At 41.9% G+C, this 72,089-nt stretch overlaps 1 protein-coding gene across 1 annotated transcript; it reads right to left on the reverse strand.

The window, feature by feature from the left end:
• Positions 1-3,702: 3,702 nt before the first annotated feature.
• On the reverse strand, positions 3,703-36,506 carry TBX20 (T-box transcription factor 20). Its single transcript, XM_032182817.1, has 8 exons — positions 36,380-36,506; positions 34,823-35,057; positions 33,425-33,589; positions 28,177-28,285; positions 23,009-23,167; positions 19,606-19,682; positions 7,603-7,712; positions 3,703-4,043 (listed from the first exon to the last, which is right to left on the reverse strand). The coding sequence occupies exons 1-8, from the start codon at positions 36,504-36,506 to the stop codon at positions 3,703-3,705; spliced, it is 1,323 nt and encodes a 440-aa protein (XP_032038708.1).
• Positions 36,507-72,089: the final 35,583 nt, after the last annotated feature.

Raw genomic sequence — 72,089 nt, forward strand, 5'->3', positions numbered from 1 at the left:
TCTTAACACTTGGAGCATAATCTTATCATTCTCTTTGAAAAGCATATTCAGGCATGTTCTCTCCACCCTTCTTAAAAAAAAAAAAAAAAAAAAAAAAAAGCACCAGTTTGCTCAGCCAAGATAGCTCATAAAGGTGAAGAGCACTTCTCAGGGGATATAAAATGTGAATTATATTGGAAAATAAACTCTAGATTATATTTGGCATTCCTAGACCATCTACGAGCAACAGATTTCTATCCTGAAAGTGATATAATTGTGACAGCAGTACAGCAGCTCCTTAAATAAATGAGTTATCGTCAAAGTAGTAGAGTTGTGAAGTAGTAGAGTTGTGTTGTTTTTTTGTTTTGTTTTTTTTTTTGTTTGTTTTTGTTTTTGTTTTTTAAGGCAAAGAAATCTCACTCTCTAACCAATTAATTACTTTTTATTTCTTTTTTATTGTGAAATCAATGCTGAAGCAGATTCATAGTTGGTTTTTAGCTTTTTATACAGAGTACCTATATTGTTGCTGTCACAGTTACTGTCCAGGCAGTTTGACTTTATTTTTAGGTAAGAATGTTGAATGAAATCCTGTCTCCATTACAGAAAAGAAATTTACTACTGACCTCAGAGAAGCAGGAATTTTATCTCGGAATTACTCTCATGCTGTCCCTTGTCCACAGGAAGGTAATAGGGACAGGGAGAAGAAATTAGGTGGAGAGAGAGGTGTGAGCCTTGACCTGACTGGAAAAATCAGGGTGTGGATTTGACAGATTCTGGAGAAACCTTTCTTGATCATCTTCAAAGTGGACCTCATCACAGAGACTCTTGAGGAGGCATTGGCCTTATGTTTTTATATAGGGAGAGTCTACCGCCATATTTTTCAGATATGCATTGCATTTTACTTGTAGTGGAAAGCTCTTGTCTTTCACTTCATATTTTGGTAAATGGCTTTGTCAACATCCAGTTTCCTTCCTTCAGGAAGAGCCTGGAGAATTTTCTATGACACATTATCAGGGGAATTTGTGCATGCCTAATATTGGTATTCTTAGAACAGGGACTTAGAAAGGGCTAAAGATTGTACATTTTTTTCTCCACCTTTGCTTCATGAAGGAAGGGCAGGTCAATATATGAGCAGCCTTTATGTAACTTGAAAAGCTTGCCTAAATCTTGTTCCAAACTTGTTGGAACAATCAATGTTCCAAACTTGTTTCCAGAGCCATGCAAAAGCTGCCTGCTTACTTGACCACTTTCTGATATCAGCATTAAAGGTACTGGCTTGACTTGTTAACCTAACCATGTTCCATGAAACCCCAGATAAGTTGATGGAGCTGCAGAAGGAAACAGATACAAGAAATAGAACTTCCCCACAGGCTTTAGTGAACATCATCATAGGACCTGCATACAACTATGCGTATTTCTTACAGAAGTCAAGCAATTGAAGGAGATGTATTAAAATTTCCTTCCAAATCTCCCCTGAAATTCTCACAATTGTGTAATTTTATATGTACTCGAAGAGGTATTTTCTTGTGGGTCTTTTCTAGCATCATCTAGATTTTTCTAGTATCATCTAATTTTCTGACAAAGAGTACTTTTATATTAACCCAGGTCATGAGTAGGCACAATCTTGTAGTGTGCACCTTTCAGATGAACCTGATAGCCTGGAGCAAAACTTAATATTTGACATATCAAGACAAATTTAGTCCACGTCTGATTCTAAACCAGAGCTTTGCTCATTATATGCTTTTATGGAACTCCTTTTGGTAGCTCTGAACCCAGATACTGTAAATAGAAGTTTGTTTTCATTCACATGCAGAGAACGAAAGCTGTAAATTGCCCCAGGTAATTTTTTTTATCAGAATGTCCATCAGTGAGTAGAGGGAAATTAGGATGATACTGCAGATAACTGAGGTGATTGTAAAGGCCAATTTGTGGGATTTTAAATTCAGCTACTGGGAAATATATAAAGATGGCCCTTATCTGTGAGATGCATGCCCCAGCCTACAATAGAAACTGGGAATAGTCTGGGAGATTGTCATTGCTTGGTGTGACTGGGCATATAAGATAAGGCAATGGAACAACAACAAAAAAAGCATGACTTGCCTTGCACTTTGCTGAGAGGGGAGGTAGGTGGCTTGTTGTACTGCTCTCCACTTCCCACTATATGATGCCATCACCCACTAGTCAAGAGCAGAGGAAAACAGTCCTTTTGGCACTGTTTTCCAATGTGTTCCACTTCTGCACAGAACTTTGATATATGGGATTGGATTGCTAGTTCTTTTTTGTTTGTTTGTTTTTAACCAGTAGATGTCTTATCATCTATAACTTGGATGCAACTGTACACAGAAACTCTGTGTTGACTTCTTATTTACAGTGAAATCCCAGTTCCCGCCATGCAGAAAACCAGCATCACACTGGTTCATTTTTCAACAGTGCAAAAGACTCATGCTAGCTCTCTGCAGAGAGGTCAATTTTTCCTATGACTCTACAGTTGTATTGGACACAATGTGCTAGAAAAAGTCGACAGTACTTTGAATAAGAACTCTAATTGCTAACTAAAAAAGGCAAATATGTATAAAAAATATATAGGCAAAGTTTGACATTGAAATTTTCCCAAGAACACACCATTCTACTGGGACATGAGAAAACAGATAATACAATCCTCATTTACCTGACCAAACAACATGTCTAACAACAGGCATGACCAAATGCAAGAAAATTAGAATAAGTAGAAGGATACTCCAATGCCATTCGTCTTATATGATGATTACTGATTGTAGGTTGATCTAGAATCTATATAGAGACTGATCCATCCTGAAATTCTGTTAATGGTACACATTTGCAGCTGGACACAGATCTTTAGTGGCAAGCACAACAGCAAACAGAAGCTTTGATTTAAAGATTTTATGTGTTGGGTCTCTAAGTTTAAGTAATAGATTTTCCAAAAATCAATGTTTTCCTTCATGATACCTTAATAGACAGCTAAATTGCTCCTCCTAGGACATGGGACAAGCTTATTTTTAGACCAAAGGACAGAATACATCATTACTGCTACAGTCCTGTAACACAGTTCTTTTTGGAATTGATAATTGTTTTATGAAAGAAACTGAGAAAGAAAAAAGAAGGAAAAAAAAAACTTGTTAATAATTTTCTCTTTGAGGCTATATAGCAACTATGAAATACTGCTCTTGGTGAATATAAGACAGACTTTCAAAAAGGACAGTGGCCTAGGACACTTTGTCCTATTCCCAGCAAAAGTATGTTGAGATAGCCCAAAACATGCTCAAAATTACAGTGACACATTTTTCTGTTTAGACGCTCATTAGTCACAAGGAGAGATGGAGATGAGTGAGAGTATTGCCTTTTTCAGAATCCTTCTAGCATATGGAAAAAGACCTATACACAATTAATTTGTACGCTGCTGCATAAATGTATACTTCCACGAGGCACAATGCACCTTTGGAACAACCTGCATGTGACCAGAAATCCTGGGAACTTTGGGATCCATTTCAACTGTGTTACACATAGGTCTGTGAGCAGCTCCAAGCTGCACGATCTCTTCTTGTGATCCCTCAAGGGAGGAATCAATCTCCATTATGCATTTGCTTAGCTGGTTTGTTACGAGTTCAGAACTCTCCTGCCACAGGCCTTTCAGGAAGGTCCCTTGTATTTTTTCATACCAAGCTTGCACATTTAAAATCTCGCGTTTCTCTTGTCTTACATCAGTCATACAAATGGCGTCATCACTGTGGAGGAGTGACGCAGTCCCTGGATAGCTGCATAAGGACCCTGCTGAAAATAATGGTGGTACCTAGGCATGTGGAAGGAAGGGAAAGTGGGGCCACTACCTTGCATGGAACTCGCTATTGCAGAGGGTGTGAGAGGCATTCCCAAGCGGCTGTATGGAGGCAGAGATCCTTGGATTGGATGAGGAATGGGTGTAGCTATGGATGCAGTGCTGGTACCCAGGGCACTCAATGACTGTGGATGCTGAAATCCAGGAAAACTGGTTGAGGAGGATACCCAGGAACTGAGGGACAGGTTATCAGATGTTGTAAAAGCTGATCCTGCAAACAAAGAGAAAGAATGCCTGATGTTTGCACTACAACACACAAAGCTGGTAAAATAGCAAAAGGGGAGGAAAAGAATCTTTTACAGCAAGGCTGATTTTAATGACAAGTTGTCACTGGAAATTCTTCCCAAATGCTTCTCTCTCTATTGTATCTATCTTTATATTATTATTTGCCAATTGGTCTCCCTCAACCCTACATCTTAGAAAAAATTAAATTGTAAGAAGCTGGTTGTAGTTAGTTTGAACAGTAAAATCAATTTGTTTGTTTTCATCGGACATTTTTCATATTAGACACTTAAAACCTTGCAATGCTGGCACTAAACACTGAAGCATCTACTGTTATGTGGAATGACACTGCATTACGTCCCTGTGGTGAAGGCATGGCTGTAGCTCTCCATATCAGATTCTCAGTAGAACAGATTAAATTTTTCTAAAATTTCACTCTGGCAAAAGTATAGAAAAAAGTCATTTACACTACAAGGTTCTGGATTTTGTTCTGCTGGTGGTGGTTTTGGCTTGGTTTATTTTTTTATTTTTTTTATTTTTTTTTCTCTTTAATCCCAGGAAAGTGTGTTAACACTGCATCTTTTCACTCAAATTGACTTTTTTTTTTTTTTTTTTTGCAAAAAGCTCTTATATGTCAAAACATTCTTATTATTTTTCCAACTGTGTATAATGCCACAAGAAACAAGGGCAATACTAAATCAGATTAAGAGATGCTGGGTTTTAAGTGAAATACACAAAAATATTCTAAACTTACTCTGAAGATAAATAACTACTTTTGATTCAATATAAGTAGTTTCATTGCCATTTTTTCCATCTGAAAAGTTCAAAAGAAAATCTCTTTTCATAAACTGTCCTTATTTAAAACATTTTTTCTCTGAAGACAGCAGAATTTGAAAAAAGGAAAAATTGTATTTTTAAAATATAACTAATTTATTATATACAAAATATATGTAATAACTTTTTTCTTTTTCTTTTTTTTTTTTTTGACAGTAAACTTTTGGGGAAACCAAAGGATAACTTGTTTTGATAACCATAGATGATCATTTTCAAATAACTGGGGAGGGGAGGGGAGGAAAGGGTAGGGATTAACAAATAGACTCTATTCAGGAATAGATTCTCAAATCAGAAAGAGAGCTACTCTTGATTAATTCCTCCTCTGGTTAATAAAACAAGTCAACCAGTGCAGTAGCAGGAAGCAGAAATTGTGATAATTCAGCAGTAGAAACTGACTTGAATGAAATCTTGACCCTACCACTGAACCAAATCCTAACTGCTGGGAAATTAGGATCCAGAGCCAAACTGCAAGGATAACACCATACTAACAGACCAGAGCAAAAGCCTTTACAAAGCAAGGAATATCTGAGCATTACTGCACTATCGTGAAAGCTGGCTACAAATCCAGATCTTACTAGAAGTTGTACATTTGGCTCTGTTCCAGGTGACTACCATGAATCTTGTATGTTGATGCCGGAACACAGGCTCCCAGACATTATGCACTGAATAGTTTGATTTATTTCTTATCTGTTAATTCCTTTGGAAACAGACTTGTTGTGATAAATATACTGTTGAAGGCTAGCTACTTCTATCTTTAGATGGCTGAAATTGGTTGAGATGAGAATGCTCTGTATAGCTGTTGAAGTAATTTGAAATAAATAGCAGTGAGAGTTTCTTCTTTCTACACAGAACAAAGTATGCCATTACTTCTCATGAGGAACATCCAGAAAGACCCTTTCCTCCTCCAACTGCAGTGGTCTCTAATTACAACCTAGTACTCCAAAAAGTCTCACATATCACAATTGCTGGATCCGAAGAAATGCATTCTAATAATTCCGGGACAGTCAAAGCCTCAGAGAGCTTCTTACACACACCACTGAGCAGTGTGTATTTATTTAGCTATCAATTCTCATATACCAGGAAGGACACCCCTCAGTTTTGCATGCCACATTGTTTTCAAATGCATCAGAAAAAAATAAAAATGTCTGAGCAGTTTCAATAATAAACTCTCTTTATATCTCAGAGAACTTTTCATTATTTAAGGACACCAGAGCCTAACAGAGCGAAGGCAGTACAAGTTACTCATCTCCAAGAACAGAACGTGCAACTTTGTGCATTCCTCTGGTTGCCCAGGACAGTCATACCCTATGCTAGCATATGGCTCCCAGATTAGAAAAAAAATTTGTTGCCACAACTCATTGTCTTCCTCACTTATTTGCCATGTTGCAAGTAAATGCAGAAGTGTACCCTGTATTTGATATACATAAAATTAATCTTAATTAAATATTCTTTCCTCCAGTGATGCCTTCCCTCAGAATTTTCTTCAGAAAGAGAAAGGATCTGACTGGCAGTTCTCACACTGATACTCACCTTTGTTTGCTTTGTCACTCCCAAAGAGGGACATCATACCAGGAAGAAATACAATTCCTGTAGGGAAGGTGCCTTGCTCTGAGCACTTCTGGCAAGGGAAAATTTAACGCCATTTTCAACAATAACTGGCCTAGGATCTAAGCTGATGTAAAGTAAGGTAATCTCCAAAAGTATTCACAAGAATGGCATCCTACCAGCTAAGGAGTTGCTCCAGAAACTCCATAATCTGAGGAACTGCTCTTAGAATAGATGTGTGTGAACATGCCCAACTAATCACATTTTGTTGAGGAGCAACTTGTAGTTAAAAATAAGTGTGTTTTCCCTGCACAAGTCCAAAGAGCTTATGACCAGAAATAATGCTCTTATCTTAGCAACACTATATGAAGTTAGAGGACAAGACAAGGGCACTGCCAGCCGGGCGGCGGATAGAACTGCTTTACCTCAAGTGGCTGTCTCATATCAGGCAGGTCACAAAGTCACCATGCAAAGTATAATGCAACACAAGTTTATGCTAGTCAGCAATCTCACAAGATGGATCTATTTCCAGTGGCAAATTATGTCAGATGCAATTTGTCCAGCAAGTCACCCCACAAAGAACAACTGCGTTGCTACTACTTCTGCGGCTGCTAAAGTAGACAAACCTAAAGCATTTGAGGTGAAGTGCCCAAGCAGAAAAAGCACATTTTAGAGATCACGAGACAAACGTCAATTTTCCAGGCAGCTATGGACTTCTCTTCCTGTAGAGGCAAAACAGGTTAACCACAGGCTGGCTGGAGGTGATCAGAGCCAAGTCCTCTTGGCAGAAGGCTGTAGGGGCAGCAAAGGGCATGTCTACATTACCATTGGTGCTGAGCCACAGCTTTAAAGTCCTACCAAGGGATGGGGACTCTTAGCTTGTACTCAGCACTTTGGCAATTAAGTTGTATGTTGTTCAGCCATCCTGAAGAGGAAACAGCAATAGTTTTCTTCTGCTGGCCAAGTCTGTGTACGTATTTCTAGAGCTGTCTCCTGAACAAGCCCCCAGCTCCGGTGCCACTGGCATATCAGGTGTCCAGAGGAGCCACGAGGGAACATGTATTCCTCTTTGTGGATTTTATGGCAGAGACAGACACCAGAGTGCAACAATATTGGCTGTAATCCTCCTTTTCTCAAGCACAGTTTACCTCACGAGAACTTTTTCCTACCTCTGCTTTGTGTTGCCTGACTCTCATCTCCCAGATCGTCTTCTCCTCCATAGGTTCGAATGGGGGATCGGGCATAGGAATGCTTTTGGATAAGGCTCTCCACGCTTTCTCTGTGAAAGGAAACAGCATGTTATACCAATAACACCTTAAACAGCCTCTTATCTGTTTCACATTACCCTGTGACTGGCAGTGGACATTTGGACCTCAGAATGAAAAAATAATTTATTAGGTTAAAAAATACAAAGATGCTGGTTTTTTTGTTGTTGTTTTGTTTTGTTTTGTTTTGTTTTGTTGTTTTTCCTGCCCAGATCACAGCTTTCTCACACAGACTCTCTAAAATAATTTTGCAAAAGGATTACCACACAGCTTGTTTCTGGAAAAGCCATACTTGGCCTGTTCTAATATCCCTGATCACCTCTTACCTGTGTAGTGCTGCTTCTCCAGCAGACGAATTAGAGTAAACTTCTCACTGCATTTCCTGAATGTGATCTCAGACAGCAAATACAAGACCAGCACTCCTTACAGATTTGAAAATGCAAGCAATAAAACCAGTGCTCAGGGGGTATTTGTGCTCAGTGACCAGTCCATGTTCAGAGACACATACAGAACCATAAAATATCTTGAGTTGGAAGGGACTTACAAGGATCATCAAGCCTAGCTCCTGGCTCCACAAAGGACCACCCAAAAATCAGACCATATGTCTGAGAACATTGTCCAAATGCTTCTTGAACTAGTCCAGATCTTTCCAAGCAAGCTTTCATGTCACACTTGACCATCTGGTCTGGCACTCTCCCATTTTCCTGAAACTATGGGCAAGAGAAAGATGTGTCCAGACACAGCCCACCTCTGAACATACTCTCTCTGTATCACGGCCCAGGCCAATTTGCAGCAGGAAGTCTACAGATACTACAGATCTCGTGCAGCATCTATTCTGGGAGGGTAGAAGTGCCTGCCAGGTCCATGCCTCACCAGTGGCACAAAGCACTGAAGTCACCCAAATAATTTTTAAACAGAAGGAAGGCATAGCTGCCCGATAAGCCATAGCAGTTTGTAAGGAAGATCCAGCCTTACACATTCCCGTCGCGTTTCCATGTAAGTTGGTGGCATAATACCAAAGATGAATCTGACCTCGGCACATTTCCAAAAGGGATCTGACCTTCTGTTCCCATTTAATAAATTTAGCTAGTGATAGCTGTTTAAAACTGCTGCTTGGTGAAAGTTTTGTTCGAATTCACCCTTTGGTTGTTCACATTCATTAATGCCCTTCACTATGAGAGTGTGGCTATTGCAGAAATTTCAAGGAAAAACATTTTCTAAGTAACAGGATAAATCACAATGGCATATGTTTTCCTTTCCTGCAAAAAGCCCATTATAGTCATTTTGTCCTTGGTCTATCACTGGCATCATTACTTATGCTAGTCTCCTCAGAAAAAAAATAAAATAAAATAAAAAAGGGATCTTATCAAAGTGATTTACTTGTGTCAGGATTGGAAGTGGACTGAAAGCAATGGCAGTTCCTACATAGAGGATGATATAATTGAATTACTGCCTTTTAAGTGATTGAAAACAGTAGGCATATCAGGGTTATCTCGAAGAAGATTTTACAAAGAAAAAGACAGATGGCATTGTTTACATTATGCACTGAATGCCTCTTGAAACTTTCTTTTTCAGCAGCAGAATGTCAGACTGAAATGCAAAGAATTTTACTTAACCAAAAAGATTTTCTCAGATGAGTACAGAATAACTGAATAATGAATGACACCAGTATTGCCTAAGTGATTTAGATAGTAGTCTATAAACATATGCAAAACCAAAGAAGACTAATCCTTAAAGGACTGAAAAATAACTGTAATTCAGGTGAGATTGTATGGTCTGTATTGAGTTTATTTCTAGTAAAGTTCGGCTTATAATGACAGACATTAGTGCATGTAATAATATCTTGATGCAACAGAAAAAGTGTAGGCTCTAGTTTTAGTGCAATGGGCCAAGTTCATCTCTTAACCTCATTGGATCCAAAGGCATTTGGGGATAAATTCACCCCAATAAATTTACATTTCAATTACCTACAGGGATTTAAACCTAAATCAAATGCCCACAATTATTGCAGACTAAATTCTTTCCAGATGGGTCTGTATGCTAGACAGAGAACTCTATTATTCTATATGGTTGTCTTCTTTTAAAGGACAAAAAGAGATGACTTCTTAGTGAACCCTGAATCTGCAAAGTCTGAAAACAGGGAACTATGTGGTAGGTTTATTTATTTATTTTTAATGTTGTAATGTTGCAGGTAGTATGCTAAAAGCTTTAGAAGATTAATCTCATTCGTTGGCACAAGAAGCCTTCTTTTTTTTTTTTTTTACGGCAGAAGGAATGGTTTGAACAAGAAAACTTGGATCAGGGAAAGCAACTCATTTCACAAAAGCAGTTCCTTTTGTACAGCTGGGATTTAAAGCTCAAAATTTTATATGCTTATCAAGCCTAACTACGCTGGTAATTTTAAGCTATAATCACAACACACCTACTAGCTTCTCATTTTGGAAGTTGAGGCTGTGATTCATATCATGGGTGCAAAGTGCTGAGGTTCACACAAGGATATAGGTAGCTGGACTCCACTGCCTTCAGATAGACACTCTCCTTTTTCATACAACACCTGCTGCAAAAATACCTCCAAACAGACCCATGAAATACAAAAGGCTGAACGGGAAGCCACCTAAGCATGCAAGAGGAAACAAAGGAAAGTAATACATTGTGCATTTTTTCCACACATGAAGGGTATCCAAGCTCTCCCACCAAGTGTTTTTTCTTCCACCTATCAAAACAAGAGCTGAAATCTGGACTCAGGTCTTCCCCGTCTCATACAAGTAATCTAGCTACCACATCAAGGGATAATCTTTGCTTCTCTTTGTGTTTCAAAGGAAAGGGATGGTGGCATCTGCACCCTGCTCAAATATTTCATGCTCAGAGAACACCACCCAGAGAAGAAAGTGGCTGCAACTCATCTAATCTATGGAAACATATAGAGTTTCCCACATAGTTTTGAAAAAGGAACTGAACCTCTTCCAGCCTTTGAAGACAGAGGTGCTTTTGGACTTGCTCCAAAGTAGACATGTAGGAGAAAGCAAAACTTCAACAAGACAATTTAAATGCCCATGAAATCTAGTTCAAAATGCACAAACAAACCTGGCAATCTGGACCAAGGGTTCCTGCTTACACATTTTTTTGTCTACCTGGAACAAAAAGACTTAAATGTCAAAATCTTCCTGGAAATCCTGTTTATGAAAGTTTGAACTGCTCAGAATGTCCAGAATATGGTGCTCTGTAGAATGGGCCAATATACAATTTTTTTATTTTTTAATTTTTTTTAGAAATCCTAAACTATTGTTATACTAATAGCAATAAGGAAAGACTCATTTATTTAAAGCTGTGGTTTTATAGTTCTTTATGCAACATCTTGAGGTATCACAGCATAGTTCAATGGATTTATGGATATAATTTTTAAGGTACTGAACAATAAATCAATGTTTGCCATTTTGACTGCTCAAAAAAAAAATGTGAAGAGTATGAACAAAAATGGGATTCAGTGGAAGGTTTTTGTTTGTTTGTTTTTGTAAGAGCTTCTCTTCAGGTTTTTCAGACCTGACCCACTCTAATCTGCCTGATGAAGAAAGTGATTTTCACTTGCTCAATGTTCTATTTCTTTACTTCTGTTATTCAGTTTGTGATCACTCATTAGCTAATACTTGCAACCTAACATTTTTAATCTTTTAATGTATCTTAGAATGCTATAGTTTCTTCTCTTCTCAATGAACTTCATTTTTAAGAGACTAAAAGAAAATAGCTCTATACTAGAAAGATGTCTTCTTTCTGTCTCATCCGTTTGTGTGGCCTACCAATGAATTTCAATTTTTCAGAATTCTCTTCATCTCACAGTTACCTTGTGAATACCCAGATGGGAGAAAAACCCCACCCCCATGTAATATATTAGTATGATTAAGCTGTGTTACATATACAACTGGATAACAGTAGCAGATGACAAGCTGGAGAAGAGCAAGTTAGGGGCTAGAGATGTTCAAGAAAAAGAAGAAACCACATGCCAAACAGAGAGGAAAAGAAAGCTCTTACTGGCTAGCACACCCTCTGAGAAGATGATGAGGCAAGACAAATGTGAGGAGAGGTAATATGGAAAAGGAGCTTAGGCTGATCCCAACAATCTGCATTTTGACAGAAGCACACCTTGAGCCCAGCCCTTTAATAAGCAGTAGCTTATTATGAACAAAGTGTCTCTTTCCTTTGTGCAAGAAATAAACCATGAAGGTTTGGACCAGAAACGTGAGTGAAGGACTGAGAGAATTTATCAGCTGGTAAGATTTTGAGGTGCATAAACAGTCCCTTGCCATTCTACAGGTTTTAATGTCTTGGCTGAATATTTTGCTCTTGTCTCTTCTGGCAAAGCTAATCTCCAGCTGGAGATGCTTTATGTCTTGCAGCTACACGCTGGGTCTTTGGCCATGTTCAGTTAACACTGTGCTGTATGTACAGAGGATCAAAAGTAGATAGGCAGATCCCAATATAGCTGACAAATCATTCACTAGCACTTCACAGACTAAACCCAAGGTCTTACTGTAGTATTGGATTTTCACTGGGAGACTGCTGGAAACAGACTTGGGAAACAGCTGAGAAGGCCCTGTGTGAGGACACTCACTTCCTCTTGCTGTCAACTTACAGAAGTTCTCTCAGGAGACAGTACCATCCCAGATTACACTGAGCAAGATCTTTAATCAAGGTGAAAGAACACTTCTTCTTAGTAGGTGTAAGCAGGCATCTCTCTGATGCTTCTTTATACGACTTTTCTTCTGCTTTTGCTATTACTCTGCTTCAGCCGTGCATCCGCAGCTGCCCCCTGATCACCATGACCCTGATGTTGAGGCATGTGATCTCAAGCCCTGTTGTTATCAAAGAGGGATCACCATCCCACAATGCCCCATCAACAAAGGTGCTGACACATGCCTATGTGCACCTGAAGCTATGGATTTTCCTGAATGTGGCACTGAGAGCACCCAGGAGACAGGAAGCCTACCTTCTCCTTCTGAGATGGGGAGGCTTAAGGCGATATACTTGGTTTTGGCAGAAAGCATTAGAAAAGCTAACCCAGAATGAGTTTGTTGGAGCCAGGCCTTGGTTAGCATCCATCTTAGATCTGTACCATGGATCCGGAGAGGATGGAGTTGATGCAATGCTCAGGCACCCCTTCCACTAGGAGATTGGTTTTAACGACCGTTGAAGACAACTTGCAGAAGTAACAAAGAGCAGGTAGAAGATCCAGGCACTCCAAACTCATTCTCTACAGAAGTCACTGTCTCAGGAATGGCTATGGTGGAGGGGGGTAAAGGATGACAACAAATTTCAGGGCACAGTCAAGCAACCCATTAGCATTTTGTCTATTTGCCCTAATTATACAAGTGATAGGTAAGCAAAAAATTATGGATATCCTCAGAATCTGCTCCCTATTCTTGGTGTCATGGTTTTTGTCTTTCTCTTTACAAGAAAAGCAATGTTAAAAAAATAATAGAAGGAAAATAACAAAATAAAAAGAAACTGACAACCATGTTTTGCTTGGCTATTCAGTTCAACACAAAGAAAAATACAGAACAGGATATAAAGTGTATGAATTATCAGTTTGCAGCCTGAATGACTTCTTTAGTTCCGCATTTCAAAGGTTTCCTTTTTTTCGTAGCTGCCAGTTAGTATGTTTGGAAGAAAGCCCAGATAACAGAAGACATCAGAAGTGAGGTGAGGTGAAGACAGATGGAATAAATGGGCTGAGAAAGCACAAAAATAAACTTGTCGGAAGTCGCACTGTAGTAGATTTTTTTTAAGGGAAAAGATGACTAATTTGTCCAAGACGCAAGTGCTAAAAACAAGTCCTAAAAAAATAAACAAAACAGAAAAAAAGAAAAGAGAAAAAAGGAAAACAACAAGATGAACAAATACATTTCTATAACACCAGAAGAAGAGCTAACAACAAAAACTGTCAGAACCACTTTCAGATATCGCTGAGCCTTCATGTTTCTGTAGCTTATAGCTATTATTTTACACATGCACAAACATAAAGACGCAGATTAATTTGGTGCATATAGTTATTCTACTGGTAAACTAATATTGTTGACTGACCCTAGGAACCTAATACCTAATTGAGCTCCGAAAGGGTACAGACCCAATCCTCCACCAGAACAAAGTAGCACCGTTCCACTGCTTTGGTTAGAGCTGAACCAATTCCAGCCACATAAGAATCAGGGCCCATCAAACTACGTTGGCTCACATGAGCTGAAGGTTAATTTGGCTCAAAATGTAATAGAGCCACCAAACGCTTTTGCAAAACTATTGAACAAGTATTGGATCAATGCAATGTCCCAAGAATACGTACAATCTTAAGAAAAAAGTGAAATGAGAATTAATTTATGAAACACCTAGCTTTAGGTGACTGAGGGAGAAAGGATGAGTACATCTCCAAAGTGGTGTTTGCTAGTACCCTCATAATAAACATCTGGCTACCAATGGCAATTTTGGAAGGGCTATAATATGGAGATGACGTAGCCTGACTGAAGCCACAACAAGGTAAAAGTGATGTCTGAAGGAGGAGTATGATATTAAATATATCCACCCCACTTCTTTCAACTGTAAATAGCAATAAGGAGAACAGGTATCTTTATACAGGGAATGAGGACAAAAAGGTAAGAGGGAGAAACTAACTTTAATGTATATTAAATGTATATGTAATTAAAGCTTTTTCTCCGCATCTTCCCCCCCCCCAAAAAAAAAAAAAAAAAATATATATATATATATATATATATGTATCGAGACAGAGAGAGAGAGAGAGAGAGAGAGAGAGAGAGAGAGAGAGGCACACTTAACTCCAAATACAGTCCTACAAAGATCCATTTCACCCAGTGAATGCCACCAGTTATTTGCAAATGTCAGGCAGAGGATGAGAGACGAGGACCAAGGAGCACTGTGCCACAGGAGTCTGGGTAAAGTCCCTGGAAAATTTCCCCTGTGGTGGAAACCATGGGTCTGGTCTGACATCATCCTGTCCGCTTAGCATGCACCGCACCCACATGTTAGGTGAGTGGAAAACACTAGAAAATAAACATTTTATACTGCTTTGCACAGGTGAAGAGAGAGATAATAAAACAGACCCAAGTGTAAAAATAAGCTGAGGTATGAGCGCTTAAAATCTTGGGAACTGAAGAGGTTTCAGCTGTCATAGAAGGTTTTCTGCTGGGGAAGAGGAATAACTGCCTGGTTAACAGGAAGCACGTTTAAAAGAACCATATCTGAAGGCAATGTTTCAGGTTTCATGTATTTCAGACACCTACATGTAGGCAGGTAGTTCTTTCTAGATGTCCTAAGCCATCCAAGCCTCCTGCAAGGGTCTGAAAGGGTTGATACTGAAGCTACAGACAATCCATCCACCTCTCTGGAATAACGACTGCTTATGTAACCTCAGCACATCTGGAACAGCATGAGACACCAGGAGTTTAGGGACTGGAGTACCTGATGTCTCTCCTTAAACTCAGGGCTTAACTTCTTGCTACCTAAATGTCTGATATGATCACACATGGCTGGTCACTGACATTCACAAACCAAGAACTAACCAAACACAAAAGATCAGCTGGCAAGTTGGACTTGTTGGAGAACTATGACAAAGCCCTCCTTGACAATGGACACGGGAGTAGGTCACAGAAAGTATGCATTTCTGGCTATTGGTAGGGGACTTTCAACACCCAGAAAAGTTGTTCTGGACCAGCAGTAAGCAGTGGGAGTTGGGAGGAAGGCAGCCTCTGTGGGGTGAACAGGTAAGGGATGGGAGCAAGGGCTGCTGCTCACAGCACATCATTAAGCACATGGCTTTGACTTCTCCTCCAGCAGAGCAGTACCCATATCCAGGCATTAGCTCTATCTCATTTGCAGCCTTAGTACAATGTATCTCCACATTTCAGACATGAAGCTTCTCAAGGGAAAATTCAGAATCTGATTACCACACAAATCTAACTGGGATGCAGTTCTCTTACTTCTCCCAACCCTCAGTCCTTCCTTTCTCTGCCTAAAAATCACTTAGGTGTGCAGCCGTAGTTTTCCAATAGCTAAGATATTGCCCCTCAAAGTACGTATCTATCTCCCAGAAGCATTACTGGACTTATGCAGCTGGGTATACTCCCTTAGTTGATTTAATAGTCATGAGTCCACACCCTGAACTTGCCTATCACATGCTGGAGCAAATAGACAAGTGATTTCAGGCCATTATAATGTTCCGTCAATTCTCGTTTGATCATTATGTTATGATTCAGTAGTTTCATTGACTCACACTCTCTTAAACGATCACCTTTTTCTGTGGATTGTTTGCATATTTAATTGCTATGGTTTTATTTATTTACCTTCTTGCTTTTAAAGGCTAACTCTTTACCGCAACCCAGAAGATAAATTTTGGCTCCAGATTAAAAAAGAAAAAAAAAAAAAATATTAGGTTCTGATTTTGTATCTGTTATAGCATTGGCAGTTTTTCTTAAGCAGAAGCATAAAGACATTCCCTTAAATCTTATCCCCAGAGTGAACTGCTTGTTATAAAACCGGCATTAGTCTTTTGTTTAAAAAATAAATAAATAAATAAAAAGTTATAATTAAAAAAAAAAAGATTCCTCACATCCACATTACTGTGTTTGGCATCCTGTAGTCAACACCACAGTACATCAGGTTCCACAATCTGATAATTGCTGCTAACCGTTCAGTTTTTCAATCGCAACCACTACAAGAGCTTTATATATACATATATATATATAACATAGAAGTAAATACCACATAAAAAGATCAAAATCAGCCACCTATCTAAATCACAGTAGCCATAGATAAAGCCTGTCCTGTACCATAAATAGATTACCACAAGTAATGTATGGGAGGAGTTGATTGTGGAAGGAATTTCACATCCTACTGAAAATTCAATATATATCAGACTCACATTAGATTTTTGCAACAGTTAAAAGCTTTGCATAGACAGCTGTGAGAACAAGCAAACTGGTGTAAGTTATTTAAATAGGAACAAAGGAAAATGTAGGGACTTTGATAGCTTTGCATTTGCTTAGCTCCTCTACTATTTCACAAACTTGACTAACTTTACACATATTATTTTAACTCCAACACATATAATGCAAACAAATTTAATCCTAAAGGCATTTGCAGCTTGAATTTCCTACATAGGGATCATAAATCTAGAATGGGAAGCCTGAAATCATTAAAGTCGCATATTTATAAAATCATATTCAATTAGGTTAAAAAAGCGCAATTTCTGTCATCATGTCATAAAAAGATGTGTTTTTCTCTCAGATCTACTATAAAGAAAAGCTCCCTATATTGTTACAGATAGGGGCTGTTTTCAATCAGTTACAAGGAGCAATCCAATTACCGGATGGTTTAGTGCAGTAACTGACTCCAGGCTAATTTAATTTCTTTAGGTCTCTAAAGATCAATTGATCTGATTTGTTTCCCTCCCCAAAGGCTGTTTAGGAAAAAGCAGGCTTAAATACCTGGAAATGAAATACAAAGCTCAGTACACTTTCACACTACTTAGGTCATTCTGAAAAGCTGGAACTTGCGATAAATGAGTGCTCTTTTGGCCCTAACATCACAGGATGCTTTACAGGAGACCATTAAGATCACCACAGAACATTGCAGATTATGCATGCACATACTGTAAGCCAGCTCAGGAAGCACTGCATGGTGTATATATTCACAGCTTCTAGATAAATACTCATGTTTCATGAGCTGGGCAAACACGCAACTCCACTGCATAGTCTTTTCTCCAGCAAATATGTTTTTTAACCAGTCATCTTATTGAATTTACTAAGCTTACAGCTCGACCAAGTGAAGTCACACTGTCCTAGTCAATGTAGCCCCTACATCTTGTAATGCACACCTCCACAGAAGTTAAGACTGGAAACTCCTCCTGTTGTCAAACCTCACTTTACTATTTCTTTTGCTTCGCATCAGATTTAAGCAATTTTGCTCATGCTAAGATGAAAGCTATGGAAACAGCATGCACTTGGAAAATGATTTATGTGCCTGAATATTTTAACGATGGAAATTAATAAAACTTTTGGTACGCTTGGACCATATCTGATAATTTAGGAGATTCTCAATCACTCGCTTTTGTTTGTCACATTTCTACTGCCTTACTACTTAATGTACTGTGCAGCAGTTTGTGTTTCTTAAACACCATTGTCCCATAATAAGAGCTAAATGTCACCATTTAAGTCAAAATAAGACCTCATCCAAACGTGGACTCTCAAATCCAGAGTTTTGATGGGACTTCAATACTTTCCCATATTCTGTTTCTTGTATTTATTGTAGGTGTCACATTTGGATACCTTATCTTTCATGGCAACATTCAAGCCTGGGTTGGCTGCCTGTCTCAGGCTCTATTCTTATCAATAAACAAAAGGGCACTGTGGTTTCTGCTCAGTATTTCTGACTTCGTGCCATGTGCTGTTATAATAAGATGTCCTCTGGAAAAATTCCCTTCGTATCCAGCACCACGATAGTCGGTTCATCAGCACAGAGCTAACTCAGTTTTTCTCTCAGCTTATCTATTCAGACTCTCTCAAAGCTGTGTCATTAGATGTTGCCTGTCTGTTAAACAAGGAAACTGAAATGTGAAAATTGAGGTCTGTGCTCTTTCTAAAGGTCCTTTCTTGACTATTTACTGCATACAAACCTGAGCTTTGGACATTGTCTACCATAGTGTTCTATCCAGATACCAAACTAGCTATTTTAATTAAATCTACTTTGGTTTTCGCGATTTTCAACTAAGACCTTCACCTAAGAAGCAGTTTTTAACAGTTTTGCAAGAATGCACTGTAGTCCACAAGATTTCTTTCTCTAAATTACCACTCTTTCACCCAGCTACTTAACAGATCACTAATGATCCAGTCACTAGTGGAGTATAATATATACCACCATTTCCCAGCCATAGATCTGCTGGTATTGACATACAGCAGTGCTGTAAGGAGTTTTTTCTAGATATACACTCACTGAAGTCATATTCAATTTGTCCCCTATATGCACCCATGAAAGATGAATCACAGCTACATCTGTATATCTCCGCATAGGAGCTTGGAGGGTTTTGGCCTCTCCAAATTTTCTTTCATGATCATATACTCATAGGAAAAATTGGATGTGCTATATGCATCTCCATCAAGTTCTCTTCCAGCGTAAAGAACACAGGCTGCTTAATTTGCTTCATTTGCCAAACCATTTGACACGATATCATAGAAATGTGATATGCTGGAGGGCGACCAAGAGATCGAAGTTTATTTCCGACTCAGCTGTGGGTTAATGCTTCTGTCCCTGTGGCAGCAGTTGCTTATAATGAGCTGTACACACAAAACTCTGTAGTTTCAAGATAAAGCGTTCCCCTGATGAAGCCTGCGGTACAATTTTAGAGAAACAAAAATGGCATCTTTGTCGTCAGAGTGGGAGTTATGGGATTTGTCCTGATGGCAATAATTGCTGACTTCAGCGTCTGGGACTGCTGAAGTGTATTTTGGGAAGCTCTCCTCTCTCTTTTCCACTGTGTGGAGCAGTGGGGAGCTATAAAGATGTTTTTCACAGGACCACTGCCCTTGTTTCCTGGTGACCCAATTCACAGCCCTCAATAGGATTACATGGCATGATAAGAAAAAAGCTTTTCATTCTGAAGTTGTAAAACTGACCCTCTCTCCCTTCAAGAAGCCCCATCAGGAAGATGAATATATTGGCCCCAACTGGAACAGATGTCAAAACTCAAAACAGCTCTTTCTTCATAAAGTTTATAAGTATTTTTAAAGGAGGTAGAGGAGGCTTACTACATGCAACAAGATAACTTTAAAACGTACAGCTTCTCAGGAGTTGAAAGCATGCTTTTCCTACAAACTATCTTATCTGAATGGAAAGTAAACAGAAAGTCCCCATTACCTCTCGATATCAGTGAGTCTGGAAGAGTCCCGGAATCCTTTGGCAAAAGGGTTGCTGTCAATTTTCAACTTGGTTATCTGGAAACCCAGAAAAGAGCAACACAACATGAATATAGTGTTTAGGTACAGCAGCGTACAAAGCGTTAACCTATCCATTCTCCTGATTTCTCTGCTAATTGTATCCATGCTCCTTGCGTGTGTGAGCTGTTCTTAAGATGCTGCAAAGCAGGGGAGGCAAAGCAGGGTGTGGTATACACATGGCAATGGACGGACTGAAGGGCAAGGTGGGCTCAGCCTTCTGTTACCCAGAACAGGAGGAACCCACTCATGTGAGACATTATTGCTTCCAAACAGTGTAACAGCATGAGTCAGGTAGTCTTTTAGAGGTGCAAAGCACAGCACCCTGCTAACATCTGAGCTGCACACCAGCTAACGGAAGCTCAAACCATGGGTTCTTGCTGCAAACTTGAGGATGCTGCTTCCATTACACCACACTTTCTTTTTTTTTTAACCCCTCCTTAAAACTGTGATGCAAATACTCTCAGCCAGACCTACTAGCCATCACACAGATGCTGGTTAACTGTGGGTTTTTTTTGATTGGAAAAATGCCAAAGAAGGGAAAGAGGGGGAAAAAAGTGGGGAGAACTCAGATTTAAACTGACAGAACCTGGGTTAAATGAGTAACCCCATTAAAACCATCACGATCCATGAAAACCAGATCTCTTGTAACCAAAACTCTCCTCCTATCTTCAAATGCTGCTCAGCAGCTGTGCCCAGCCTTCTCTTAGTGCCAGAGTAACTCACAGATCAGGGGAGCCTCTGCCCCACAGTATCAGGGCTCCCCTCAGCTTTGCAGTGAAACTTCTCCGGAAGGGATGGTGGTTTCCACTCTGCTTCTTGGGAGCAGGAAAACACATCCTTGCCCTTGTAAAATTTTCTAGCTGTCCAACCAAATGAGGTTTGGTCAATATCACTTGAGACTTCAAAACAATATTCAGATTTGCCAACCATGCTTCTACCAGGAATTAAAATTAAACTGTAAGTACGAGTTAGAAGGAAAATACAAGGTCTGTCCTGCAAGGCTATGAACTCCGCCAACTCCAGCTGAAACCCCTGAAAAACATTGCCTACTGAGCACTGATTTCAGCCTTGCTTTCCTCAAAAAAAAGCCTGTATCACAGGGGCCACAACCTCATTTTTAACAGCTGGCTCACCAGACTCAGAAAGAAAAGCGATCTTTTCCAAATCCTCAGACAATCAAATGCTGTCACCAAGCAAAGTTATTTCAAAAATCGGTGGCTCTTGGTCTGAGGCACTGTGCAAGAGGCACTATAGCTCATCAGTTGTTAGTGTGGGCTGGTCAAACTGCACAGGACCTTAGCATTGGCTGAGGATTTAGGGCATCTCACCATGCAAACACACATAGTGACAACTCTTCCTGAATTCTGCCCTTGTCACAGGATCCTGCAACAGCTCAGAAAGCCAGCTATGGTCTCCTCTGCTTCCTGAGACACCTGTTTCCTGGACTGGTGATGATGTGAAGAGCAGCGGGTTAGTGCCTCACGTACAGGGAATATTTTTGTGGCAGCACTTGAAAACTACCTTGCAAGCTCTAACTAGTTCCATTGACTTAGATCACCAACACACAGAGCCAAGTGTACCGCAGAATCATAAGGATTTCTATTCATCTCTTGAGTGTATTTTCACCAATCAAACTTACATTTTCCTAATATTAAAGATTTGGTATGACATCACAACAGAAACTTTTTGTATCCACCAAAGCCAGATGAGACTCACAATCATTTATGGCCATATTTTTCCTGAGAGACTGTCTCACAAACAATCAGAGAACATCTGCTAGAAAGCATTTTAAAATGAAATCTGACCTACAATTCAACTCTGTGGCAGTGGTTTGACTGTTTAAATAAATGCATGCCCTTTAAATCTTAAATTATGAGATAGTTTGTTGAAAGTGTAATGTATTTAGCTTTTATCTAATAACCTCCAGAAATGTAATCAACCCCTCCTTAAAACAGTTCTGAAAGAAATGGCAAAAATGAAAAAAGGCTCCATTTTCATTAGTCATAAATAAAATGACAGCATCAACCTCTAGGGGTTCCGGAGATGTTCCATTGAGAAATTTTCCAGGACTCATTGCATGTGCTTTGGGAAGCTTAGTTTGGAAACATCTCTGATGTAAATATCATCAGTAAACATAAATCCATCCTACAGAAATAAATGTCAGGTTTAGCTGGGTTTGTGTCTCTTACTGTTCTAGTTTCTACAGAAAATTAAATGGAAAAAAAAAAAATAACCATATGTCCAAGGTTTTTGTTCTTGTGATTGCCATGTGCTGAATGCATTTTCTGCAACATTCAGATACAAACCTGTGCCTACAATCTAGAAGTCCTGATGCTGAAGCCTTAAAACTAGATGTGGTGTCTGTTGCAAGAATCAGCTTAACACTATTACTGCTATATTCCCAGCTTATCTGGCCCCTTATGCCATGGTTTTATTTTGCTTGTAACATTTAGAAATTAAATGGTTTTGCTTCATATTAAGAAATGCAGGCTTCTTTAAATAAACCAGCAGGTTCTTTAACTCTGTGATGCTGTCCACCCACACCTTTGGACAGTGCTTTTTACATTTTTCTTAACTTGGAGGAATTAGAAAGGGTTGTCTGTTTTGAAGTGCAATAGACATTAATCCCTTTAAACACATTCCGAATCATCCTGAAGCCAACAACATATTTCTACTGACTTAAATATTAAAGCTCTATCCACTGTTGAGCAAAGCCTCTGCTTTCTGATTGTTTATATACTTCCTAAAATTACTCATTAGCAATCCATTGTTTTGATCTCCTCCATTTTGTATATATTATTCACTGGCATGCAAATTGAAATTCAAACATCTGGATGTAATCTGGGCAGCGTCTGAAAAGCGTATCTCTGAGTGATTTCCCTTACATTTGAGCCTTACAGCTTAATCAGTCAACTTCTCAAACCCATGAAATCATCATGTGCAAACCAGAATATCACTTAGCTCATAGCTCATGGCGTAAAAGATCACTGCAAATAAGAACAGTTCCTTAATGAACTATAATTAGAAAAGGGCTAAATGATAATATGTAAACTGCCTTGTACAGAAAGAAGGGAAGACAAATGAAAGCCTCTTTCATGTTGTCTTTACTCACATGAATAATCCTTATGTCCCTTTGAAGTTAGCAGAAGTACTCGTATACATAAGAATTACTCCTGAAGATGAATTAGGTTGAACAAAACCACTACATACATTAGAGTGGAAAGGTAAGTTATATCAGAAACTTCCCCTAAGACTGGGGAAAAGGGGAATTTTTAGCAGCATGGGATTTAGTTCAATCTTTGGAAATTAACAACTGTACTCACCAATTGATTCTGGTAGGCAGTGACAGCTGTAAAAACTGTCTCTGGAAAAATAAATGTCCTGAACTCTTCAGATTTCAGATTTAGCAAAGAAGCCGTGTGATCTTTCTTCTTAATGATGTGGACCCTTGGCTGGTACTTGTGCATGGAGTTTAAAATGATCTGCAAGAAAAAGTTACAAGGCACTGTTCTGAGAGGAAGATTAACAGTACCCTTGAAGACTATAAAACAACAGGTTAAAAAATATCAAAAACAACACTGCAGGGGAGACATCTGTAATCTAACTGGTCAGGGGCTGATCTTGGTGATGAGCAAGCTCTCTCCACATACTCTGGGTAGCTCTTCACTTCAGAGGATGAAGCTGTAGCCAGAACCAGTCCAAGAGCTGGATTCCTTTCTCTCCTATGCTACTGGTGAGCACCTACCCATTCCTACAGGTTAGGTGCTACCTACCTGATGTTACTGCCTGCATGTAAACCGGTTTGCAGGTGTCACCTGCAAGGGTAAATATTTTACTCTTGAAAATGCACAACCAGGAATTGACATTTGCAAATTGTGCACATTAAAAAAAAAAAAAAAAAGAAAAAAAAAAAAAAGAGAGAGAGAGAGAGAGAGAGAGAAAGAAAACCGAACAATAACAACAAAATATAAACTTATATCATCACCACCAGCACAAACTGGTTGACCAAAAATGAAACTTCCCAAATCTTTTTATTGTGGCAAACATTTAAAGCAACTGACTTGATAGATGCGCTTCACCGCAAACTACCAAAAATGAAAGCAAAGAGAAAAAAATGGTACAGAATTCCCAAATGACCAAGTTTTTTCCATTTTTTCTCATTAATTATTGTTCACAAGCCCCAAAAATAACTCTAAACCTAAAGTACCAACTAACCAATTCCAATGATCACTGGCGTCAAAGAGCGATTCCCACTTGCTTCAATTACCACTGGATGGAGGCCTTTTTGGCTGCCTCTAACCACAGCATTACAATATAAGAATTAAATACAGAGCTCGGCTTGCACCAGTCCTTGTTTTGGATATAATCACAGTCACAAGACTAAATTGGCAATGGTGTGGGTGGTTCTATTTTACAGGGGCCATAACGACACTGCAGCCAGCTCTGTACATCTGGAATAACTAATGCGCATTCCTCAGGAAGCGTTAACTTCAGCTGAAACACAGCAGAAGTGGGGCAGTATTTCATGCTAACTCAGTAAACAGGGAAGTTTGCATGCCTTTGCTTTTCCTTCAGGGCCAAATATTGCTATGACTTGCACTGTGACTCTGGGGGTTGCACACAGTGAGAGGAAAGTCATTGCAGCATCCATTGTCCTGAAAGTGTTGTATGTCAGCCTCTGCCAGCCCAAGTCCTTTCTCAGGTCACTCCACCATTGTATGTATGCACACACAATGATCATCAACCTTGCTGCTAATATCTCCGGCACATTTCTGTCTCTCTGTAAAATTTTGCCTTACCAGCTGGGCCATTGGACAGCTCTAAGCAGCTGGAAAAGATATTAGAAAGGTGGTGAGATTACTGGGGGGCTGGCCCACAGACCTTGGCGCTTCCCATGGCCTCTGGTGGCCACTACATCCACGCTCTGGCATGACATCTGAGCAGCAGCTGAACGGAAGGAGGAACGGGCTGTGACACAGCAGCTCCCACACGTGCCCCTTCCTCTCACTGCTCTGTGAACGCAAACTGTGATAAAGAAACCTCATTTGTCAGACAACACCATGTAATCCTTTATAAAAGGTTTCTGAAACCCAAAGCAGACACAGGTGACGTCCTCTGCTACTATCTTCTACCCGACAGGTTCCCACCAGCGGCAGGTGGGGATAGTCAGGTACCAAATAGTCAAATACAGCCCGTAGGTCACAGGAGACCGACGGCCAAGGTTAAGGGACCTGTTTCCTTCTCACTGGGGTCTCTGCGTGCAGTGCTCCTTCTGCCTCCTGCACACGCTGCCAATGCCGCAGCACCCACTGACATTAAATTCAGCAGGATACTGCACAGATACTCCTTAATGCATCTCTGTGTGTCAGGGCCACCAAAACAGCCTGCAGGAGTTGGATGCCTCAGGTGTACCTCTCAGAGTAGCCCCCAAGGGTGGTCTCATCATCCAAGCAGCTCCCCACCAGCGAGGCGTAGCTATCAGAAAGTCTCAGATGCTGTCTCAGGGATGCTTGCGCTGCCATTCCCATAGGGAAGCATCAGGTGTGCACCGACTTAGGGCAGCTCCCCAGCATGTGCTTACTGGACATGCAGCGTGATCGCAGGCCCCCAGCCCTCCCATCTGCCTCCGTGCTGACAACCCCAGGCAGGGGAGGATGACCGGGATCCGTCGGTACAGGATCCGGCTCGCAGCAAGGTCGGGCGGGTTTTGTAGGCAGCTGGCTCCCACTGACAGTCACCAGAGGCAATCTGGATGCCAGCTGCAAAATCCCCAAGGTGGCTTTGAATTCAGGAACTGTGCTGGGAATGCAGCTTCCACATTCACTGAGGAAGAGAGTTACCGGGCAAAGTTTGCCTTTTAAAAGCGTGTGGGTTCCCAACTTCTGCCAGGCTAACTTTAAGAAAAAACTGGGTGTAACTGCCGGTGGCTATTCTGAAACCCTGGCTTTCACAGTTGGCCATGTTCACACCTCTGTGTTTGCTTTTGCAGACATCAATCTGTTTGAGTTTTGCTATCATAAATGCCAGAAGAGCAATTATGATAATGTATACACTCATGATTCACCTCGCCATAAACCAGAAATAATGCCACCACAGCTGAGTGCAACCGAAAGTCCTAGAAAAAAACAGCCTGTGTGAAAAACCTCACCAGAAATCTGAAATATATCAAGCTCGTAAGTGTACCACAACCAGAAGAATAGGAATTACTCGCTCATCTGCAAAAATCCAGAGGCAGAAGCCATTTCCTTTCTCTGGAAAGGATATCTGCAAGTGTTTCCATGGAGCAAGCTGTATGTCATGAGCACAGAGATAAGACTTCTGCCTAATGCCTGGGGAGAAAATGTACATAGCTATGGGGTTATGCATGCTGCTGAAGATACACGAGCAGAGATGCTTGCCAACGCCAAAAGTCTCAGAATAATGGAAAACAAACAAATGCTAAGGCAAACAAATGCCTTTCTTTTCTTCAGATTCCTTTTCAGGAAATGAACTCTACAAATAAAACACCACAATTACCTTAACAACCCAAAACGTCTACTGGAGGATGGAGAAAGCAAGCCACTAGAACAAACTGGAATGAGTCTGGTTCCAACTTCCGTACCCATAACTAGTATTTAAAGATGGCTTTTAGGTCATTAAAACTTCCTCAGGAAGCAACACGCCTTATCAAACATAATTAACATTTTAGCAGGTCCATTAGAAAGATCTCATCAGCAAAGAAGGGCTCTTTCAAACAGAAGGGAGAGGTTTCAGGAGACATTTCCATTCCCCCCTTCTCTCTGGAGCTCAGAAGCCCTGGTGACAATACCGCTGCAAGCTCTCTTTAAAGGCTTCAGAGAAGGAATTTGCTCCTTCATTCTATACAGCACCCAGTGGTGATATTCACACAGCTACACTAAGGCAGCACATAAAACCTGACACTCTCATTCAGAACACAAAACACCGCAAATCACTAAAAAAGGAGTGTTCAGCGATGGTGTAACATCTGTCACACAAATCTCAACACAGCATCAAGTCTTCGGGGCTTACTCTTAACTGAACATGCAAAACTTTCCGTCAACTTCAGCCATCCAAAGCCTCCGTGTAAAGAATGTGTTCCACCTCCGCCACTTTGGAAAGTTAACCGAGGGGCCCGCATCTCGTCCGTGTTCTCCCACTGCCTGCATGTGAAACACTCACATCTTGCTCTGTCACATGTCCCTGTTCCCGACAGCTTCTCAGACCAACTTCTTTTTTATGTTCATCTGGGCTTCTGGGAACTGCACTGCTCCTAACTAGTGTGCAATATACTGCTGCAAGCCCTTTATTAGAGGCACACATGGCCCCTGTTATGATGAAAAATGCTCCTTTTTAAATGCGCACATATACTGCTCTATCATCACTCGGTGATAGAGCCCACAAATCTTCAGCTTTGCCCTTCTACATATTATGAAATAAGAGAGGGAAAAAAAAAAAAAAAAAAAAAGACAGCCTTTGCTAGTCAGGAAGGGAGCAGTTGTGGGAACTGGATTCAAGAAAAATGTATCCATAGACAGACCTTTACAAAAGAACAGCAGATAGACATCTAGTTTGAGCTGGCTTTCTCTCTTTCTCCTTTTTTTCCTCTTTCTTTCCTTCCTTTTTCTTCTTCTCTCTCTTTCTTCCCCTCTTTTTTACTAACTGTTTATTTCTAGAAGGTATTTTAAATGAAAACGGCTATGGTTCAATTTTTAGGTCTTGAAATGAGCAATTCTCTCTCAGATGAGAAGCCTTTGCACCAAACCCAGCTTAGGCAAACAGCCACTGCCTCAAACAGCCAGAAAAAACAATAAGCAGCCCGCTACAGGAGGGCTTGCTGACACCGCATATGCCATAATTACTCTGCTTTACAGGTTAGTTACCCCCCTGCCACGCTTCAGAGCTCAAAATGAGCCTTCCCTTCATGACACCTCATTTACCGACCCTGCAGTTACACTCTTTCTTTTTAACTCTCCCGTCCTCAGCCTGCAAGCCCGTTTACCAGCCTCCAGCCCCGGGGCTTGTGACACCAGCTTGGTACCAGTGAGAGCTAGGACCAGTTTCCTGCAGGGGCCGAAGCCCACCCTGTGGCACTTTGACTTTCTGACATCCCTCTGTCATTTCACGGGCTGCTGAGGCACATTTTTTATCGTCCCATAGCCCTTGTTGTGGTGTCCCATTAGTCTTTTCTGCTGACTCCATGCCCACACTGCATTGAGTCTGGAAGTCAAAGAGCCCAGCCCTAATAGGTGGCCTGCAATGAGAGGGAGCTTCCAAGCACACAGGGAAAAGCATGCGAGCCTGCTAGCCAGCATGTGTGGCAAAGCATGCTGCCAAGTCACAGCAAAGTGAAGGCAGAAGCACAGCACAAAGTTCACCCCCCTCCCTCCGCTCTCTCCCTTTGATGCTCAACTCCACCCGCAGCCTTTCCCTGCTGGATGTGACAGTAGATTGCAGCTTCTCTTGACCCTTTCCCACCAGAAGTGTTACTCACGTGGCCGTGCTGATCCAGCTCGTTGTTCGTGAGCTTCACTTTTTCAAACGACACCATCTGCTTCAGCAATTGCTCGCCCGTGAATGGGGAGTCTGGGTGCACGTACAGCCTGAAGGACACAGGGAAAAGGCCGGCACATCAAAACCTCTCCCCATGGTTGGAGGGCAGGCACCACCTCCGCACGAAGCAGCAAAGCCCGTATGATTTTGCTCTCAGGATGTGCAATGGTTTCACAGCAGTGGATTTCCTGAGAGTTCTGGATAATATAGTTCTGCTAGTCAAACAAGAAACATGCCATCTCCCCTAATGAATGAACGCCTGAAATATGGCCATTAATGAAAGACAGTAAAGCAGATGACTTGACTTGTTTAATTCACTGGAACATAATGAAGAATTCTGTGTCCAAGTGCTAGATTGCTCTCTAACCATAGCTATTATTTTATCTAGTTATCTAAAATGGAGACATTAACTAACATTCACTGTTGTGTCTTTTCCCAAATGAAAAATTGATCATGTCCTTCCCTACAGCTGTACTAACAAGCACTTAAAATAACAATGACTACAGCTCCAAGAGAAAAAACATGGTGTCATTAGAGAGATAATGGGGGAATGCAGATAAAAATGCATTTTTCTTTATATGTAACATTAAGCCGTGATAATGATTTTAACCTGCACTCGATCACACGTTGGCTGTGGTGACGTGTGTTTATAAGAGGTGGAAGGCTGCAGTCCAGCACAGTGGTCTGACATGAAAAAATTAATTGCAGCTCCGTAATTAGCAACCCACAACCTGGGAAATTAAGCAGAAGAAAAGGAAGCTTGGAAGACATGTAGATAGAATGATATATACATTATGACTAGACTAATTACAAAGTACTGGGATATTTAAGAACAATGTTTTTATAGGAATAACGTATTGCTGAAAATTATACAACTCAAACGTGCTTTCAAGATAGTGAATTAAGTGCTGAAGTAGAGTTCCAGCTTAGAGCGAACTAGACTCATTCTGCTTCTGTCAGTGTGCATTACCATCCATTGAGAGCCTGGCTTCCTCTCTCTCCGGGTGATGTATTTGGCCACACCGAGAGATTTCTTCCATCAGGCAGTGGGGCAGTGCTGAGACGCCGGGTTAGAGAGAGAATTTATTTGTTTTGTTTTGTTTTGATTGAAGTATGTTTTTGGTTAGGCAAAAGGAGAATGGAAAAACTGCTAGATGATGAGGCATAACTGTCTGATAGACCACACAGGTCCCTAATCGAGGCACGGCCCAGCTAAAGTCCCCCAGGAGCACAGCTCTGTTGCTCAAAGAGGGAAGAGATTTGATCTTGGGCTCTTCCTTTCTGCCAGCAGAATCCCCAAGGCACAGTCCTGCTAATGAAACTGAAGTTTTACCAGCACAGCTCGCTTCAGATGGGCAGGATGTTTTCCTTCTATTGATACAAAGTGCAGCTTTGGATCCACAGGAGGGATGCTGTGCCAGGGATCCTAACATACAGGGAACCTCACTGCTGCTGACTCTCTCGATTATAGTGTAAGGCTCACGAAAAATTACGATGCATCCAAAAACCTAAGAGCTTTTGTGAAAATCAACCTTGCCTTCCTGTTGAAAACTGTAAAAACTTGAATTTTTAAAGCCTCAAATTACTGAAGGCAAAGAAAAAACAATCCTAGCTGTATTGCTTCCAGCCTCTGAAGCTTTTCAGCCAGCCTTGTGATATTTTTTTTTTTATTTTTTTTTTGGAGCCTGACTCCTAATTTTGAATGTCTGGATAGCTAATACTGTTTACTGTGATCACAGAGTGTCAGGCTCAGCAAGGTTTGGCTAATTGGGACCAAAAAGCCAAACTATTTCAAATATGCGCTTGGGGAGCGAGTATAGATCTTTGTGTGTCTAAAACTGAGCACAATTGTTTTACACCATATGCAGTTAATGCTTGGCACTGCTTTCAAACTACAAATTGCCTGGATGCTGGCAGCGAGCTAACAGGAAAGTCACTGAAAGACTGGCACCTGGATATTGGTTACATAAATGTGTTAATAGACCTTGCCTTTCTGTACCAACGTGCTGCCTGCCCACTGTGAGGGGTGATGCTACCTGGCTAAGTACAACTCCCTGTGCACTTCTCCTACAGCCTGATCTCGAGCACCTTGGAGAAGAGGGTGCAAAACTGAATCTATTGCCCTCCCAAGCAGAAGAAGCAGATGAGACTGGAGCAGAGGAATAAACGTGCACATTCCAGCACCACACATGAAACAACCCCAGAAGCAAACACCAGTTCTGCTGCCTACAGCCAGCCAGATGTAAAGGGTTGCTCAATCGAATCCACAAAGGCTTTAGGAGCCATATTTGGATGTGAATTCAGTCCATGGTATTTCATGTTTCATGATATAGCCCAGGTTTGGGTACAGCTTCCCTCTTGCAAGTTTTGGAATGCTGCATCACTCTCCTCCTTTTTAGTTTAGCAGCTGGTCTGGTCCTACAAGCCCTAAAGCTGCTTAGTATATTGCTTTTAACTACCTTAATATCTCAAAGAGATAATTTTCAAAATTTAATACCTTTTAAAACTTTTCTCCTTATAGTGCTCCATAAGCATCCAAACACTGCCATTTCATTAAATAAATGATTACAAGCAGGCCAAATAAAGTGGGGAGAATAAAAAATAAAAAACACTTTGAGTGAAAGAAAGGAGGTAAAAAAGGATGAAGAGTGAGTAAAGGTACATGCTGAAACTTATTAAACTGACATTTCTTTCTTACAGTCTTAGCAATTTGGAAGAACAAACATAAAATATCACATAGGAAATCTATTTCCAGATAGCACTTTAGAAGATTTACAAAAGACTCTCTGAAAAGTATTTTTATTCGAGTGTTCATTGCAACACAAACTTGTCTGAAACGTTGACAGCAGGAAGACAGGGATAAAACCGCTTTTTGCAGTGAGTTCCCTGAAGGGCTAATCTTTCAAACAGAATCACAGAATACTTTTTAATTTCGAGAAAAGTTGTCTTGGCGTTGAAAGTTATTTGTATAATAGAAAGAGCAAAGCAGCTAACGGGTTTGATCCTGCAAAGTCTTACACCCATGCAAAACATGACTCCTGGATAATTCCACAGACACCACTGTGCCTACGTGGATGTTGGCAGCGACGTGCGTGGGGAGGAAGCACCTCGGTCCCGCCAGCCAGGCGCTAAGTACACGGAGAAGAGAGTGTGAGCAATAAACGCACGAAGGGCTCCTGACACTGGAAAAGGACCAAACCCCTTTCAAGATGCTTGAGGAGGATCAAGGCCTCCCACCTCAAAAGAGGCATTAACACTCCAGAAGCAACACCAGTATCACAAACACTGGTGCACTCTACCTCTTGACAACCTTTTCTTACTGAATAATGGAAGAGGGAGAAAGTGCATATACACCTATGTAAGTGTAATTCATACAGAGAAAAAAATAACCCCTGCCTGTGTCATGATCAATAGCCTTTTGGCTAAGCATCCTGAAAATGAAAGGGGATATACAGCAGAGATTCACATTTGCTCAGAGGGGCACTGACCCAAAAGGGACCTTACAGAGCTCCCACAGCACAGTGATAATTAATATTCAGTTCCAATAAGGTTTGACCCCAGCTCCACAGCAGCTAGTAGGGCAGTTGCTAATTATTTCAAAAGGATCAATCTCTTGTCTTATGTTCTTGTGAATATTTCTCCATCGAATTAATCTATGCCAGGCAGCATGCAGATTAGCGACCTTACTAAGCGTAACCCAAAAAAGCACTTGAACAGACAAATACTAAAGGGACAACCCTGCCCTGAAACTATTTCTGTCCTTCCCTTATTTTCTCTTTTGATGCTGACTCCTCCAGAGCAGGATCCATCTATATTCTTTGGGGTTTGATCAGTATCCATTATAATGCTTCAAATGAAGCCCTTAGACGTCAACCACATCTCAAGAAGAAGTTTTTGGCCATGAAAACAAAGCCGACATAACTCCTAGGTTGCTGTCTTTAATAACAGCTTCTATGTGTGCACTTTCTGTTTACTTCCCTGAGTCGCCTTCCAGAGATCAGCAGTCAGCAAGATTTCAGTAGAGCTGTTTCTCTGAGGAAACATGCAGGATTTGGTTCCTGCACTCATGCATAAAAATAAAAATAAACCATGCTGCCATTCCTTCTCTTACTTCTAATTTCTGTCTCCGTAATAAGCAAGATCTTAACCCCGGGCTAAGCCACCTGGAGCTGATCTGTGTGCCTGCACTGAGCCCTCCACACTCCAGAAAAGTTTCTTTGAAGCCAGAGAGGCATCCACATTTCCATATCTCCAGCTCTGACTCAGCAAAGCCGTGAGACATGTGCTTCAGTCTTACTGGGCTAGGGGACTTAAGTACGTATTGAAGTGCTGTGCTGAGCGTGATGAAGTGGAGGTCTGCACTGAAGTGCCCTCCTGCCGTGCAGCCTGGTGCTGCAAGCCTCCGCTTCCCCACGCCAAAAGGAGTCAGTCTTTAATGACAGCAAGGAAATGATTTGGGAAATGAGTTTTCTACAACATTTTCTTCCTGTGTAGAAACAGTGTTTCTGTCTAGAAAAAGAGCTTACTTGTTGGGGTTTTTCTTTTCCCCTCCCTAAAGTCTCAGAAAATTTCATGGTTCCTCAACAAAAAAACCCTCTGTGCTGTAGAACTGATCCATACTTTGCCTGTTGTGTAAGAGATGACTAAAAGTAAGAATCAAATTATTGGTTACTAAACATTGGATACATTTTCCAAGAAATAATATAATTTTAAGCATAAACAGTGCTGCACTGTAGCATAGTATTTCTGCTTGGATTTGGATTGCTTTAAATTATATGAGGTCAAAATGCAGCAGGGAGGGCAGAACCAAGAGACAAATCAATGTGTGTTTGTTTGGTTTTCTTTTTTCTTTTTTTTTTTTTTTTTTTTGAGACAAACTACATTTAAAAATACATACGTGCATAAAAGAGCCTTTAGCCAAATCCTGTATGCCTTTGAATATTCAGTATAAATCAAACCTCAAGCAGAGATGAGGCCCGATTCTGCAGCACAGAAATTAACCAGAGTTTTGCAATCAAATTTGTTGGACACAGACTCCAGTTCTCAGAGCACTGTTTAAAAGCAGCATGGAAAGAATAATAGCAGGTATTTCTTGAAAGGACAAAAAAAAAAAAAAAAAAAAAAAAAAAAAAAAAAAAAAAAGGAAAGAAAAGAAAAGAAAAGAAAGACCAGCTTTAAAATCTACAAACCTTGCAGGGAGCGGAGGGTCAGCTTTTCCAGCCACTAACCAGGAAGACCTGTGGTAGGCATATCTATATCTTTTATTGTCCACAGGAACTATATCCATTAGCACAATGTACTTGGCTTCAGGATCCACTCCCGAGAAAGAAACCCTGATCGTGGGAAACATTCTCCTGAAATAAAGGCAAATCACAAAATAAATACGTGGAAGGAGAACTGAAATAAGAGGGCTTCAGAAAAGCTGCTACAAATAAGAGTTCTCTATTTAAACCACCTGGAAAAAATGAAAATATCTATTGATTCTGCTTTAGCGTGATTGAAATCGCATCCTCAGTCCCTCACAGAAAGAGCAGCTTGAAATCAAAACGATTTCTTTGAAGCAAAAGGAAAAATGGTAAAAGTGGAAAAGGAAAGGATAAATGTATTTTTGCCTGTTAGTTATCAGCACACAAAGACTTCAGAAAACAGTTGCACCAAAGAAAAGCTGATTTTAATTTTTTTATGAGACACATACTAGGGCTAGAGAAATCTTTCAATTAACATTCTCACCAATTTTAGATGCACCTTCTTTTAGCCAGCTCACAGTGTTTCTGAGAGGCATTTTCAAAACAAAGCTTTCCCTTCGGCACTTAAATTTTGACGAAATTCAGATTTCTTAAAGCGTAATATTTTGCCGTAGACCAGAACTAAGGCTACACAACTTTAAACAGCTTTAAAAATCGAGCTTCAAACTGCCGATTTTATTCGTTTTCTTTTTTAAAAAATACCGTCGTAGCCGGCTAGTTAGAAAAATCCTCGGAAAGTACTTTCGGAACAAGGAACTTCGGGGCTTGCAAAACCCGACAAGCCGCCCGGCTCCTCCAGACGGCGTTTGGCTGCCGCAGCCCCAAAAAGCCTTGCTGGAGAAACCGGACGGTTTGAGCTGCCGAGAAATCCGGCTGGGGATCTTTCGCACATCTCTTGCAAACGAGGAAAGGGGGAAAGACCCGAAGGACTTTCCCCTCCACCCCGCATTTCCCGTGTCCGCACAGCGGAGTTTTTTCTCCTCCGCGCTGCTGCTGCCCGCCCCGGGCTGCGTTCCTGCAAAATCTGGGCAAACCCAAACCTCTGCCCGGGCGCCGGGAACCCTCACTAGGCTCTCAGCTCTCCCAGGAGCCGGTCTCGTCCCTGCCGAGGGGTCCGCGGCATTGCACCGCGTAAAACGTCGGGCGCAGGGTCGAGCCGACCGCTTTCACCCCCCTGATCCACCACCAAAACCGCGCTTTGGGGTGCTTCTTTCTTTTTCCTGCCCCTCTCTGCCCCCGCACTATTACTATTAAAAAAAATAATAATAATTACTTTTTCTCAGCTTTCCCCCCCCGCGACGCCGCTTTGGGAAAGCCGCCCGGGGGCTCGCCCAGCCTTACCTCCCCGACTTGGTGATGATCATCTCGGTGCCCAGCTCGTGGAACTTGTCCCACAGCTCCTTGGTCTCCAGGCTGCAGGAGATTTTGGCCATCTCCTCGCTGGGGATGATGGGGGTGGTGGGGATGAGGGGCTCGGTGCACAGGGAGGAAGGGCTGCTGCTGAAATCCCCGTGGGGGTCCAGGCTGGACAGGTCGCTCAGAGGCTGGGCGCAGGAGGATTTCTCAACGAATTGCTCTGCGGGAGTCGGGGGGGAAGAGATGGAGAGGGAGGGCGTTCAGCGGGGGATGCCGACAAGGAGCTCTTTCCCACCGAGAAGCCGTTTATGGCTCGGCTGGGTCCCCTGCGAGCCCGCACAGCCGCGCTCCTGATTAAAACTGGGGTGGTGATTTGGGGAGATGTCCCCCAGCCCCGCATCCATCCATCCACCCCCCAGAAACCATCTGGGAAGAGCCCGCCGCGGGAAGCCGGGCAGTACCGCAGGGAGCTGGGGGGAGCCGGCTCCGCGAACGGCCGCACAAAAGTTTAATATTTTTGCCCAAATCTCCAGTTTATAGTAGCTGAGCACTGGTTTCGCTTGGGTTTCTAATTGAATAGCGCGGGGAAGTTAGTTGGGTTTTTATTTCCAAAAGTAACTGAACGAGTGTTTAAAAACACAAAAAAAGAAAAAGAGAGAGAAAAAGAGAGAGAGAGAGAGAAAAGAAAAGAGCAAAAGTAGCCACGTTTAACGCGAGACCGTGCTAATATGTCAAAAAGGCAGACTATAATACGTTCGGCCTACACTGTCGCCTAGACGAAAGAAAAAAGTTTGCAATGAATCCCCAGAATATGCGAAGTCTATCGAGCGAGATGGTGAGGGGGAGCGGGCACGCAGAGATTTGCTTTTCGTAACTTCCTTCAAGCCCGAAAGTGAGCTTGGGCATTGGCGCCCTGAAAAGTTGCTGCTTTTTTTTTTTTTTTGGTAGTTTTCTGCGAATTCTTGGATGCGTGCAAGGACCACAAGCCGCAGAAATTGGAGGAGGGAGGAGATGCTAACGTTTTTTTAAAGAGAAAATTGGGAAAAAAAAAAAAAAATAGAAATAGGAAAACGGAATTGAAGCCGAATCGCTTACCCGAAAAGCGCGAGGAGTTATAGTAAAAATCCTCCAGGGTGTTACAGCCTAAAAGTGCCTCCCCGAGCCTACACCGAGCAGCAAGTTTTTGTGCAGCAGGGCACAGAGCAGTCCCTCCTACCTGGCTTTTTAAAAGCGTGGGTTACTTGCAGGAGACGTGGGAGAGCCCTGTTTCATAGCAGCGAGGAGGACCGCGGCTACCATGGGGGTTACGGTACGAGCTGCGGGGGCTGAGGAACAACCCGCGGAGCCGGTGGGTCGCTTTTCGGGCGGAGGGAGGCTTCTGCAGGGGGGCAGCAGGGCTGGGGGTGCTGGGACAACGTCCCGGGGCTGCTGAAGCTTTGGGAAGGGGGGTCCGGGCTGCCGGCCGCGGGGAGGCGGGTCCCCCAGGCAGGATGCGGGGCTCCGCAGCCTGCTCCCCACCTGCTCCCGGCCTCGCTTGCTCACCCAGCGGCTTGATGGTGCTCTCGGCCGGCTCCTTCTCCTTGGGGCTGCCGCTCGCCATGAGGGCAGCGATGGAGAAGGCGTTGGCCCGCGAGGAGAGCTGCGGTTTGGGGGGCGCCGTGTACTCCATGGCCCGCGGTCGGCCGGGTGGCTCCGTCGGGTCGGGTCCCGTCGGGTCCCCTGGTGTCCTCTCGTCGCAGCAGCGGTGGCTCTGTGCGCCCCCGGCCCCGCTCTCCCCCGCCTTAACGCGGGGGCCGCCGAGATCCTATCGGGCAGCGGCCAATCGGCGCCGGGACACGTCAAGGGCCGCGGCCGCGGAGCTGGGGGCGGAGGAGGAGGAGGAGGAGGAGGAGGAAGAGCAGGGAGGGGAGGGGAAGGCTCTGCCCGCCTCGCCGCGGGGTGGGCAGGGGGCGGCCGGCCCCGCTCCCCGCTGCCAGCCCCCGCACTTGACTTTGGTTTTCCCGCACCGCAGCCCGGTGCTCCTTTAAACGCGTCCTGTAAGCACCCACCCGCAAATAACGACAGAAGCCCAACAACCAAAAAAAAAAAAAAAACCAACAACAAACAACCGGGGAATTTAACTGAAGTGCTTCGAAAAGATTTGCCCTCTAAAACGACCCAAGAGCAAGAGAGAATCTGTCCCCAGAGTGCCTCCCCAGCCCCAAAGGGGGCAGAACCCGAGGGGTTTTGGGGTGCTGGGGCACGGCGGGGCTCCGCGGCTCCGGTTCCCCCAAATTCTGTCTTTAAATTGGGAGCGCGGAGGAGCAGCTCCTCGGGTTCAGGCCGGGATGGCAGCCGCTGAGTGCTCCGAAAGGAGTGAGGAGCCCGCTCGGTTCCCGCAGAAATCAGCTGGCTGTAGAGATATCCTGCAGCAAGCGGGGCGCCAGTACCCATTTCATAAAAATAACCCCCCAAAAAAGAGAAAAGAAAGCCGCCCTCCAGCTGTCCGGCGTCTTCCGGGCGGGGGTCGCGCGGGTCCCGTCCCTCGGGGCTGCCGAGGAAGGCAGGATGGGGTGCGCATCAGCCCGCCGGGGCGATGCCCCATTGCCCTTGGGTTGTCCCACTAACCCGCAGCCAAGCACCCGACAAAGAAACGCCAAAAGTCTGCCTTTCCCCCCCTCCCGGGACAGGGCCGGCCGGGGGGCTGGCGGGTCCCCGCTCGGACCCTACAAGTAAAACCCGCGGGGGGCTTCGTTTTGTTTTATTTTAAACGGGGGCCATCCACGAGGGAGAGAAAGCGGCTGTTTTTCCTCGGGCAAGCTTTCCCTCTGCCCCACGAGAACCTTAATTTTCTTGCTTTTGCCCTCACTCCGCCTCCGGTAGGGAAATGAGCCTGGTCGGTACGTGCAGATCATCCCCCCGACCCCCTCCCGTGGGCAGCCCAAGGGGCTCGGCCCCGGCACCCCCCCTCCCGGCCAGGGACGAGCAGGGACACGCGGGGACCCGGGGTCGCGAGGGGGGACGAGGTACAAGCCCTCTGCAGACCCCATTCATTGAGGTGCTTCTTGGCTCTAATTGCGGGAGCTGCTTTTCTCCGCAGCAAACGCAGGTGTTTGGCAGCGTGGCACGGCAGAGCCATTTCGCTGCCCCTCGCCCTCTGTTGCATCCCGTCTCTTGGACGCGCTTTTTTTTCATTTTTTTCCCCCTCTTTTGCGTTTGCTCTGGCAAAACAAACTAACAAACAAAACAAAGCAAAACCAAAAAAGTCCCAAAGCAACGCCAAATCAGCGGGAGGTCACTGCACACCTCTTTGCGCCCGCCTAGCGAGGGGTTTTCGCCAGGGCGAGAACTCGCTTCCACCGCCGGGTTTTGAGGAGCCCCCCCCCCGAAAGGTCTCCCTCATCCCTGGAAAGCAAAAGCGGCAACCTCAGCCCGTCGGTACGATGAGCACCACTTCCTGCCGGCCCTTTCCCTTCTCCCTTCCCAAAATCCCGGCGAGAAGGAGACATGGGGAGCAGAGACCCGCATGCACCCGCCCGGCAACGCGTCGGGCAGCTCCTTTTTATTGATGCTTGGGTTTCCTTTTTTCCTTTTCCCTTTTTTCTTTCTTTTTTTTTTTCTTTCATTTTTTCTTTTTCCCATTTCCTTTCCATGCAAACAGCTCGGTCTGGGTAAAAAAAAAAAAAAAAAAAAAAACACGGTTTATTCCCTCGGACACCGTCGTAAGAGCGCAGTTTCTGCGGGACCGCCCGGCTCAGCGGCACCGGCAGCTCCCGGCTCACCCCCTGCCTCCTCCTTCGCCCCCCGAGTTTGATGCGTGCGGGGCTCCCCCCGCAGGACTCTCCCCGGCTCCTCGCCCCCTGGCCCCGCAGCAAGCCCTTTGCCAGCGCCGCTTCTCGCCGTGTCCCCAACGAAAGGAGCCTCGGATGCCCAGGTAACCGCGATCCCATCTCAGGGCAAAAACATCTCAATGTCACCCGCCCCGAGAAGGTTTACCGGAGCAAAATGCCAGACATTTTAAGCCCATTAGGTATCTCCCAGATGCAAATCCGCCGGCGGAAAGAGAAAGGCTCTATTAAGATCCGAGGGCTGACAATTAGATTATAGTCCAATTGCCAGCGGATAATGTGCTAAAAGCTTTCCCATTTAGTGTAACTCCTCGCTGAAAATTATTCACACTTTGCGGGCTGCTGCACTCCGGAGGGGGAGACGGCTTTGTCCGCGGAGAGCGCGACCGGCCGGGCGGAGCGACACACGGAGTCCCCCGGCCAGGGGGATCACCAAACACCCCTAAACCCCAAGGAGTAGCCATAAGGCAAACCCGATTCCCCTGCAAACTTACCGACGCTGCCACCGCAGGCACACGCGTGGGAGCCGGGCTCCGTGACACTTTCACGCCCTTCCCCTGCCGCTCCACATCCCCCGAAAACCTGCTGTGGGCTTCCCCTGTAAGCCTGGCCCTTGCTGTGAGCGTGACATTTCCACGCAGACGAAAGCAAGGTAGATTTGGGTCCGGGTTGGAACAGCCCCCAGAAGCCGACTCGGGTGCTGCGGGACCTCGCAGCCGCCGGGAAAGCGGGGAAAATCGAATTGAAACCCGTTTTCCCGGCCTGAGACAACCCGAGGAAATTGTTCCTCCCCCCCCGGCGGGGGTACCCCGTCGGCTGGACACCGCCTTGAGCTCCGCCGCAGGGCTGAGCCCAGAGGCTGGCGGTGGAGGGATGGAGAGGCTCGGAGAAGCTCCTTTACGCGCCTTGAACATGAAAATAACAAAATACGAAATCAGAGTGCAAAGTTTTCTCTTTCCAGCCCAGCTACTTCACAGCGGAGGAGCAGATTTCAGTGGTTTGCAAAAGGATGCTCGCATGATTTCTGTGCACGAAAATCTTTTTCAATGACTATACGAAAAGCGTTTCACGACTCTCTTCACAATCACAAAACGCTTACTTAGCGGGTGGGAGTATTATTCAGGATACAAAATGCGTGTGCACAGGTAGACACAGCTAGAGGCACAGGCGTGCAGCCCCCAGACTTGAACTTGCCTGCCGATGCTTTCCTCAGCTGCTTTCCACCCAGCGCTGCACGCAGCCCGCCTTCTGCCACAGCCCGAGTTCACCGTAAGCTGAAACCAGCCAAAATCTTACTGGAAAACAGGACTTTTGGGTTGTGTGCATCTTAAAGACGTTAAACTGTACATCAGTGATGTGGAAGCTGTTTGCTGGGGCTTCTGAAAATCTCTCCTAGCTTGTGAAGTTTCACTGAAGCTGCCATATCCTGACCGATGTATGTATCTATCTGTCCATCCCGGAGAGAGGACTGAGCTCGCTGCCAACTCTCCGCTAGGAGATGGAAAAGCAGCTCCCGGCAGCCTGGAAAGCTGCGAGGGTTCCCTCTCCGACCAGCTCCTGGGGCCTCTCAGAAACCGAGCTTCTGCAGGCGCCAGGAGAGCGGCCCCGCAGCCCTTCACGGCTTGAAGCAAACCTCTGGCTACTGAGCAATGTGACTGCACACCGGGACTGCTCAGAAACTGTACTCCAGCTCTTGGAAAAAATAATGTATATATACACATATACAAACACACATGTATATCTTCGTAATGGTGACAGATTTATGCAAAACTTTGCATTCCATTTTCTTTCCCGTTATCTTGCTTTTTTTCACGTTTCATATTTAATTTTCAATTTCAGAATTATTTAATAAATGAGCATATTTATAACCTTACTATATAATTGGAATATAAAGGTTTGGTTTTTTTACACTTTTTTTCTTGTGAAAACTGCACGTTTACAAGATGCTAATAATATATTGCCAATTCAAATTCTTTAGAGCAAATTCAGCTAAATAAAGTTTTGAGGAGCCTATTTTTTTTGTTTGTTTAAAAATTCAGACTGCACAGCAATCGATTTTAAGATGATCACATACACATTAAGAGAACTGGTAATTTTTTTTCCCTTGACTATTGCGGGCCTTGGACTGGTAGAAGAATTTTAGAGTTGCCTGTAATGGCGATATGAAAATAGGAATAGCGGGAAGCATGGGGAAGGATAGAAACCTCAAGGATTAAGAAAAACATTTTCTGGCAAATCTTAAGGCAAACTTCTTTTCTCTTCTTCTTTTCTTCTAAATAGAAGTGTCTCTGATTTTGGGTCTCTAGCTTGAGATGTCTTGGGTGCTACTTACTTCATCTAGATTTATAGCTCCTTGACACACTTGTTGTGTCCAAAGTTTTGTCCCAAAATATCTAAAGCTAAGAACCTAAAATTAGAGAGTGCCTTTGAAAGTGCTGACTTCTGCATATTTCCCCTCTTTGAATATACAGCAGTAGGAATACTCCCAAAGACAACAAGTTTTGCTTTGAGGGCTGGCTGTAGAAAGAATTAAAAAAAAGACTATCAGCCATTTTCCAAAAAAAAAAAACCTCACTAGCATAAGCTTTTCAATTTTTGCCCAGTGAGGCATGCTCATTTTGTGCTGGTAAAGGTAAAAGAAAACATTGGTTTCTGAAGAATAAAGAATGATAAAACAAGGAGATGACTGGATAATACAGGATACATGGATTTCATTTTTTGGCCTAATGAACTCAGAAAGTGAGAAGAAGCGTCGTGATTTCCAACTCTTACAGATCACACGAAGCATGTTGTAATGAAGCATTGCACGGGCTGGGAGCAGCACTTCTGTCACCAAGGAATGGCTCCAGCAGCCTTCTGCTGTCTGAAGCACCACTGCAATGGTTGCAAAAACCCAATGCACAGAGATAGGGCTGCAGTGCCAGGCCGATAGGGCACAGCAGGCAGGATGGCCAGATATTTCTGGCTTCTTTCCATGCTGTAAGGACACAGCGAAAAGCACTCCCACACCACGGTGCAGTGAAAGGCATCGTTTTTTGCTTATTTTAGTAGTATGGGAACAGGATTGGGGTGTTCTGGCACTAAAATGATATATACTTTTTTTAAGCTTACAGTGCTAAGGCCTGCGATTTTGAAAGTATTCAGGATTAGGGCTTGAAAAACATATTTCAGTACCCATAACACACTGCTGATTTATCTGGCAATGGCTAAGCTTGTAGGGGTAAACTGGGCTTATTTGAAATAACTTGGTCGTAAATAATGTTGGGGGAAAGCAATTCACAAGTTTGTGTAATTCTCAGCGTAAGCTTTGCTGGAAGCTTGGCACCAAAACTGTTTTCATTTCAGTAGTGTGAAGACAAGTGTACAAGCTGAGCACTTCCTGCCCCATCCATACAGGTCTGGAGAACAATCCAGCTTGGTTCCATTACTTATATCAAAGCAAGGAAACCAATCAACCTGTAATTTGTACCATAAAACATTTCTAAAAACCAGGTAGGTCCCCATCAACTTGCAGACAGAGGTGAAAATCCGCCCCTGTTAAAGTGAACAATTCCTTTATTGTGGGTAAGAGAAGAGTATGAACCATTACTCCAATTCAACTTCACCAAGCCTGCCAGGGATTTTTATGCAGGTATTTAAGGCTTAACTTGTTGACTGTAGTACTGTATTTGTCGTCTACATCAAACCTTTTAGCAAGAACGATCACGGCAATGAAAATCTGACTTCTGGGTGACCCAGAAACTAATACAACATTTTGCTATGACAGACGTGAGATTATGATGGTTCGTATTTAATATAGATGAATGTGTGTTTTTTTACTAAGGAATAATATTTATATCTTTCTAGTGCCTGAATTTGTTAGTTTAAAATATGTCTAAACAAGAGTAAATAAGGAGGTGTTAGCCTCAAGCCTTCTTACAGAATACAAAGTTACAAAGTTGAGTGGTTTTTTTTGTTTGTTTTGTTTTTGTTTGCCTGAGAAACTAGAAAGATTTGCAAAAGTTGACAAGTTTCTGACTGGTGTTACATTCATGTGAAACATGAATGAAGCAAATGTAATTCAGTGGATAGAATAATAGCTTGCTGTACATCCTAAGTAAATAACCAATAAATATAACCATAGATTATAGAAGAGAATGCAAATTGGATATTTTGGGGATAAAAAGCACTAGGAAGTAAAAAGGTATGAAAACAGCCCCCTTCCAGTAAGAAAGAAAAAAAAAAAAAAAAAAGAGAAAACATTTATTATAATTTATTATAAACCACAGGTATTAGTAAAATCACAGCTGTAGACATATTTTGATGGCAGTGTTGCACAGCGATTGCACTATATTACCAGCCCGATGTGGTCTTTTGGGCCACCATTATGAGGATACCCGGGAAGCTTTTTGAGAACTGCAGGCAGAAGGAACCCTCAGGGGATGAGAACCATGTCACTGAGCTCCCACTGCTCACCTATGCCTGCCTCCAAGCAGACTTCAAGCCTTTCTGTGCTTGTATAATGGTTTCTTTGCACAGTCAAATCCCACCACAACATAGCTGATGCTCAGTAGTAGCCAGAGCAGCCCTGACTGTTGATTAGCTTCTCTGCCTGTCAGACAAGAGAGCAGAGTACAATTTCACCCCTACCCACTACTAAACCTAGCCCAGTGAATTCCTACTTTGACTCCACAGTATCCTCTTAAATTCAGGGTTAGGTACTTGATTTTTTTTTTCCCTCTCCTCTTGAAGAGATATTTTTTTGAGGAAGAGAACAATGAAAACCAGCACAAAGTCATGCGTTGTTATGCCAGCTGCATGTGGAAATCAAAATAAGAAAAAAAAATAAAAAAATGATCAAGTAATAGATCTCTTATTAATTGAAACCTTTTCCAGTAGCTGAAATCTTTTTCTTTCTTTCTTTCTTTTTAATAAATTGGAATAACATATTTCAATTAAAAAATGTGTTTTATGTTGTCACTTTTCAGCAAGTTAAGGACTTGACCAAAAGTTAAGGTCTAGCAGATTGTGAAATGAGTGTTGTTTAAAAGCCCATGGCATAACCCCTTCTTATACACATTCCTCTTTCTTTTAAAGAAGTCCTTTAGCAAGTATAGAGAACAGAACTTCATCTTGCATCTTTCAATTTTAAAGGCATCTGCCAAAGCACAGTGCAAGGAAGAGTGCATTAATGTTTTTTTCTTTCTAGAACCAGGAATGCTATAGGTGTACATACTTCCTAAAATAAACCTGGTCTCTCAGGTTTGAAACACTTGGATGTAAATGATCCTATGGAAAGCACTGTTTATATTGTACACAAAATACTAAAAACTGTTCACCATGATTAGCATGGATTAGAAAGGCACAGAATAAACAAGACTTTAGAAAAAAATTCCCTTTAGCCTACCAGAATAAATTATGAGGATTTACTAAGCAGAGAGTAAAACCGAGGCTGGCACTGAAAGGAAGATAGAGTGGGGGAAAGCCTGAGCTTAATTTAGTGAGTATTTTGAAACAGGTATTTCATATCAAAAAGGGAAAAACAAGGTTAATCCTAGGGGAAAAAAAAAAAAAAAAAAAAAAAAAAAAAAAAAAAAAGCATACCTGGCACTTCATAACAAAAAGAAAATTAAGACCAAAAGACTGAGAGCGAGGAGATTTGGCGCTAAGTCCCAGGGCTGGAACTACTTGCTGGGAGAACAAAGTGGTTTAAGCGCAGTTAACTTTTACAGCCATCGTAACAGTTTCATACCTCAGGTAATGTTTCCACCCTTCTTTGGCAGTGCTGTGCTCACTCTCGATCAGTGTGAGATGGTAACCAGAACAGAAGAGTGGGATTTAGCAGTCTTCAGCTCTAGCCCAGGCTTGCAACGGCTCCCTTGCTTTGCCTGTTGCCAAAAATGCACGCGATGCCACCAGCCTGCTGTATAAGGGGCTGTGGAGCCCGCTGATTAAAAGCTCCATACAGAGAGCTGGTATTAGTGGTGCTTACAAAACAGGGCATTCAGAAGACAGCTTGATTTGTAGGCTGTCTGAGCTTTCACAAAGAAGAAGATAGAGTCTATTCTTAAAGCTGGTGTTGGTGCTCCCTAAAAGCTGATGACACTATCGTATTCAATTAGGTCAGATTTAAGAGAGCTTTTTAAATATTTTTGTTATCAAAGCAGCCAATATTTGAACCCTATCTTAAGTTCATTTTACAAGGTACCAAGCCTTTTGCACTGCTATGTTTCTAAGGACTGGGAAGTGCACTTATACTTTTAACGTGCACTCAAGTTCTCAGCAAAAGAAAGGCCATATGAAATCTGTCACTTAATATTTTCAGCCTGCATGGCATCCTTTTCTTCAATTTGACAGGGTAGATCATGCCCACAAATAAACATTCCCAATAGTATATTTGGGCTCTTACCACTTGGCATCTGTCAAACAACTTGCCATCAGCTTTCTAAAATTGACAGTTTCAGTAGATTTCTGCTAAATGTTGAAAAATAGTTTTTCTGACCTCTTCTCTATTGAAGATTCAGACACCAGCTGAGGCAGCTGTCCAGTTTGCAGTATGATATAAGAGAAGAGGAATTAACCAAACAACAATTGAATTTGGAAATGTCTTTAGAGAAGCCACTGACTGCTGCAGGAAAGGGAGTATTACTTAGTTCTCCTGTCACTAAAATGGATGACATGTGCTAATCTACAGTGACTGATTCATCTCTAATGTGCGACCTCAGCACTGGAAGACTGAATGGGTACAGACTGCAGTCACAAGCACAGCACAATGGTCACCAGTATTTTGTTGCTCTCCTGCACTAACAGCTGAATTTACACAGCTTTGAATAACATGTAGCCTTGGTTTTTCTTGCCTCTAGACTGTGCTCTTTGGCTGGCAAATTTGTGTCTGTTGTGGGTTGGTGCTTTCGATACCAATGATGGTGGAGTTACAGGTGGAATTTACCTGTCCCACTGATAACAAAGTAGATGCCAGTGATGGGGGCTGGTGAAGCAGACACTGCCAGGCAAGATTTCTTCTGTATGCCTCTTTCTTTTGTTTTTATTTTTATTATTTATTCTGTTGGCAGGACTGTGTGTTGTTAAAGCTGCACCATGCTGAAGGCTGGAACACCAATTGTCATGGGAATGAGAGAGCTTTGACAGCAAATTGAGAATCGGAAAGACACAAACTGTGAGTCCATCTGAAGCACAACTGAGAACTACTTGGGCTACAAGAATAGTGAAGAGAGGTCATACATGAAGCAAAAGAAGGGAAGGGTTAGCCCTTTTAAAAGTCATCTTTTCTTGCCTTTCTCTAAACAAAACAGTCCTCAGTTTATTCAAGATGACTGGCTAAGTCATCTGAGTGCTATCTCACAGCCATCACTGGAAGCCTACAGTCCTTGACATCTGTAACCCACTTCAGTTCTCACTTTCCCATTTACATTTATTTTTCTTTTATTTTATAAGAGCAAAGCAATTTCTGCTGTGGAACGCCGGGTCCCTCTCAGAGCACGCAAGCTTAGGGGTAAGGCTGAAACATCACTGTTTTCAGTTCCAGATCCAGAGGAGTTAACGAGCAGTGATCATCCTGCACTGTTGTGCCTGTGGCATGTCACCACGTTAGTTTCTCAAGCAACTGTTTAGCTGGAGCTTCACTAACACCCCGAGTCACTGGTGAACTTAGTTCAGCCATCCGCAGGAAACATGCCATACATGACCTAGCAAAGACAGGGTCATTTCAGCAGTTAGCCATATTCCTTGGCCTGAGTTCTTGGTATCTTAAAATAACCCCTCCTCAGAGCTATAAATCAAGCGGGAAGGATTGCAACAAATGCTTTTGCAGCAAAAGTGAGCTCTACTAATAAGCTGTCCATAACTCAGTTACATTTTCTCCGTTGACTCCTACGGCTGACACCAGAAGCTGTGGTCATTCCCTAGTCTGTTTACCTCAGTTCTCACAACTCACCCATCATTTTTATCCCTGAGCCTCTGTTTGTTAACAGGTAGCGGGGACATGGAGCTTTTGTATTATTGTCTGGGGAAGAGGAGGCAGCCATGACAAAGCGCTGGTACTTTGAATCTCCCAGGGGGGAGGAGGAGACATGAGAGACATAACAGAACCGATAAAACTTGAGGACACTGATGCAGGCTTTTCCTGTGAAAGGAAAGACTTCATAGCTGGCTCTGCATATGGAACCCAGATTTTACAAAAGCCGGGTTCCCTTCTTAAGGATAAAGACAGAAAACAGACTGACTATCTGTTCAACAGACTTTATATTAGTGTGCCACAAGGATACCAAAGAGCTTTGGACATGTCTAGGAGTGGTCCTGTCTGAAGGGTTACAGTGAACCTCCTAGCAGGCCTGTGTAGTCACCCAAGAGCCAGGGACTGGAAGAGGTTTAAACCATCACATAGATATGTATATATATAATGCATATGAACTATTATATGAGATTATAGCACATGCAACACAATTAAAGTTAATTCTACCCCCTCTGGTATAATCTGAATTTACCTTTTTTATTATTATTACTAGAAAAAAAATGAAAAAGAAAGAACAGGAGATTATAACAGATGAAACAACTGTATAAAGCCTTGTAATCAAAGCAAAGAAGACCATGTGAGGTCCCACAAAACTATCTGTGTTGAGAAATTAGCCTCACTTCTGGGGCTCATGGAACAAGCTCACTAACACATCCAACTCATGCTGGGTTTACCGAGGACATTACGCTATGACACAACAAAACAAGCAGTATGTTCAAATTTAGGTACAATTCCTCAAGAGCATGTCCTGAAGGGGGCATCAAAAAGAGATACGTCGCCTAAGTAGCAGAATCTATGAAGGCTGGTCACTTATCAGTTCATACGTTGTGACGAGAGTTCTCTACACTGATGATTAACTAATGCAAAAGAGAACAAGGTCATGCTTTAATTCTTCCATCAACGAAGGCATAAAGAGTCTCTACCTCCTATATTAGGCTGTCTATATTCACAAAATATGTATACATTTAGTTTTGTTAACATCCTGTCTTTATTTTCAAATTTAATTGGAATTACCCTTGTGGTTCAGAATTCCGCCTCCCACCCCCCCGCCCCCCAGTCCCTCCGGAGGAGGGACAGACAGAATTGTTTCAGCCTTGTTTCCTTAGGAAATCAGTTTTAAAAAACAGGCAATGAACATATTTCCCTCATGGTAATATCACAACGACCAAGTATATCTGTTTTGTGTTATATAAACAAATATAGCGTTTTAGGGTCAAAAACTCTGGGAGAGACATTAAGATGTCTTGCAAACAGGCCATGTGTTCAATACTGAAGATGATGAACCTGCAGGTGACTCATCAGGCTAGACCTCCCCAAATAAAAGAGAGCCCAAAAGCAAATTACAGCATCCATGTCAGGTGAATGTAGAAAGGAGCAAAAAGCAAAAGACCCTTTGGGCAGGCCAAGTGGAGAAATTCTGACTGTAATTTCCCCATTGTTTCACATTCTGTGCTTCTGGGGAGGAAAAAGAAACAACATTAATAAGGTAAGAGCACAATACTCTAAGAACTTTCCCAGCTTTATGCAGCTTGACCAGCATCTGGTTAAAAAAAAAAAAAAAAGATAATGAAATACTGTAGATGTGGGAATATTTTGCCCTTGGCAACAATGAAGAAACCCATATAACTTATCTAATATGTCGGCAAATTGTTAGCAGCAGACGTGACCCCAGTTGGGTGGGTATTGCATCTATGCAAAAGTATAATGGTACTGAGAGGAACGTAATGAGAACCAGGCTGAGCTACAGCATGGCTCACATGGAGAAAGGATTTCTTTGCAGTCACTGCTATGTGTCAAGGAAGTGGAGCCTTTTGTGAGTCAGCAGCAGCAGCATCACTAGTGCTCCCTCAGAGGGACACTGACGAAATGGCTAACAGACCTGAACCAGAGCTGCAAAGGCTGAAAATACACTATTGTATCATCTGAAAACTTCCCATATGAATGATGGGGAGGCTTTGCTTGCTTTCTGTTTTCATGAGGTTTTAGAGCATTTGGGAACCAAATCTGCTGTTTCCTTTTCTCCTCATGGAAGTCCTCAGAGCTTTGTGGAACAGCAAATGCTGTAATACACTAGGGAGGGCTGGGGGAGAGCAAGCAGAAAAGCAAATATGGCTTGGGACAACCAGTCTGTTAATTGAAGTATTACCTGTAGGGCTGGGAGAACTGTAGGAAAAGCACAAGGGAACCAGTTATGAGTTCATCATCAGATGACACACATCTTTGACATGTAACATACTACTGTCCCACTCTTCTCTTCCCCTGTGCTTCCGTTCATGTTCATGGCTAACTACTTGAAAGATTCCACTCTGTAGCCATTTCTCTACATTTGTGCTCTAACGGCAGTAGATTTTAGCAGGTGGTGTCCATTAGTGTCAGTAGTAGCCCTGCGCGCAATCCTGTGCAGTCCATTGCATTGCTAAAGCACTAGATAATAGAAAATGCAAAAAGAGATGATCAGAGCTTCAGGTTGAATAGATATTTAGTACTGCACATACTCTGACCACATTTCAACTGACATCTTCAACCAGCCCACAAAGGCAAGAAAGTGCAATTGTGCCAATAGTAAAAATTTGGGGGCAATGTTTGCACAGTTCTTCTTTTAATGACTCATTAATACAGATTCAGAGAGATCATGCTGGTATTAGCCAGCTCACTCCACTGAACTCTGCTGGAAGCAAATGTAAGCTTTATGGTTGAGCAATAGTATTAGGCAAGTATTCATGTAACAAGGGCAGCAGGGTAAATACCACTCATGAGCCATGAATGAGGCTGAGGAAAAAATCATATAGCATGTATCTTCCTACCTCTTGGAGAAATATCCCCCTCCTTCCCCCCCTTTAAATACAACTAGATTCTTCCATGGGTCTGAGTATGTCATTGGGACTAGCTGATGCAAAAGGTGATGGCTGTTTGGTTGAGTATACACAAATTCTGAATAATACTATGCCTGCTAGAAAGCAAGCCATGCAGGAATAGGAAGGGAGGCCCAAGGAGTTCATGAGAAGGACTTGGGATTTTCCAGCATCCCCAGAATACAGTGAAATTCAGCTGAGATTGGACGACACAGCTAGCCATTGAAATCTCCAGTAGCTAACAAATCTATTCCTTGAGAAAGACCTGCAGGGAAATGTTTTGTTTGTTTGTTAAAAGCATCGCCCCATGCTCTGCAGGTAAGCTGCAAAAGCCGAAGGACAAGGCTGGTAGCCTGTAAGAACATACCATGCCAAGGACAAGGGAAGATAACAAGAAGGGACTAGCAAAACAGACACTTTATCCCACAGCACTCTTCAGAGAAAGTGTGCCACCAAGTGTCTATCACAATGCAAGCTGCTAAAGGCACCATCTTATTTCAGTTAATTCATACACGGAGAATCTGCATAAATGAAGCAGAGTTCTCATCTAAGTACTACAGAGACACAGCTTAACTGCCAAGCTTGTGGTATTGCATTCATATCACTCAGAATATTGGAGAAACCATTTTTCCTCTCCCTGCCTGGTATGTGAGAAACAAGAGCTCAATCACACAGTCATTTCCTGGGCATTTCTGCTTAGGTGCAGCATCACTGCTTGTGGGCACAGGCTTATCTCTAGCTGCCATTGCCAATTCTTCTGCACTAATTGTAATAACAATAAATAATGACAAAAAAAGCTTTTTGTACCACTTTTTGGTGGTATAATTCAAGTGCTTTGAAAATATGGAAAATTATTCTCATAGGTAGATAGGAGAGGAACAACTACACAATCCAGTTCCAGCATTGTCCCCCAGACGGCAAATGCCATGGTAAGCTGAGCCTTGGGAGAGGTGAGCACAATTCTTACCACAGCATCACTCAGAAAACATTTATGTTCCTTTTCAGTGTACAACCACAGGAGCTACCTGAACACAGATGCTTAGGCTGGCAGAAGCATTATCCTGCCCTGCCAGGAATCCACATCTGGAGAGACAGCTGTGGGTCTCCTCCTGTAAACAAACAGCGTGAGGTACCTCACAGATGCAAAACTCCTCTGATGACTGGCAGCCCTTACAGAAGGAACAGAATTTGTCTGATGGGACAGTTGTGACAGAGAAACCAAGGCACACTGCATTTTGGCTACAACAACAATAAATCCAGGCTAGGATCTGTAATGAAACCAGTGCTGCAGGACTTCCTGCAACATGTCACCATCATGAAGAGCCAGCAGACACACTACTGCAGCCGTGGAAGTGGTTTTTTGTTTGTTGCTTTTTATTCCTCTACTTACTATATGCATGCAGCCCCTAGGCAGATGGTGTTTTTCCTCTGGATGGGCAGTTTATTCCTTTTTAACTCACAAGTAAAAACAAACACAAGCACACAAAATACAAAAACAAAACAAAACAAAACAGAACTCATACCAGCCTAAAACATACTTCATGTTTGAGAAAAAAAAAAAAATTAAATTCCAATCGTGGCACACATTTTGCAGCTCATGTCAGAAAAGTTACAGTGCCTGTTTAAAGTTTACTACTCCAGCAAACAAAACTTCAGCAAAAACACACTAAAAGATAAACTGAATTAGGAGTTTGAGTCAAGAATTCAGATTGAGTTTAACTAGTAAAACATACACTTGTCATTCGTCTTGCTTTTTCTTTCTGTCCCTGTGTGGATAAGCCGTTAGACTTCAAGAGCTTTGGTCTTTTACATTCACAGGCTGAATACACCAGGATAGTAACTTCAGCTGAAGCTGTTAGCCATATCCAGATACTATGGAAAAATTATCAGTAGTTGATGTGTAACGTATTTTCTCTTGCAGACTGCAGGAGAAAAATACATTTTTTGGTTCATAAAAAAGAAAAAAAAAAAAAAAAGTCAGACATATGGAGTCTCTCAACCAGCACAATTCTCTAGGATTAGGAGACTGCCACTCAGCTTTCATCTCTAATTTTTCCCTTTGCTCATTTTTCCATCTAAACAAGTAGCGTTATTAAATCGAGAAGATTAGCAACAAGATCAATGCCATTTTTTGAATGTGTTTTGCAAGGGAAGAAATGTCCTGCAATCACGTGCAAAGCAAGTGTTCATAAAGAGTCTGCAACTGTGGATACACACATGAAACTAAACATTGCTTAAATGAGCCCTTCAGACAGGGCTACCTGTTCTCAACCTAATTTTGGTATTATGTTAGGGAGAGAAGTCTCTTTGTATAAGATCTGACAGGCATGTGTTCTTGAGGAAGTGGATGGGAAGCCCTCCGTTCATATGACTAATTAGACAGGCTTCATGCTGGGTTGCTCTTTTTTGATGCTGATCCCTGTACTAATTGTCAGTTTGTTCCTTGGGAAAACAAGGTTGAGTTCAAATGCTGCAGTGCCTTGTTCCCTGTTAGCTTTCCTGACCTTAAACTGATGTGAATTGACAAGGAACAGACTGGGAGAGCACGCAGTTCATTCCACTTGTAGAGTGCACATTTTGAAGCCAAGTCACAGGAAGAAACAGGAGCACAATTAACAGGGAGTAGTCACCACTTAGATGAAATCGGCAGTTGCACCCCTGATGCAACAAAAAGAATTTGAGGACGATGAGGCAGCTTGATTGATAAGTATCCTCTTCTGTCTGAGATCACAGCTCCCTTAGAAAAGTGAAGATAGTTTTAGTTTTTAATTAGATCTCTGATCAGATTTTTTTGCTCTGCTTTTTATCTGGTTAGATCTGCCACAATTTAAGACCAAGCTAGCACAGCTGAGCTACTTCCCACCAGCTGCCTTTATTTTTTTGTCGTTTATTTATTTATTTATTTGGTGCTGAGGCTGTTTCAGCTCTGATCAGGCATTCATGGTAGGAGAGGAGGGGGGAAAAGGGGAGCATTTAATCAAATCTGACATTCAGGAGCTCAATCCTGCAGGGTACTGAGCTCATTGACCTCAGTCCACCAAAACAATATACATACGACTTCAAAGGGGATACTCACATGCTTAAAGTTAAGCAGATGTCTAAGTGGTGTGTTGGATCCAGGCCAGCAAAAGCAGGGCCATCCAAAAAGTAAAGGCACTCCAGCATGCTCAGGTCTGCAAAGCACTACCTTTATCGGCTCAACTCTCAGTGTAGCTCCAGAGCAGGTGTTACAACTAAAGCAGGGTCTGAGATGAAAGGGGGTCAAGAGCCTAGCTGCAGAGGCAAAACAAAACTGGCAGATTTCTGGGCAGTGGTCCCCATTCTGGTCCTTACAAAGTAAATGCTCTCCTATGCTCTTCCTGGTTTAGCATGAAATGAGGCAGCCAAATGCTCCGTTCCCATATAAAGTCCTGAAATTTTAATTTACAATCAAGGCATGACAACTCTACAGAAGAGGGGGAAACTGTTTATATTTTTTTGGTTGTGCTTTTCCCCCTCTTTTCTTTCTGATGCTTTTAATTTTAGTAAAAGAGTTCAGGAGTGCAAGGCCATAGCTTTCCAATTTCAATGCCAGACAGATTGGAAATTACTGTGTGTATAAGTACATCCTCAGGACTTTACTTGAAAAAGTTGGCATGCTGCGTGTAGTCCTCTGAGGGAAACAGAAGAGTTTTCAGCTAAACAAAGACTCTTGGTCTGATTTCAGGTATGGTCTCAGCAGGACTTCAGCTATCCAATGTATCTTGGAGGTAAAGAAAGAGCAAACAAGACCTGAATCTGTGATATTAACAGCAAGAAAAAAGAAATCCTAAGCAATAATCTCCATGGGAAGATCTCCATCATCGGCCCAGCTGTCTTATTTGTTGTCCAATTTCCTTCAGTTGAATATGTTCCACACAGGTACATATGCATACGCCTATATATCTTTCCATTCTTATTTTGCAGCACAGATTTTGGACAACTGAAAAGCTTATTTCTGAAGACAGCACAGATAATATTTCTGTCCACCTTAGTGCATGTAAGCAAGTAGGAGGACTACAGATAAAATATTTCAAACTCTGAAGAAATTAATTCTGCAGAAGTTCAGCTGGCTGGACAAGAACTAAGCAATTACTGAAGATCTGTGAAATTCCAGCCTTTGAAGTGTCTTTGAGATATGCAGAGAACAGGTACTAATGAGTGCATGCTCAACATCAGCTTTCTGATAAAAGTCACTACTAAATTGCAAGTGCATTGGGTTTTATACAGCAACAGCACTCAATGTGATTTCCAAGTTTTCTTTTGAAATTTGTCTCTTTAAAGTTTTCCTGCTTGGGATATGCTTCACTTTTCATCACGCATGTCCAGGTAAGGGAGAAAGTGCAATTCACTTACAGGCAGGAGAAATCAGAAAAAGGCAAGAGAGTCCAGACAAGCAAAATACTGTCACTGGTCCAATCCAATTTAAGAATCATGACAGAGGTAGAAGCTAATATATATTGGGGGAAAATAAAAATTCTCTTAATACTTTTCCTGAACAGGTCAAAAGAATTTTGCATTGCTGTGCAATTTTACTGGTCTATTCACACCTACCAAGCGAAGATGGTGATTATCTGTTCCAGTCCAGCTTTCTTATTCTATCACAAGAGAAAATGTCATCTCAGTCTTTCAGCATTTTTAGGTTCGAGGTAACCGCAGACTCTTTCAAGCTTACTATGAGTGTATAGATTAAGGGCTGACATTTAACAGACCATGCAGTCTGTCTTATCCTGCCATCACTAGCTCTGTTGGAGGTGATTGCCTGGTCTGGAACAAAAGGAGTAGCAAAAGCACAAGACTCACCTCAGGCACCTTTCATGCATGACACTACAAATAACAAAACATCCTAGCTTTCTTAATTTGACAGTACAGGATTTCTATTTTAGCACAGTAGCAACAGAACAGGTTAAATCTCATTTGTCTGCAGTAGACCTTACTTTCATTTAAATGATGTTTTTTCAACCTTCTGTGATCTCAACCTTGTCTAAATAGATGAATACTAGCTCATCAACACCTTTCTTCACACTCACATCAGCACAGAGTGGTAAGAGACTTTCTTGCAGAGCCTTATCAATAGATGTCTTAGCATCAGTTTCAGAAAACTCTTCAATAAAACTAAGAGATTTGTAAGAGAGGTCACAAAGTCATGCCTGCCATCTCAGTTCTCTCTGGGCATGTAATCTTTCAAAACCAAAGCAGTAGACTGTTCAGCTGTGACATTTGTCAATGTGTGTCCTCAAGAAGTGCTTGCTAACAAAAGCAAGAACTTGCAGAATGCCAGAAGGCACTGTCCTACAACAAATGTGTGTTTAGGTCAAAGACATTACTCCAAAACCTGTTGTAGGGCACCTTATGTAGCCTTAAATCAGGGTGCCTCACCTTTTCCCTTTAAATATAAAAGGAAGTATTTTTGTTGTTTTCTTTATTTTTTCCCCCCCCCTCCGGTTTCCTGAGGCAGTTTTAAGAGTCAGAATTAATATTCTACCCATCTGTGAAAGAACAGTTGCCTGCATCCTGTTCCCATATGTTTGGATAATGTTCAGACAGCAGCAATGAGTAGCACAGCCATAATTGTGTAGTTGTAAAAGCATCAAGCAATCAGAAACACACACATATCCACATACACACACGCAAAAAGACTGGATGCTAGTATCCTCCCACCCCAGAGTTCCTGTATCTGTACTAACAACTTTCCATGTATCAGCATTCAACTTAACAGCTCTAACAAAAACAGCAGAGGATAGGTAGCATGGTGTTTTTTCCTTCCTCTTCCTCACGCATCAAGCAAAACAAGGTGAGGTGAGGGGGAATAAAGTGCAATCCTGACACATATTTGAGAAGAACTGTTTAGGTCCTATCATTAGGGCTGCATCAGAACACATGCATCAAACAAGGCTTACTGAAGATCACTGCAAAAGAAATGCTTTTCAGCATAGTATACATGAGAAGCAGACCAACCAAAACAGAAGAGGAGGATGTCTTGGCTGCAGTTACAGGCCATTTGTAAATGCCTACTGAAAAAAAGTCTCATGAAACTAGCATTCCAGGTATGCCATAGATTGTATGTTCAATGCTTGGTCTGTCAACTTAACGATCACGATATGACAGTAATAAGCTTGGGCACAACAACAGGGACAGAGTATCAGGGTGGTAAAATCTCCAAAATGCAATTTTGAATTTCAGCCTCCTTATTCAGAGAGGAAAAAGCAGTGTGAGGCGTAGCCTCTGGCCGAGGTACAAGGTCACTGAAAGCAGAAGCATGCCACTTGGTGAAATAAGTTTAAACTAAACAGTAGGTGATATTGTTGACACTTGACCACATGAAGGAAACTTTCATCACCAAATCACTTTTTACCAGATGTTCACAAGCACACACACCCAAACTCTCAATCTCTTGTCTACTGGAAAGAATTCATGCCATTTTCCTTTGTTCATTAGAATATGGTCCTATTTGGATGAGGTTTATGGGAACATTTCAACATATAACAGCTCCCATTGTAGACAGATGGGAGCGAATACTTGAAAATCTAGTCATCAGATATAATCACTGTGGGAGAGAAGGAAAGAGACAAGGAGAATTCACCAAGCAGACTGCTACTACAATTTTATTCAAAGGTTGCTGCAGTACAAAATGGGCAAGGCAAGGCAAGGGATTTGGGAAGACTGAGAAGACTTTGGGTAGATGGTGATGACAGGTTGTAGTTCTGGGGGAAGGAACGGAAAGCTCTGAACAGAAGCGATTTGGGAATGGAGCTTGAAGAACGGGAGTGATGTGTTGGAAAAGTGTCAGAGAACTTCGAAGCATTGCGGGTACTTGAACTCTAGGACAGGAGGGTTGAGAAGTGGAATACTGAGTTCCTGTCATCCAGTCTCTCATACTAAATCAGTATGAGATGGGATTATCTTTAGCCAGACATAAGCAGATCCTCATTAGGAGTCCAGGACACAAAACTCCATCTATTTTTTTCTTGAACTAAATCAGGGCACTCCCTCTCCCTCTCTCTAACAAGCTGGAAATATTCTAGCTTTTCCAACCCCTCTCAGTCATAGGCACGTCAGAATTTCCCAAGCAAATTTCAGGTATCTTCCATATTATGCTCTCCATCTTTTAAAAGAACTTCTTCCCATTACCCAATAACTTCTATCATTTCATCATTAATGAGTCTAACTCAGATGATGCATGTGTTTCAGTTATATCAATATGACAGCTTGCAAAAATTCCAGGCAAGCAACTACTCTACCCATCTAATTCTTTCACTCTAACCCCTCACCCTTCATACTGTCTCAGCTACTACTCAGATGTTTTGTGTTGTTCGGAGAAGACTAGGCGGTCCCAAATACAAGTGTGATGTAGCAATAAAAAGATATTTCTAGAAAGCATTGGATGTTTAACCTGGGATCTTGCATTGCCAAGCAAATCACAGCACTGAACTAGCTGCTAACCAAGGAGCACCATTTTCCAGGAGGTCAAGAGAGTTTTGAGGTGCGTGTAATTAAAAATCATTTTAATTTCATTTTAGATTTCACAGTAGATCATGCTGAACAATAAATAATTCACGTATGTGCTACATAAAAAATAGTAGAAAGCATATATTTAACTTTTCAGATGATGAAGTTGCATACAGCAAATCAAGAAGTAGTACCATAACATTTTCTATCTCAATCTGGAAAAGTTTTAGGATGAAAATTTTCTTATATTTAAACAGACTAACTGGCTTAATGGATGATGCTGGGGATGGTGGAAGAGGACAACAAGGTTTCTCCCATCGGTGTCTTGCTGTTTTGTTGCTACATGAGAATAGAGAGGGTAGCAGGTTTCCTGGCCCTGTCTCTCCCGCAGTACTGAGTTAGTGAAGTAGTTTCAGAGAGGTGGAGGTTTGTTCACTCTTCACCATTAAACCCAGTACTAGTGTTCTGTGAGCTTCTGCATGATAGTGACAACTGGTCCAAATGAGCTCTCACAAAAACTCGTTTGACATACAACTTTCTATATACCCCCTGCATGCATTGCTGCCCCACAGAATAAACTGAGAACGTGCATTCATTAAATATTATTTATTTGGGGGCACAAGTAAAAACAAGCAGATTAATTTACCTAGAGGTAGCTGGGATATTTCATTTTTATGAGTGCAAGAAGTAAATTTCACTAGTTTAAAATAGTTTTTCCCCCACAGAGCATTGAGAACATACTTGCCAGTATGTTCTACCATAATTTTACCTTCAACCTCATTGAGTTAGATACCTCATGATTACAAAGTGTGCTAAGGCAAATGACACCACACAATTGTCTTGTCCTTCATGGGTGCAAAATGTTTATAGAAAAATAAGTTTCAAAAACAAGTAAAGGTAGAAGAAAACAGGAGAATTCCATGTTAAAAGAAAAAAAATAGCAACGTTAGTAGGGACAAACCAGACTGAATGTAGTTGCAAAACTGTGTAGTTGCAGTTGGACTTTAAGCATATATAAACCAGGTAAAACTAATTTTTCTGTAAATACTCATTGGAGATGTATTAAATTAATTTTCTTCAGTGAAGAGGAAATTTAAATAAAATTCAAGAATAACTGTGCTTAAAAATTCTGGCTGGTATAACAAAAACTAAGTGGTAATAATATTTAAAAATAAATAAATAAATAAATAAATAAAAAGAGGTTCCCAATTAAATTGTCCAGCAATAACCTTACGAGAAAAGAAGGGGAATCACTTTTCTACAGAAACAGATATGTTCTGGGATACTGCCACAGAAGGCTGTGAAATCCATGAGTATGAAAAGAGATTCAGAGAAGAATTGCGTAAGTTCACAGAGGATATATCCATCAACATATACTAGAGAATCATTGGTCCTTTATATCATTGATGTGTATAAGTTGGGAAAACATACCAGCAGACTGATCCCTCTCTCTTTGTCCAGTCAGCCTGAAGCAGAACAGCTGCTACTTATGAGTCTATGTGGATCATCAGGTCTGATCCACCACAGCAGTGCTTACCATGGTGGGAGCCAAGGAAGTCTTTTATATCCTTCATTCACAACATATTTTTCCACTTTTTTACCCTGCTCCTTACTATTTAGATCTAATGATATTAAAGTCTGTTGAAAGTGACCCACTGTCTATATTCATGTTTACTGAATGCACGAAAAAAAGTATAAAAACTGATTGCAAGGAAAGCCATCACCATCTTCAAAACTCGGTACAACATATAAGTCTATAGCATATCAATTCAGCCACACTCCTTTAGAGTTTGTTTGTCACCCTCTCTTCTAGTACTATCATTTGAAAATAGTTTAATACCACTAGTAGTTTCAGGCTTTGGTTTTTGTTGTTGTTTGTTTTGTTTTTAAATTAAGAATTCACAAATAAAAATGAGACCAAAACCCAGGAATAACATATTTTTAGGAGTATCTTCATTAGTGTTTCTTTCAGGTAAAGACATATCCTGAAAAAAAGTTACAACAAAGGAATATGGAAGAAGAGATTTGGTGACACCGACACCCTGAGTAGAAAGTAGACACCTCAAATGGTGCATGATTTTATTACCCCCAATAAATTAAAGTTCTAACTGCGTGGTCTGGAAAAGCAATTATTCATCAGTTAACAACAACCTCTTCTTAAACCTCAATTAATCTGAAATATCGAAAGATTGCTGCACACAATTCAGTATAACTAAGAGGAGCCTACGTTAAAACCTACTGCATCAAATTGAGTTTTAACCAGCATTTCTCAGCAGCACAGGATGGCCTGTTAACCACAACTATAAAAACTGTAATCTCACTGTTTACAGACACCTTGTGTGATAAAAGGACAACATCGCACCGTCTTAAAATAAAACACCATAGCAAAGATTGGTTACCTGCTCATAGCTGTCCTTGGAGATGCTCTGCACAGACATCTGTGTTGCAGCAGTATCTGTATGCTGGTGCCTGTTGCATACAAGAAGCATGAATGTATCAGATAAGCACTCAAAGAAAAGCTAGATATTTCACTGATTTATTAGTGTTATATTCCTCTTCCCCTCCCGCTATTCCAGGAATCTCCTCACTTCATCCACTACTACAAGCTTCAAAAAACAAGTTGCAGTTCCTTCCCTCTTTGGCACTGTTAACCCACTGACAACATAGATGCTTCTCAGCCTAATGACCTTCAGATGAAGAGAAGCAAAACAACCCACACACTCACAAGGAAATACACACTTTTTTTTTTTTTTTTTTTAAGAGAGGGAAGCAAAGAAGATCATTCAACTGAGTTAGCACTTGCTGATGTTTTTGTAGCAAGGTCAGCAACTGCCCAAGAATGCTTAGAAGAAAATCAGGAGTACCTGAGGTCCGTGAGGAGGGTGCTTACTCCCAGACACACTCTCTGTGCAGCTCTCCTGTGTAGTGATGTCTGCCTTTGTATAGAAGAGTGGTAGCTCCACACCTGGTGGAGGGACATGATTTTAAGTAAATTTTAATCTGTGTGTAAACCCTGTTCCTTAATGGGGACAGACACCTTCACCATAGTCACCTAGCCAGAAGAGCTGAAGCAGCACTGCAGCTGTTCTTCTGTATCTTCATTAATGTAAGAGAAAAAACAACAGGAAACTTTTTGTCATTTAGAATTTGGCTACTTGAATGGTAAAGTGTGGTCTAGATGTAAACTGCTCAGTAGATTTCCCTTGCTGGAACCCTCACTATTAATGCCCACATCTCAGTAGAAATCGATACTGTTTCTCATAGCTTTCCTCATTTCCTAGGGGGCTGCTATGAATCACAGAACAGTCCCAGCTGGAATGGATCTGAAAAGATCATCTGGTTCAACCTTTCATGGAAAAGGGTGCCTAGATGAGAATATCTAGCTCCCTGACCAGTCATGTCTTGAAGCTATCAGCATACCATGAACGGTCAGTGACCTAGGTACTTCTTTTGGTTGAGTATAGCTTAATAAAATTGACAAGAAGTCTTCAACTAACATTAAGTTAGTACATGTGCCCTCAAGCTTTATGTTTCAGGAGTTGCACATCCACAGAGATAAGAAGCTATTTTGTAATCACCACAAAGAGTTTATATAAGCCAATATGCTACATGACACCTTCTTAGCAACCAGTTCAACATCAGCTGTTCTCAGTTCATTAAATTAAAGCTTTTTAAAGAAGTGTCTGGAGCTAACTGGGAAAGGTGTTTTTAATTCTTTCCACGCCATACTTCTCCAGATCTTTTTCTTGCTTTAACAAAAAGTCTCCCCAATAGTATCAGTGTATTTTTGAGAACACATACATCATTTTTGCTTGAGAAATGAAAAGCCCACAAAGCTGGATTAACAAAAAGGCTGCATGTAAAAATCTCTACTTTGAAAAGACATGTTCAAAACAGATGCTTTTTTGCAGTAGTTAGCTTTATGATGTTACCAACTCTAGATGTTTTGCAGCACACTGTGTAATCAAAAGTCAAGCAACGTTTGGAGTGGGACCACTACATTAAGCATTAGGCACATCCCTCTCATGGGGGACAATATCCACTTCTCTCAACCATGGCATCATTTGTGGTCCATTTTCTTTAAAACAGACAGTTACAGTCAGAGAGAGATAAGTGATTTTACAGAAAGAAGTAAAAAAAAATGCAAAATCAAGGCCTTGGTGAACTGACAATGATTTTTTGCTTTATGGTAAACAAGTTCTTCTATTCTCTCAGAGCAGGATCCAAAACCTGCTGAAGGTTATGGAGCCTCCCTACTGATTTAAGTGGGCTTTGGAACTTCTCTAATTCCCTCCTCACAGTTTTATCTTGTTTCTAAAAGGCCAGATGCTGGGTCCATATCTGCTTAAATCTATATTTTGCTAATGGAGCTCAGGTTTCCATAGAAAGAAATGTAACCAAGTTCCCCTAATACCCATTGCTGGGTGACTTTAAAAGAGAGACTTAGTCCATCCTGTGGTGGAGATAAGAATCATATTTTAAATCAGCTTACTTTAAATGAAATTAAATAGCTGCCAGTGTTAATTGAGGACACTTGTCTGTGGAACTGAAAAATCTGGCTTTATTTCTTTCTTCTATGGGATCTGCACTTATTTCACCTCTCTAAATGGTGAGATAGGGATGACCTCCCAGGAAACTGAGAACATACACACTTGTGCAAATTGCTTTCAGGGAGAGAGAGAATCTTCTCTAAGTTTCTGTATAATTTATGTTTCAGTCACCATTAGATAAAATGACAAATAACGTACACTTGGGTAAAAACCTTTTAATAACAACTTTTAGCTCTTGTGAATGATGAAGTATCTTACCTGTGCAATATCATAGTCAAATTCAAAAAAAAAAAAAAAAAAAAAAAAAGATAATTTTGGATAGTGTATGAAAAAAAAAAATGCTGCAGCTGAGTGCCCTGTGCCACAAACAATCTCATGCATGTGACATGGCATTTAACATGCTAGACAATAGTGAAGCAAGGTCACAGAGCAGCAAAAGGGCTGTTCTGTGGTTTTATCTATAGGTGGTATTATAGACCACTATATTCTTCAATGTTCTTTCTTTAAAACATCATACAAATTAACAGAGAAATAAAACCAAATGAAACATAGAGAAGAAAGAGTTTAATTTTGCCTGAAATTTATAATTTCCTTCAAAATATCTCTTCCTTAAAAAAAATAAAATAAAATAAATTAAAAAAAAATTGTGTTGCTGTCTTTATTTCCAGAAGGTTACCTCTCCCAGTTAACACAAAGTCCATAGCCACCATTTTATATTCAGTGTCTGAACTGTACTAATTTGGCAGTCTTCATAATGGGGACTATTATCTTTTATCAGACCAATGAAAGTGGAAGAAATGATAAGCTTTTGGGTTAATTTGTTCAGACAAGCCACATGGCACCAGTTCTACTTATTGGTACAATGAATATGCAAGCACTTCATACAATTCACATGTAAGGGATTTTCCTTTTAGTCATGTCAAAGTCATTCATAAACTGGCTTTTTTGAGTATGCATACCAATAAAGCTCCATCACTCAAACATTTGCAAGAAGCTATCCAGAAAGGACCTAATGTGGCAGGAGATAATTCACTCAGAGAAAGAAAGAAAGACACAAAAGCCCATAATCTCTCTTTTTTGCACTCTCTTCTGTCTCTTTCTCACCAAAGCTGTAAAGCCTATTTTTCGAGCTACTGAGTGCAGCTTCTTCTCATTTGTTGTTCTTAAGACTGTAAAAATCATTGCCAGAATAATGATTTCCTCTTAGTTTGGAGTTTATCCCTTTCTGGTTGAGCTAGCTAGCGAAATGAATCCTTCTGTTTGCATTACACTGTTAGCTGGTCAAGCTAACTGAGAAGCAGTGGTCCAAATCTTGCAACTGTTATTCTAGGAAAGTTCAGAACTTTATATATGTATATATTTATATTTATATTTATATATGCATATATGTATATGTTCTGAACTTCCCTAACATATATATGTGTTAATTAAAATAACACCTTCTCTAGGTGATAAACCATGTCCCTTTAAACATACTCAATCAGACTTAACAATCAAAGGTTTATATAATGATTAAAACCGAATGATCAAATGGTCTGCAAACTAAACAGAGGTATAAATTAACCTGTGCACAAGTAAAGCAAAAAAGTTGGTAAAAGAGGAAAAACCTGAATGATCCTGTTCCATTATATTTAAAGGAGTCAAGGCCACTTTGTCCACTGATACTTTTGGGAACAGGAGGACTGCATTTCATTTTCACACATGGAATGAAAAACAGAATGAGCTCCATAAAAATGAATACTCAGAGGAATATTTGTGTTTTCAGTGTGGTCTCTGCTTTTTACTTCCTGCTTTTCCCACTTCTTCACACCACCCCCAGTTCTTTTTTTTTTTTTCTTTTTTTTTTTACTTTTTTTTCTTTTTCCAGGAAGCACAGCATGAATAAATAAGACCACTAAAAAGAATGTGAAGTATTAACAGAGGAAGCTCGTCATATTTCTTTACTGCAGTCACATACAGATAGGACTTGATTAAAAACTAATATACAGCACATTAGACTTTATTAACACCCTCCTCCCACCTTTAGTTTTTCCATTTGATTTTCTCAATTCCAGGCTTTTATCACTAGACTGGTTTGATAAAAGTCTAGCTTAGTTGTGTGACACTGCAAAAAGGATTGTACACTCAAGAACATTCTCACCATTTCTGAGGTATCCAATTTTTGTCTCACTTGTACTGAAGAATACTAACCCACTGGGGTGTTTTTTACTCCACTTGAGTGCTGTGGTTTTTACATTTATACATTTATTCCAACTATGTCATTAAGTTAATATTTAATGTATGGCATTTTCCCCCACCTGCCTGGGGTTAAAGTTAGATGAAGACCTGCCTGAGCATCAGCAGTGAAAGCTGTTATTCATATTGATTGCTGTCACTGAAGAACACAAATACCTGAATGGTTTATAGTACTGGCACTACTCTCTGGGGTTTAGGACTGCAATTACCAGTCTGCAATGTTAAAGGGCGAGTGTATCCATGCTAGGGCCCAGGATATATTGCCCTGGGGATACAGATCCCAGGAATCTGTCCCTGGGAAGACTTCACAAGCCTCTCCTTTGCTGCTGAGCTGTCCTGAGGGTCAAGCTCATGACCAATGCTCTGGTCTCTGCTAGAGCTACACTGCTGGCACGCACGTGTTGGGTCTTGCACATCCCTGCCCCTAACCCTGGACTTGGAGTCCTCGCCTGGCTGAGGACCTTCAGCACCATGGACTCACCTGGGCTCTTGGCTCAGCCTGGTGACAATCCCCAGGCTGGCACTGCCTGCTGCATCTTGGTACCATGGGACAGACCCCAAAAGGGTTATTAACTAAGGGCTTAGAAGCATTTTTAGAGTAAGAAATCCCCCGTGTCTATATGCTTTGCAAACAGGATTTTTGCAAACAAGAATCTCTAGCCCATGTGGAGATGCAAATTGTGATACACAAAGAAGAGCATGGAAATATTTAAAGGCCTAGCTATATTATAAGAAATCTTCATTTTGACTTCATCTAGTACCTAGCTGGAAAATCTAGAAGGAAAAAAATCATCTTTTCTCCCCAAAATATTTGAGTCTTACAGATTTCTACTGAAATGTATGCTGAGTAGAGAGGTTTTTGTTTGTTTGTTTGTTTGTTTTTCCCAAGAAAAATGTTTGTGCCACAGAAAGCAATGGTTTTATAACTGATAAAAACACAAGATTATTTTGTGGCAAATAAGTACTGCTTTCAAGACCTGCATGTGAAATTGCATTAAATTTCTCTATTTTTTGTTTTGCTTATTTCATCTGTCACCAGACAGATAAAGCATTTGCAGCTCTCTACAATTTCCACACAGACTAAACCAAACTGATCCAATTTGGAAGATGAGAACCCATTCTAACCCAAAAGAACAATTTTCATAAAAGGCCAGGCAAACACTGAAACAAGTGACTGCATGGGTAGTGGGAAATGGCTGTCAGGTAGAAGATCAGCATTTTACCTCTCCCATGAAGCCCTTATAGGATTTTGGAGATGGAAAGCAATGTGGATAATCCAGAAGACATGAGCAATCTGCCTTTTCTACTGGCACTGAATTTTGTGGGAGGTTTGAACCTAAAGTGCTTTACAACTCTGGTCCATTAAAAGCGGCATGACGAGGAGACTTCAATTCATCAAAGCCACAAAACAAATCCCAGCTTAAGCCATCAGGTTTCACATTTAAAAAAAAGAGAGAGGAAGAAAAAAAAAAAAAAAAAAAAAAAAAGAAAAGAAATGAAAAAAGAACCCAAAAACCCGCAATAAAATGCTCAGAGATAATAAATCAGCTCAGCTTCATGCAGAAAAGTTACCTTTAAAACATCGTCTGGTAGCAAATCCAATCAGAGTTTCACATCCATAATGAAACCTGAAACCTGTGGTTTTGGGTTTTGGCTGTTAACTAGGCACAAGAAAAGGAAAACACTACACCAATGACTCAGGAAAACAAACAAACCAAACCAAACCAACTCAACATACAGGGAAAAAGAAGAAAAAAAATCTTCTCTGTGACGTCTTCTTTCCTAAGACACTCGTTTTCTAGTGCTCCCAGCAGGTGACCAGCTCTGCCGCCAGGAGCTGGTGGCAGAGGGGTGCTGCCCGCATTTCTGAGAGCTTTGGGGTTTGACTTTGGTACACCATGCCCAAGAGGTGTCCACCAGTACTGCAGACAGGCAGAGCAGCACTTTCTATTGCCCAGTCTTTACCCACTGGGATGCTGAGGCAAAGCCTTGGCAGTGTTTCCCCACAACTCCTCCGTGAGCGATACAGAGACTTGCTGCTCAAACACCTCCATCCCCATTTTGACTGCTTTTCCAGCCAGTTTTCATTGTTACAGCAGAGAGTTTACTGAGCCAACAGAAAGTGCCAAAATCGCTACTTTCCTAGGGACAGTGGGTAAAGGGCAAGACTGCCCTGAAATTAGCAGATAAGAGCAGACCTTAACTGAGGCTTTTATCGGTTGTGTTCACCGAGGCCAGATGATTTTCAAGGAGCCGCTTAGAGATTTAAAGCACTGATGTGACAGGAACTCTTTGATTTTAATGTTCCTGCCCTCTTCTTGCAGTCAGTGTTTATGTAAACTTGAGAAAAACTGCCACTACTGTTCATCTCCCTCATTTTTCAACCTTAATGGTAATTACATTCCATGCATGACAGGAGACTCAGCATTGCATTCAAGAGGAGGGCAGTAATACTGTCTTTGACATGCCATTACTATGCATTAAGTCACAGTTTCAGAGAGGGGGAAAAATAACCTGTTGTAAAAGCACAGGCTTAATGAGCATTGCAAGAAAACATATTGTTGATTTGTGTAGGAGGTTTCAGTAAAATGCTGTGGACTGAGATTTCCAGAGGCGTCTGGCTGAAGGAGGCAAAACAATCCTACTGAAATTTAATGGAAGCAAGGCTTCCAGTTTCCCAGGGCTCTTTTGAAATCACAGCCTCTAAACTTTTTGTTTAAGATGTTGCACGTTTTCTTTCCAATCTTCTGGATGACAGCAAGGCTGTCTGCTATGTGTGTAAAGGGCTCATGGGGAGGGATGTATGTTTAATGGGGGGTTGTGTCTATAGGTATGGTGTATAGCTCTTCCCCCAAAAAAGTGCCTGGTTTCTGAGCCTCCCTTTCTGCAGTGAGTATTAAGGTGCCATAAGTTTTATACCTATTGACACCTTCAGAGTCAAAGTTTATTTCAGAGCTGTTTCTTTTTTTCATGTAAACTCTCCTTTTTTAAGGGACAAGTTTTTATTTTTCCATGTGAGATCCCCACCATATCCTTTGCTTTCAGCTTTCCTCTCTCAGCTGATAAAAGCTCACTGTGTCTTGGAAAAATCCCACACTGCCAATTTTTGTTAATTCTGTCCAGTCCTGCTTGAACTACAGACCTTAACAAAGGTTGTCTTTTGTTTACTGTAGTGAAGAAAGATGGTTATTTTAACATGTTGTCTACTTAGCAAATAATTTCCTCTCTCTCCTTCATTTCACCTGCTTGAGTTTTGCTCTTTCAGCTACAACCTGGTCAGTCAATAGTGTGGAGGGGGGAAAAATAAGTAATAGTTGCTAGTTGCCTCCTGCAGATGCAATGTTATCCACCTGGAAATCTAACTGATGCACATGGATATCACTTTTTTGAGCAAACAGTAAACTGTGCTGTTAACAAAGTGACACAGGATACGTATTGCAACTGTTTTCTGCGTGACACAAGGTCAGAGCATTGCAACATACACAGACATCACCGGGGACACCTCGCGGCCACGAGCGACGGGTATCAAAGCACAGAGAAGACTTTTCAGTCTGGAAGCAAAGTTCATCCTGGAGCTCCCAAATATCATCACCCATCTGAACAGAGCTCCTCCCATCCACAGGCTGAAACAAACGGACCACAGTGAGTGATTTCAAGCAAGTCTTGACATAAAAGCATCTTTGACTCACAGATGCAACCCTGAAACAAAGCCAACTGCTCTGGGCAAGGATTATCTCTACAGCACTTCAGTTTCAGCCTTGGCTCCAAGCTTCTGGAGAGGAAAACCATGATTTTACCTCGACTGGTAAACAGGTTATTCCCTGACCCCCAGCTCACACTGACTGTCCTGCCAGCAGCCCCTCCACAAGAGCCCCGCTCCCGTCACCTCTCTGCCCTTGCCTTGCTTACATGGAACCCAGCTGGGGACAGATCATGCTGGCGGCTGCAGCACAGAGCTCTGCTGCTAGCTGGTCTTCCTCCAGGAAGACTGAGCTCCCTGCGAGGACTGCTAGTTGCAGGTGATGGCAAAAGAGAGCAACGTGGGACTAGGTTGTAGGGGAACTGCATTAATTTGTGCCAGCCTGCTGTGCTTGGTGCTTGTGCCCACGTCCTGGGGGAGCTCTGAGGTGCCTCACCTCCTGAAGCAGGTCAGCAGCTTTAAGACCAGAGTGACTTTTTACCTCCACTGAATGAATAACTCTTTCTCTCCACCCTGGAGAGCGAAACATATGCATGCGTGTGTGCAACAGGTCAAAAGCCACATCTGTTACCCTGCAAACACAGATTCCCTAGAGAGGGGAATTACAGAAAGGAAAGCATTCACCTGTATGCTTAATCTAGCCTATGCTGAGATGAATCAATTGAGCAGTACCCTACTTCTAATGGAAATAGACAGTGCACCAATTATATTAGTTTTCATTTTTTAAATTACAGATTAGATTTTAAAATTCCACACTGCTTCCAAAGACCTTTTTAGAGCCCTTTTTCAGGATTTTATCTCATGGCCCTTATAGAACTTGCTTTAGATGACACAGGAAAAAAAATTTAAACCCCAATCGATTGCTCTGGTAATGGAAATGGAAACCCTGCTTGTCCTTATTATCATGAGCCTTATTACCCTTGTCATCACCGCCACCATTATGCCATGAGGCTTTTATTCTCAAGGCATTGTGAGGAGGTTTAGCAGCAGAAGGGGCAAGCACCCAGCCCTCTCTCTGCTCAGAGCTGCAGAGCCACACTCGCATCTGTCAGTGGTTCTCTTAAGTGGCGCTTTATCTTCGTTGCCTAACAAGTTACACTTTATTGTATCTGTCTCACGGTAATGCCCGGAGTCCTCAGTTAAAATCAGGGGCCCCTCCAATTACAGCCACCCTGCAATTCAGGAAATATGGTTCATCTGAAGCGGTATGCAGAAGACTACATTTCCTACAGATATATGCAGTCAAATTCCATTATCCAGCCTGGATGCAATTCCAGGTCAGCTTTAGCAATATTAATGGAAACTACTGGATTTTATGAGGATTAGTCAGAGGAGGCTATAGCCCACAGCAAATATTTTAATAATAATAATAATAATAAAATGCTGTGCTGGTACAAGCATACAAAAAAAAAAAGAAACAAACAAACAAAAAAAAAAAACAGTAGGTGTTACAGTTGTAGAAGGGTCATTCCAGTAACCTCACAATTGGAATTATACTGCTGTGACTGGGTATTTCTGTAGGCACAATTAGGCTTGAATAAGTATACATTTCTCTCTTGAGTGACGTACAGCAAATTGAAGTATCAGGTATGACTGTGGGAATAGGATTAGACCAAAATATTTCCTCTCATCTAGAAATCTTGGCAGTATCAACAATTCCCTCAGATTCCCCAAATGATGCTTTGCCCTACAGATCTATATACTTAACACAGAAAAATACTTTAAAAAGCATATTTCATAAAGATGTTTTTTTTTCTTTTTTTTTTTTTTTTTTCTTTTCTGATGTTCTGAGGAATACCAGTGCTGCCAATATTAATATGCCACAGAACACAATGTCCACAAGGGAATTCCACACCTCTCGATGTTGCTGAAATGGGCTTCCCCAAAAACATGTAATTTTCCTAGTATTTCCCCCAAACACCCAAGGTCCAGCTCTCCCTGTGGTACTGATCCTCACATGCCATTGGTGTACAAGGAAAAGGGTGCTTCTGTTTTTTGTGGGAGAGCACCAGGCTGCTGCAAGTAGAGAAGGACCACTGCCCTCTCCAGGAGTGGAGCAGTGGGGTCTGAGCACTGCTGCAAGGATGCTGTGCCGCAAAGTGTAAACGTGCCCAAAGAGAAGACTGTAGAAGTAGAGGGAAATGAACTCTAACTTGAGACACATGCTTATGTCCTGGGCTCCAGATCCTAACTTCATCTTCAGCTGGCAGCCAGATCATCAAGAGGCTGTCACATCTTTCTATTTTCTTTGCCTTGTGCACCATGCACAGTCTAATTAGCTGTTCTTATTATTGCTACCTACCTCCCGTGATTGCCTTGTTCACTCCTAACAATAAGGAATGGGACTCCCTGGCAATTATCAGCTAATTGGGGCTGTATAAGGTCACTGGCTAGGCATTATCCTGACCAAACCAAAATGTGCATTGACATTCGGTGCAAACATTATCCTCCGTGTGAAATATCCCAGCTTTAACCAGAAGCATGCCTTCCAAATTCATCTGAAGCTGCTCTGCAAAAGCTCTGCTGTGGTTCCATTACATCTGTGAGGATAAGAAGCAAGAAAGAGCACATAGAGGGAAACGGAACTCCACACACTGTGTAAGCAAGGCTTTTGGCAGCCTTATTCACCAAGGCATCCTGTGGAGTGACTGTGGCTGAAAGAAGGATCATCCCTAGGCATGGTAACTGCAGAGATGAACTTCTCCATTCGGTGACTCTCTCACGGCTGCGCACCACAAAAAGAGGTCCAGAAAGTCTTGCTGAGTGTTGGAGTTGACCTTTCTTCTCAGTAGTCTATTTGACCAGACTGCAAAACCTTGCTTTCAAACATTCATTTGGTTCCCGATCAGTTGTCCTCTTTAACCTTTTTAGCTTCTTGCTTTTATTTGCTAATGGTCTGTTTACACCACCAAAGTTTTTCTGAGTATTTGAGACATGTCTATTAATCATCCTAATGTCCATATTCATTAGCTTGTTCATGCATCACTGTACCTTATTCCTCATTCGTTTTATACACCTTTCAGTCATTCAGTTAGAAAACAGGAAAAATAACTTGTGACTAAGGTGCCAGCCAGACAGCATGCCAAAGTGACAAAGTGGCTAGCTGAGAGATTTGATGGACAAGGCACGAAGTTAGACATAAAAAGGAAACACCTTTGTGCTTCATTGAATATCACCTCCCTTGTCATTGGGAAGCAAGACACACAAATGGGAGATGTCTGCAGTGGTTATGCTATCTGGAGGCAACCTGGGTGCCCTGTGAGGATTACTTTAAGGATGGGTGGCCACTGTAGGGTCAGCAGGGAGGAGTCTTTCAGCTTGCAGACCTATGGAGCGACTCCTAGGACAGCTGTAGCACTGGCTCCACAGCCTGGGGAGGAGATCTCTTACCCACAGGGGTGGCCAGTCTAGGAACCAAGACTGGGTCCTGTTCATTAAAGACCAGCATTTAGCCTTTGTTGAGTAAAGTCAGTTCTGTCAATGACATATATATAAGGGCAGAAATCGTTTTTTGATATTAAAACATATTTTTTCCTCAGAGCACCACTTTCATTTGACAAGGATGTCCAAATCCCTGGGCTGACACCTTCATGCACCCAAGTCTGAAGTTTTCCTGGTATTAATTAGCATAAGTCATTGACAAGAACTACATGATTAAAAGCCTCCTTGAGTCATGGGGTGAGCATTAGAAGGATATACATGTACCTGCAGCCCATGCTTGCTGTATAGTCAGCAAACAGTGGAGTGCAAATAACAGAGACATTGAGAAGAAGGGGTCAAGAGGATGCTCCCTCCCCTCAGCAACAGAGGAAAGGGGGTGGAAAAGGGGAAGCATTCTTCTCTGCTGGAAAATCTTTATGTGCTGATCGGTGACAATCAGATTTTAGCTCTTCTGACAGAAAGCAAGGACTTAGCCAATCAAGAAGATTAACAGTGATGAGGTTGAGGTTCAGCTCCGATATGAAGTGATTTAACACTTGGCTGTGCAAAACAGTGAGCAAGAGAGCTTCCTTGTGCCTCCAGCCAAGCAGAAAATTGCTCTGAAATTGTCTAAAATAATGGCATCCTTTATGAGCTTTCATCCCCACACCATATGGCTTCAGCTGCCTGACGCTGTTTCCATGTAGGGCCCTGCGCTCGGCGCACACGTGCACGTACAGCGATGCGCAGGAGCACACGGAGGTGAGGCTGCCTGGTTCTCATGTGCAGAAGGCCACTGCTCGAGCACTCACCCCTTGTAATGGGCTGAAACATGCCAGGTCAAATTTCAAGTTCAGGATGATTTTTTTAAGTTCCATTTAAAGTCATGTAGGAAGCCTGCTTCAATTGAGAGGCAATTTAATTCAACGGGAGTTTATAACTTCAGTGTTCTTTAGGCTGGGCTTTCAGTGAATAAAAGTGACCTCAGGTTTACTTCAATGTCATTTACAATTATTATTCATTCAAAAATGAAGAGGATGGTGATTTCTGTCCATTAGTTACCTTTTCTAGCCTTCCTGTTTTCTCCCTTCCTGCTGCCTTCACAAAATAAAGTGTGCTAGCCTTTGTATCTAAAAGCAATTAATAAAAAAATATACAGCACTTCACTGAAGTGTAGTAAGGGATATTTT

Source organism: Aythya fuligula, chromosome 2, assembly GCF_009819795.1.
Source record: "Aythya fuligula isolate bAytFul2 chromosome 2, bAytFul2.pri, whole genome shotgun sequence".
Lineage (NCBI taxonomy): Eukaryota > Metazoa > Chordata > Aves > Anseriformes > Anatidae > Aythya > Aythya fuligula.

Excerpts from the sequence above, each read along its gene's own strand:
- TBX20 (XM_032182817.1), bottom strand. The coding sequence starts at position 36,506 with ATGGAGTACACGGCGCCCCCCAAACCGCAGCTCTCCTCGCGGGCCAAC. Across the intron at positions 35,058-36,379 it reads GAGCACCATCAAGCCGCTGG|AGCAATTCGTTGAGAAATCC; the intron begins GTGAGCAAGCGA and ends CGACTCCCGCAG. Across the intron at positions 4,044-7,602 it reads TCAGGCAACACAAAGCAGAG|GATCAGCTTTTACAACATCT; the intron begins GTAGGAAAAAGT and ends CTTTGTTTGCAG.